Here is a 72,089-nt window from a genome sequence, read left to right as displayed (position 1 = left end):
ATTCCTTTTTCTTTTTGTTTTCTGCTTTCTCGACTACAGGTACTATTGACCTTTGTCTATTTAGAGTGGAACATAGAACCACTTCCAATTGCTGCACAAATTGTGTAAGTACTTTCTTTTAATTGGTCCTGAAGAAAGCCCCATAGACCCGTCTAGGCATAGTGGGGCTGAAACATGTCGACCTAAGTTTTAATGCTGTGCAGAGGATCCAGTAACATGATCCACGAATGCACACCGATTTTTTTAATTTCATGAATCACCTTTCTTTTTCTTAATAAAAACTTGCACCTCAAAGATGATTCAAAGAATTTTAACTCACTATTTTTGAGCACTAGATTTTCTCTGGACACTACTACGAATCCAGTGGTTACCACCGGGTGGAGGTTAGCATACAAGAAAACAAAAACCCTATGATGATGCACTAACGCAACGTAAACAGCGGAGAATCAAGATATACCGCTATACCATCTACGTGCGTGTATGAGGGTTTTTTATTAAGGTCATTGAGTACCATAAGAAACCCTGGCTACGTAGCTACAAGTGGTCCATTCTCCCCCAATTAAGTTTTTGATAAATTAAACATATACATATAAATTTATATGTATATATATATATATATATATATATCACTGAAAAAACCATAGGTTTCACACATGTTATAGTTAGTGGAAATTTTACTGATAAAAAACCAATGAAATTGCCCCGTTATAGTTAGCGCAGGCAACTATAACTCACGCGACCACAATCCTCTGCTGATGCTAATACTATATTTAGACACTTATTTGCCCATTTCTTCTTCCATACATTTTTAGCTATATATATATTACAAATATTTTTTTTTCATAAAGACACATATGTCATCAGCAGAGGATTGCGGTCGCGTGAGTTATAGTTGCCTGCGCTAACTATAACGGGGCAATTTCATTGGTTTTTTATCAGTAAAATTTCCACTAACTATAACATGTGTGAAACCTATGGTTTTTTCAGTGAATTTGCAAGGTTTTTTAAATGCTAATTCCTAACTATAACGTGTGTGAAACCTATGGTTTTTTCAGTGAATTAGTACGGTTTTTTAAATGCTAAGTTTTTTTCCCTTATAATAAGCCCTGTACATTTGGTGGCCTACGGCCACCAAAAGCACAGGGGGTGGGGTAAGTGTGGATAGTGTTTTTTTCCATTGTAATAAGCCCAGCACATTTGGTGGCCTTCGGCCACCAAAAGCACAGTAAGTGTGGATAGTGTTTTTTTTATTTTTATTTTTTTACCGTACGCTTACCGTAAGCGTACGGTAAGCGTACCCCGCGAAATTGCCGAAAAAAAAATAAAACCGTTTTTGCACTTGGGGGATGTTTGGGGACTCCCTCCACATGACTGTGGGAGGGAGTTGTCAAAACAGCCCCTTTACATGTTTTTGGGCTTCCGATTTTAAAAATCTCTCTCAGTGCGAGAGACAAAATGGCGGCCGCCGCTTCCTGGTTTCGGCCGATTCGAATGTTTACTAAGATCTAAGAGCCAATCAGAATCGCGCTCGCGCACGCCACCGTACGCTTACCGTAAGCGTACGGTAAGCGTACCGTAAGCTGGCTCAGATATATATATTGATTTAAAGGCTATTTTCTCAGAATCTACTGAACAGATTTACACCAAACCTACAAAAGGCACTTCCTTGACCTAGGGACTACCTCTCTGCCAAATTTTGAGTAATTCTGTTCAGCCATTCGGGCTGTAGCTCGTTCTAAAGGTCCTATGGAAAAATGCATGGGAAAAACGCGTTTTGGGACCCCCCTTTTATCTCAGCCCCCGCTTGACGAATCCCCCCGAGACTTTCAGGGTAGGAGCGGAGCGTAGCGCCCCACCTATTTTGAGAAATTCGCGAGGATTTGTCGACCGGCGCCAAAGTTATTCAAAATAGAATGTTGAGGTTTTCCTATGGAAATGTGGTCCTAACTATAACTACCTACTGGCTATCGCCAGTAGGTAATATATATATATATATATATATATATATATATACACTTACTCCAAATAGTGCAACAGTAGGAAAAGCGTTGGATAGCGTAGGGGTAACATTTACTATTCCCACTCCAGAGAGTGCAACAGTAGGGAAAGCGTTGGATAGCGTAGGAGTAAAAATTGCTATTCCCACTCCAGTGAGTGCAACAGTAGGGAAAGCGTTGGATAGCGTAGGGTTAAAAAATACTATTCCCACTCCAGTGAGTGCAACAGTAGAGAAAGCGTTGGATAGCGTAGGGGTAAAAATTACTCCCACTCCAGTGAGTGCAACAGTAGGGAAAGCGTTGGATAGCATAGGGGTTAAATTAACATACTTATTGATTAAATGAATTTTGTAAAATAAATAACATATTGAAAATTAATTAACAAAAAAATTAATATTAAATACCAATAAAATTAAATTAATATTTACTTAAATATGAAGCCAAATAAAAACAGTGGAACCTTCTAATGGCCAGCACCTAACCTAATATCACTCCCTCAGTACTGTCCCTTAAGTTTTAGTGGGAATTTGCGTGCACACTGAATAGCACCCACTGTCACAGTGCTTATTCCCTCGGGAATCCAGATATATGAAATCAAAAGACAGGTGCACCACACGAGAAAATTAATATTCACAAACATGAAGTTCATCTCCAACAATGAAAATTCTTCAAAGTTTTTCTTTTATTTCATTTTGATTTTACGTGGGACAAACAGAGTTCAGTTCTACTTTTTTTCTTTTTTTAGTCCTCATATGCCACTTCCCACCCTTTCTCTCTTTGTAGCGCCCTAGGGTGTTATTCGCATCATATACGAAAGATTCTCGCTTACTAGAAGGCGGAGGGGAGGGGGGATGCCATATCGTAACCCAAGCCTTCCAAAGCAAGTATCCTCCAAGAGATTCGAAGCAACTTAATCATAGTACCATTATTTTCCATCTTTACAATAACCAAGATTTAAACGTCTTATAACCCTACCCATCACCCATAGTGCTCAAAAAATAAAGTCCAAAATCTGTACTTCTTTTTATGGGGAGCTGCCATGTCCAATTTACCTATAGCTCTCATAGCTCTACTCCAAGTCAAGTCTGTCGGGGTGTCAGGAGAAACCCAAAGTCTACAAATTTCCCTACGGGCCAACAAAATAGCATAGAACACCAACTTTGTTTTATCATCCAAGCCCTTACCTTGTAAATCCAATCTTCCTGTAATGATGGTTTCAGGGCTTACCTTAATTCTTTGCTTTAGGATCACTGACAAACAATTACTTACAGCATCCCAAAAAATCTTGATCGCCGGACATGTAACAAACATATGAATGTCATCCTCATTTAGGCTGTTGCATTTAGGGCATCTTACATTACCACCGTCTTTAAATTTGGCCAACCTGTTTGGAGTCCAGTATGCCCTGTGGAGAGTGAACAAGTGATTCCTTCTTAAATTCGCAGGCTTTACCACCTTATATAGAATCAACATAGTTACTTGCCATTGTTCTTCTGTCGCAATCCTCGGCAAGCACTCTCTCCATAGGGTCTCCGGCAGTAGAAAAGGGCCATCTTCCAACTCAACAATAGCCCAATACCACATCGCCACCTCTTTTTTAATGCAAACATCCGATGCCAACTTTTCCTCAAAGTCGTTGTGCTGTCCAATAAGATGTTCTTTCCCAGTTGCCCAGCTTTGAATCTGAACATATTTAAATTTAGAAAACTTAGCACCCCAGTATAAGTCACAAACAGACCACGGCAGTAGACTTCCATCAACAAATAAATCACCCCATTTCTGGGGACCTTCTGTTTTTAAAGCCTTTGCCAATGCATCTTCCGTCCAACTTGGGGCGCCCGGAGTTTCCCAGATTGGTGCTCCAGCACTGAAGTAAGGAATTCTTGTGGCCCTTCTGACCCGATACCAAGCTATAGCCAAGTCTCTCAAAATCTTCAATCTTACTTTTTTAAAGTATTTTGGGTCCGAAAATTTATACATAAAGCCAGCCTGTTTGACCCCCTCAATTTTCAACAAAGCAGAAAATAGTTCCCCATTAACTGAGTTCCCTGGACTACCCAAAATCATTCTGCAGTTTTTGAGCAAAAAGGCCCAGGAATAAATCTGAAAATCTGGGGCTGCCAAACCCCCCTTAATATACTTTCTCCTAATTTTTTTCCACGATAATCTAGATCCCTTGGAAGACCAGATGAATGACCCTATCTCACTCTGCAGTTTTGCCAACCCATTTTTCTCAAACATAAAAGGAATAGAATCAAATAAAAAAGTTAACTTCGGCAGCACCATCATCTTGATCAAATTAACTCGACCGAAAATAGTTAGTGGAAGATGATTCCATCCCTTCATTAGCATGGAAATATCTTTCCTAATTTTAACAAAATTGATTGTGGCAAGTTGCTTTATATCCTGAGTAATTTGGACCCCCAAATATCTGATCTGTTTTTTGGGAGTTACAGCCTCCGTTGCCAGGTTCCAGGACATAATTTCGGTTTTATCGGTGTTCAAGCAATACCCTGAAACTTCGCCAAAATTATTCGTAATTGTATCTATCGTAGCCAGTGTTTGATTCAAGTCAGATGTTAAAATGAATATATCGTCCGCATAGAGGCCAATCTTTCTGGTCCAACCCTGAAATCTAAAAGGAGGAATACTATCTGCCTCCCTGATCTTACAAGCCAGTGGTTCGATATAAAGGTCAAACAAAAGAGGGGACAAAGGACATCCCTGCCTCGTACCCCTCATTACCTTTATAGGCTTGGTTAATACTCCATTAACTAATACTCTTGAGCTGGGAGACTGATAGAGAGATACTAAAGCTTGGCCAAAATTTTTCCCCAATCGCAAGTGCATTACTAAAGCCTTCAGAAAAGTCCAATTTACGCGATCAAAAGCCTTGGCGGCATCAAGAGCAACAATCGCCAAAGGAAGCTTCTGATCGACAGCAAGGTCAATACTGGCTATCAGAGAAAATGTTAATTCCTTTAGATACCTGCCCTTAATAAACCCCTTTTGATCCTCGTGGACTATACCGGGGATCACCTTAGCCAGCCTATCTGCCATAATCTTTGCAAACAGTTTATAATCACTATTTAACAGTGAAATAGGCCTATATGACTCCATATATCTTGGCGATTTCCCAGATTTAGGAATAACAATTATATTCGCCTGATTCCAGGAAGCGGGAAGCTCTATACTGCCAAGAAAAACCCCATTGAATACCTTAGATAATAAGAACGACAAACTCCCAGATAGACTTTTGTACACCTCTACCGGGAGGCCATCTGGGCCAGGTGCCTTGCCTATCTTAGCTTGTCTGATGACCTCCTCTATTTCCCCCTGATTTATCTCTTGATCCAAAACATTTTGTAGATCCTCAGTTAAGGGCTTTAAAACTTTTAACCAATCCTCTATCAGCTTCATATCCGGGACCAAATCTTCCCTATATACCCCCACAAAATATTTATAAAAGGCTTCCACAATATCTTTTGTTTCTGTAACTATGCCTCCTGCTTCACCTACTTTCACTTCTTTAATAGTATTCCTTATCCGGTCTTTCCTAGCTTTCCAGGCTAGTAGTTTACTTGTGCCCTCCCCATATTCAAAATGGGCTAGTCTACTGGCCTCCCATTTTTCTTTTACCCGATTGTTGACTACGGAGGCTAATTTCTCTTTCAACTCTACCAATTTTTGAACAATCTCTTCCTTCTGAGCTCTCCCCCTATTTACAATAGCTGCTTCGCCCTGCCTGATTTCCAATTCCAGACGTTCTACTTCATAAAAATAGTCTCTTCTTCTGCTAGCCCCAATAGCACCTAATCTGCCTCGCAGAAAGGCCTTAGTCGTCTCCCACACAATATCTATCCTAGCCGTACCCACATTATGTTCAATGAATATCTCGAGTTCCTGCTGTAAACACTGCATTGCCTCCTGGTCATACAAAACTGTACGATCCAGCCTCCATACTGAATTCAAATCGCGAGTCCCGATCACAAGTTCTAAAATAACCGCAGAATGGTCAGATAGATGTACCCCAACATGCATAATTTGTTTTACCTTATCCAGTAATCTTGCATCTATTAAGAAATAATCAATTCTGGATTTATGACGATATTTTTTATTGTAAAAAGTATACCCAACATTCTCACCTGCCCTCTGTCTCCATACATCACACAATCCAAACTGCTCCATCAAGCCTCTTAGTCTAGATGCCATTTTACTATTTACCTGGGCTCTACTGCTCGCCGATCTATCTAGCCTGGGATCCAGTACTGTATTAAAGTCTCCAGCAAAAACTATAAAACCCATCATCTCTTTAGCTAGTTCATCCAATGGACCAACATCATCTTGATTTGGGCCATAATATCCAATAACATTATACATGAGGCCACCTATCTTCATATTTACTATCAACCACCTATCCTACCCTTGATATCTGCCTTCTTACCCTCAACCTGACAATCTAGCCCTTTTCTAACCAACAAAGCAATACCTTTTGTTACCAGTGTCTGTGGCGTATAGAAAGCGTAGTTTAACCACCGAAGTGAGCCAATACATTTCTTGCTCTCTTCCTCCGTTAAATGGGACTCTTGAAGAATCATGATATTTGCTGGAACATCTTTCAGATATTTCATAATCCTATCCCTCCTTGCTTTAACCCTTAGACCATTTACATTCCATGACATCCAGGTCACCACATCTATCCTACCCTCCACCATCATTTCCCCACTTCACTCTCCCTACCACCCAGGTGAAAAAGTAGCTCATGAGAACTTTTTAAATAATTTTTCCCCCATCACCCTCACCCAAAACACCCAGCCCTAACCCCCCCCACTTCCTGCCCCACAACCCCCCACCCCCCTCCCGGGAAAACCCAACCAATGACATTAGGCCCAACCTAGGCCTACCGAGTGCCGGTTCTAGTGGACGTGCTGATCCTGCCACTAAACTTTTATTACCCTCTATGACCTGTGGTGGCATCAATTATATTATAAACCTCCGGCCTGACAGTACTCCAAAAAACTATCAACATCTTCCACCGCTCTAAAAGTATGCATCTTATTATTCCACATCACTTTTAAAAACGCCGGAAATTTCAACTGTACCGTGGCACCCAGCCTCCTCAGAGGTTCAATTCTCTTACCCAACTCCCACTGTCTGTTTGCAGTTACCACAGAGAGGTCCGACCTGACCTCAATTCTTGCCTCTCCAACAGTTAATAGGCCCTTCTTCAGTGCAGCCGCTAGAATCTTCTCCTTTAACCCGTACGTTAAAAAATTTATCAGAATCCTCCTGGGTTTCAAACGATTGGATTCAGTCTGAAAGGGTCTCGGTGTATCCTCTGAATGTCTAGCGAGATCTCCTCATCAGTTTCTTCCAACTGTAGCTCAGTTTTTAATAAATGGACAATAAAGCCCTTTAAATCGTCCCCTTCCTTCCCCTCTGGAAGCCTCAAAATTTTAAAATTGTTCCTACGCTGCATGTTTTCCAATCTTTCCAAACGCTCCTCATAGGCCTTTTCCCTAGACTTAACCTGCTCTAGCTCCTTGCAGTTCTCATCAACCTTGCCTTGAATCACCTTAACCCCCGACTCGAGAGTTACTGTACACAGGTTTAACTCATCAAATTTAGCTTCCAACAGCCCAACTGCCTCCCTAATTCCATCTTGCTTTGCCTTTGATTCCTCAAACCCCCTGTGCATATCCAAATCGAGCTTCTTTAACAAGGCGATAACGACACTGTCTGAATGACCCTCACCCAAAACACCCAGCCCTAACCCCCCACTTCCTGCCCCACAACCCCCCACCCCCCTCCCGGGAAAACCCAACCAATGACATTAGGCCCAACCTAGGCCTACCGAGTGCCGGTTCTAGTGGACGTGCTGATCCTGCCACTAAACTTTTATTACCCTCTATGACCTGTGGTGGCATCAATTATATTATAAACCTCCGGCCTGACAGTACTCCAAAAAACTATCAACATCTTCCACCGCTCTAAAAGTATGCATCTTATTATTCCACATCACTTTTAAAAACGCCGGAAATTTCAACTGTACCGTGGCACCCAGCCTCCTCAGAGGTTCAATTCTCTTACCCAACTCCCACTGTCTGTTTGCAGTTACCACAGAGAGGTCCGACCTGACCTCAATTCTTGCCTCTCCAACAGTTAATAGGCCCTTCTTCAGTGCAGCCGCTAGAATCTTCTCCTTTAACCCGTACGTTAAAAAATGTATCAGAATCCTCCTGGGTTTCAAACGATTGGATTCAGTCTGAAAGGGTCCCGGTGTATCCTCTGAATGTCTAGCGAGATCTCCTCATCAGTTTCTTCCAACTGTAGCTCAGTTTTTAATAAATGGACAATAAAGCCCTTTAAATCGTCCCCTTCCTTCCCCTCTGGAAGCCTCAAAATTTTTAAATTGTTCCTACGCTGCATGTTTTCCAATCTTTCCAAACGCTCCTCATAGGCCTTTTCCCTAGACTTAACCTGCTCTAGCTCCTTGCAGTTCTCATCAACCTTGCCTTGAATCACCTTAACCCCCGACTCGAGAGTTACTGTACGCAGGTTTAACTCATCAAATTTAGCTTCCAACAGCCCAACTGCCTCCCTAATTCCATCTTGCTTTGCCTTTGATTCCTCAAACCCCCTGTGCATATCCAGATCGAGCTTCTTTAACAAGGCGATAACGACACTGTCTGAATGACCCTCACCCAAAACACCCAGCCCTAACCCCCCCCACTTCCTGCCCCACAACCCCCCACCCCCCTCCCGGGAAAACCCAGCCAATGACATTAGGCCCAACCTAGGCCTACCGAGTGCCGGTTCTAGTGGACGTGCTGATCCTGCCACTAAACTTTTATTACCCTCTATGACCTGTGGTGGCATCAATTATATTATAAACCTCCGGCCTGACAGTACTTCAAAAAACTATCAACATCTTCCACCGCTCTAAAAGTATGCATCTTATTATTCCACATCACTTTTAAAAACGCCGGAAATTTCAACTGTACCGTGGCACCCAGCCTCCTCAGAGGTTCAATTCTCTTACCCAACTCCCACTGTCTGTTTGCAGTTACCACAGAGAGGTCCGACCTGACCTCAATTCTTGCCTCTCCAACAGTTAATAGGCCCTTCTTCAGTGCAGCCGCTAGAATCTTCTCCTTTAACCCGTACGTTAAAATATTTATCAGAATCCTCCTGGGTTTCAAACGATTGGATTCAGTCTGAAAGGGTCTCGGTGTATCCTCTGAATGTCTAGCGAGATCTCCTCATCAGTTTCTTCCAACTGTAGCTCAGTTTTTAATAAATGGACAATAAAGCCCTTTAAATCGTCCCCTTCCTTCCCCTCTGGAAGCCTCAAAATTTTTAAATTGTTCCTACGCTGCATGTTTTCCAATCTTTCCAAACGCTCCTCATAGGCCTTTTCCCTAGACTTAACCTGCTCTAGCTCCTTGCAGTTCTCATCAACCTTGCCTTGAATCACCTTAACCCCCGACTCGAGAGTTACTGTACGCAGGTTTAACTCATCAAATTTAGCTTCCAACAGCCCAACTGCCTCCCTAATTCCATCTTGCTTTGCCTTTGATTCCTCAAACCCCCTGTGCATATCCAAATCGAGCTTCTTTAACAAGGCGACAACGACACTGTCTGAATGAGCCTCACCCAACACACCTTCACTCCCTACAACATTACTCTCTAAACCACCCTTAAATTACAGTGACTCAGCCATGACATGGGGGTCCGCCTGACCAGGACTACCTACTGGGCAACCCAATTCTCCATCTGCCTCCAACCCCTCTCGATTTTCTACTTCCATCTCTAGGAACTTGTACCTGTTCGGACTCAGATAATCAGCCCAATCCCCCAAGCTGCCTTTGGGATCTATTAAGTTTAACCCACCTTCCACTACTTCAGCACGGATCTGTTGAGTCCCCACCTCTCGAAAGTACAAGCGTCTTAGGGACTGGTTTAAAGTATGCGTTTAGGGAAGGGTTGAAAGTAATTTTCTTGCCTAATAACCCCGTCCTGTAAGTTTGCCTGGTCTGTTTTTTTAAATTACTACGTGTTTTACTAGCCTGTTGTGCAGCCACACTTTCCTTCCCCACTGCCTTACCTACACTTCTCAGCGCATATCCTTTGTTTATTTTTTGGGATGTTTTCACTTTAATTTTAGGGCGAGTATCCACCTCTCTATCTTTTGCCTCTAAACAGCCAACAGAAATACCCCCGGAATCCTGCAAAGCCATTTGGCTTATGGGGAAAGACGTAGATTTAGTTTCTTGCTTACTGGCGGTTCCCCTCCCCACTGCCCCACCCGCACTAAACTGAATCCTGGAAGCCGCCCGCCTCCCTCTACCTCGCTCAGCAGCAGCCTGGCTCCAGCGTCCCGATCCTGCTGCTCCTGCCGCTGCAGTGAACTCCTCCGACGGCTTCTCTGGAGGCCCCTCCTCCGCAGCCGCCGCCTTCTGAAGTGAAGTTTTCTCCACCGTGTCGTCCACCGCCATACACCGCCACAGAGCTCCCAAAATCGTCCGAAAATAGCAAGAAGCAAACAGCGCGTTACGAGGAATAATCAGGTGCTCCGTGGTTCTCACAAATCACGCCGCACACGGGTCTAACCACTCATCCAGCACGCCACCCTCCCGGCACTCCCGACCAGTCTCCCTAGCTGCCCGCCATGTTTTCCCCCCCAGAGTTCAGTTCTTGTAACTCAACAAACAGAACAGCCGACGCGTGTCGTCCTGATTCAGGACTTCTTCAGGGCTGTTGATTACAAACAAATCGACTTGCATGTATGAGTACAACATGCACCACAAAAACAGAACAACAGTGTGTATGGGCCAATAGGCCAATATCTAGCCCTCATACATGTTACAAACAAAGATACCTATTTACATTGACACAAAACACGACAGACCAAAAGAGAGCAAAGCAATTAAGTAATTGACTTCATTATACATTATGTGACTATTGTTTTCACTTATAATTTATTAATCAAACTGAAATTTTATATAGAAAAGAAAGAATATATTAAATAGCAAGTATATACTAATCCATTGGGGCTACAAGGAAGAGAAAGCTAAAAACAGACAAATAACTTGAAAAGGCAATATACATAGTCGCACTACAGAAACTAATTACAGTCATATAGGCGATCCTATCTTATTGGATGAATAACCCTTAAGGGGAAAGCATCTTATATATTCATCAAATTACCAAATCCTCCACTAATATCTACATTTCTAAAAACATTGTGGGGAAAAGAGGAGAAGGACTAAAATCAAAGGAAGAACAGGGGGCAAAGGATATTGATATATTGAGAGACGGGGAGAAGTGAAGGCATAGAAAAAACCATAAGAAAGAGGCAAGAACCATTCGATACCCACCGCTAGTTAATGATGGGATACAAAATTTTACTGTGCTGGGAAGTCGTGATTAATTTTATATAGGGAGTATTATCCCGTCCAGCGAGATCTATAATGTAAGTAACAACAGTAAACATCACCAGGGTCATTTATAGTATAGTTAGAACTGATAAAAATAGAAGGAGCAGAAGGGCTGCCATATATGTATCCACTGTTTAAAACTTACTTTGTATCTAGGTTCTAGGACTCATATTAGTCCACTCGTATCCAACAATTCACTGCTACATGCAAGCCACAACCAAGAGTACCAAGCACGCAAAAATGAGAGTGGTACTTTGTTGTAAGATAAAATCCGTCCTGATTCTCTAAAATAAAGAGAAGCGTCTTATAATGACAGCGTCTTTGAATAAATCATTCTGGTCTAGTAAAAAATAACCTATGTATTCGGTGCAGATATAATATTGTTATTTGAACAAAATTAATAATATACCTCTCTAAAATGCCCCACTTCAAAGTAGAGGACCTGATCCTCCATCATAGTCTAAAGCAGGGGTCTCCAACCTTTTGTGTAGTGAGAGCTACTTCTGTCCAGTGAGACCTCCCACGCCCAGTTTCATTGACATTAAGCCTAATTTCTTCAGAGCCCATACTGTCGTTTGAACATAATACTTAAGAATTCCCTCTCAGAGGATTGTTTTTGTGCAAGAAGGTGCCCCTTCCTGCGCAAAAACAATTCCATCTGCAACGCAGGCACCCTTGCACCACAGCACGCGGTGCCTGTGTTGGCACTAGGCAGCAGTTTGTGTGCCAGTGCAAGGAATGCGTCATATAATGTTAAATACAGCACATTCCTGCCCTTTACCTTAGCGCAGCAAGGTGGCTTGCTGCCCTATGTGAAAGATTGCTAAATATGATCCCCAGAATAAGGTACAATAGCGCTAAACAGCATCATGAGAACTGTCACAGGACTCATGACGATATGCATGCAGGATCTCGCCATTCACTCTTTAGTGTTGTGTTTCCAGGCCACAATGTACATACAAGCATCAGTCTCCTCCCACACATGCACAGCCAGCATAAACTGTCCACTCTCCCCAGGACTGGACTGGACTGGACATAGCTTGTCTTAAAAAGAATCACCATATAGACTACTACTACTACATCCACTCCTGCTGGGCAACTGCATAAAAACACGTTTGAATAAAACAAAGGATTTTGTGGATATTTCTGTGCTGCACTTTGGTTTGTTCACTGTAAGTCAAACACCCAGCAGAATATAAGACGGATATTTGTGGGTTACAACTGTTGATCTCAACAAGGCATGGAGCTAATAATGACACCTGGTTGTGTGAACTAGTCTTCAGGGCAGTGATACTATTGTTATGGAATTCTTTCCTAATGGGCTGTGTGGACAAAAGGAACAAAATCTTCCCAAACTGGGGAGCCCCACCTGAGAATTCGACCCCCCCTACTCACCCCTCCCACCAAAGAGTGCACTGACTGCCCGAGGCTGTCCTGATGGCTTAGCTTAGCAAGCCTTAGTGGCCTGGTCAAGTACTCACACATAGCAACACCCCCTCTGCGCTGTAATTGGCAGGCCTTGTTTGTTACATGGATGCTGTCTGAAGATGGCAGAGACACATTTCCATTTTAAATATTAACTTTACTATCTCATCTGCACAGAAAATAGGAATTGTAATTAAGACTATGTGGGGTTCTTACGTTACCGCGTTCGGGTTCTTTGCACGGAACCTGGAATGAAGGTTCCGTGCAGGGAATGTGGAGCGGTCAGGGTTGGCAGTTGCTGCCGGGGAGTCCGAGTGTCTGGACTGCAATAAAGAAGCTCTCCTTCACTTACCTTCACCGTCCTCATCGTCTTCTTTTCATTGGCGACGGGCTGGTCCAGCTCTCTGTTCCCCTTCATCAGTCCGGCGATGTGGTTTTCCTGCCTGCACTCCTGCGTGACGACGAATCGTTGAAGTTGAGTCTGGCCAAGCTTGCGGGATCGCCGGACTTGGAATCCCTGCTGCTCTTCTTCAATCTCATCTTCGCCGGTGAGATTATTTTGGTTTTTTCCTTGCCTCTTCTGTTGTTCGGCGCGTAGATCGGCGCGCGGCGTATGTGCGAGCGTCACGTTCTGACGTGCTTCGTCTCCTTGTGTACTGTTGCCTTGGCAACCTGGAGTTACGAGGCATGCGCTTTGATTAGAAGCAGCGCGTGTCGTGCTTCGTTTCGTTCTGTACTGTTGCCTTGGCAACCTGATGTTATGAGGCATGCGCTTTGTTTAGAAGCAGCGCGTGTAGCCCAGCTACTCGAAGTGTCATGATGGCACACGGAGCAATTTAAAAGCTTCAATTTTTAAGCTTTGTGCAACCTTCTTTATGCAGGAAATGAAATTTACAGCTATGTGCACATGTAGTTTTGCCTAAGCAGAAGAGTGCATTTCTTTTGAAGTTTCATTGAAAGTACTGATTTTTTTTTTGTGTTAATCTTAGTGGCAGCAACTCACCCACGCAAGATTGATGATGGATAACATTGCTGCTCCACCTCCATTTTTACAGCTACCTGGTCCTCCTCCTATGCTATGGCCACAATGGAAGGCCACTTTTGAGGCCTATTTAGAAGCAATTGATGGTGACACTTTCACGTCCAAGAAAAAGAAGGCTTTACTAATGTACAATGTTGGTGCTGAGGCAAGGTCAATTCTTCAAACTTTACCTCTGGAGTCAGTGTGGACGTGCACCAGCGGTGGTGAAGATGGGGATGCACTAGTTGTCGATGATTATGCTTCCTTGGTAAAAACTCTCGATAAAAGGTTCAATCCCAAGCGCAATGTAGTCCTGGAACGACACAAGTTTTTACAACGTGCACAGATGCCTGATGAATCCATTGATGACTTTGTTGCGGCTCTCAGAATTTTAGCTCTTAAATGTAACTATAGAGAATTTCGGGATGAAATAATTCGTGATCAGCTAATTGAGCGTACCTGTGACAAGAAAGTGCAACAGAAGCTTCTGTCCTCTGATGATCCTGACCTTGAGACTGCCCTTATCTTAGCAAAGAGTGTTGAACATTCTCAACTCTGCATGAAAGAATTAAATACTCCTGTGTCGACATCCGAAACGACTTCTGCATCTGAGGTCAAGCTGGTCACCACAAAAGCTCCCTCCAAATCGACCAAGAGTATCAATGCTTCCCGGACACCACCCTCGTCTAATTTTCCGAAAACAAGACTTGAACAACATCCAGCGTGTTATCGTTGTGGTAGCACCTCTCATCTGGGAAACTTCAAATTTTGTTATGCCATAAATCAGACTTGTTTCAAGTGCGGCAAGAAAGGACACTTAGCGCGGATGTGCAAGGCAACTGTACCACAGAGGGTACCTCCTCGTACTGTGAGGGCCATAGAAGAGGACTGTGTGTATGAGGATGACGAGCGCTATGAATTATTAATGTTATCTTCATCTTCGACACATGAAGAAGGGGTTGTAGAAATAGCTTCCATCAGTGAGGGTCAAAGAAGGAAAAGTCCTGTGTGCATCATAAATGTGAATGGGAATGGCATGAAGTTTCTTGCTGATTCCGGTTCCCCTTTTACTCTGGTTAATGTCAAGGATTTTAAAACTCTGGGCAATGTTCCAGTAGTTCACTCTAACATAAGAATTTTTGCGTATGGTGGTAAAAGAGTGAAAGTAGTTGGCAAATTCAAGGGAAAGTTAGAATTCAAGGATGAGTGCATTTTCTGTACTATATTTATAGTGGAGGAAGGTGCGAATTTGTTAGGGTGGCATGAACAAGGCGAACTTGGGATCATTCTTGATCCTAATCACGTTGACATGGTGTTATCTAAACGGGAGGCTAGACAGTACTATGCTAGTCTTTCAGAGGTCCCTCCAATACATTCTATCACGTCTGATGTGTGCGTTATGAATGATTGGATTAAAAGTTATCCTGAGGTATTTAGTGGTAAGTTGGGCAAACTCAAGGGATTTCAACACCGCATAGTTCTCAAGGATGGTGCAGTGGCTGTGGCGCACAAGGTACGGAAGGTACCACTCAGTATGCGTGGGGAATTGAGGCTTGAGTTAGAACGGTTATGCGCACTGGGTGTGATCGAGGCTATTGAAGGGTCTGAGTGGTTGTCACCCATTGTTTTAGCGCGCAAGGCCGATAAGTCCCTCAGGATGTGTGTGGACTTGCGCGATCTGAATGCGTGCATCTGGGTCGATCGACAACCTCTACCCAACATCAATGAGATGTTGTCGACCTTGGAGGGTGCCAAGTATTTTACTTCTCTTGACATATCCTCTGCGTACCATCAAGTCGAACTGTGCAAGGACTCCAGACATCTTACGTCATTTGTGACTCCTGATGGAGCTTTCCGTTATCTACGCATGCCGTTTGGATTGGCATCGGCTTCCGCAGTGTTCCAACGTCTCATGGGAAACTTATTCAGGAACACTGTGGGGGTGGTGTTTTTCCAGGACGACATTCTTATTCACGGGAAGACCATACAGGAGCACGATGTCCGTGTTAAGCACGTGTTGGACATAGTCAAATCTAGTGGTCTGACGTTAAGGAGGGACAAATGCAGATTTCTGCAAGAGGGAGTAGATTACCTTGGTCACCATATCTCCGCTAAGGGGGTAGAACCAAAAATGAAGTTACTGGATGCCATTAAGGATGCACCTGAACCCATAAACAAAGACCAGTTACGTTCCTTTCTAGGGCTTGTTGAATATTACGCTAAATTTGTACCCAACTTTTCAGACAGAACTGTATGTTTGCGTAGTCTTCTTAAGAAAAATGTGAAGTACACTTGGTCTGAGCAATGTGCGTCTGATTTTAGGTCTCTCAAGGAGGCTATTGTACAGGCACAGCCACTCAAACTTTTTGACATCAACGACAAATGCATTGTCACCACCGACGCCAGCAATGTTGGTCTTGGTGCTGTTTTAATGCAGAGGAGATCGGACAATAAGGAAGAAATCATTGCTTTTGCATCCAGAACACTTCGGGGTGCTGAAGGAACTTATTCTACCATCGAAAAGGAGGCGTTGGCACTATGGTGGGGTGTACAGTATTTTCGTAATTTTCTGTGGGGTAACAATTTTGTTCTCAGAACTGATCATAAGCCTTTGGTAGATCTGTTTACCACCAAAGGTGGTGGCAGAGCTACGCCTCGTATTGCCAAATGGCAGTACAGACTGAATGAATTCAATTATTGCCTAGAGTACGTTGCTGGTGTGAAGAACTGTGTGGCTGACTGTTTGTCTAGGCTGCCTCTTTCTGCCAGTGTTAGTGAACCTGCTAATGACTTTGTAGAAATGGTGTGTGCAGTCAGCACTATTGCTGATACGGGAGCTGCTCTATCCGAAGGGGATTGGAAACTGGCCATTTCTGAAGATGCGGAGCTTTCCAGGGTAATCGATTTGGTAATCCAGGGTTGGCCCAACAGTGCTGTTATTCCCGAGGAATTGATTCCCTATTCAAGAATTAGTGACGAGTTGTCTCTGGTTGATGGGATTTTGCGCAGGGGTGGGTTACTGGTTGTTCCCTTGTCTTTACGGAAGAAAGTTTTAGACTTAGCCCATGAAGGTCATTTGGGCATTCGAGCAATGAAGCGGAGGGTGAGGGAAGATTTTTGGTGGCCGGGTGTTGACAGGTCCATCGAACATTGTGTCAGGGATTGTGGTGCGTGCGTGCTGAGCGACAAGTCTCAGGTAACTTGTCCGTCCTCTGTCAGTCCCGTTGTAGTCAAGGAAACACCATGGTTTAAATTGGCTTTTGATGTGGCTGGTCCATTCAGCGGTTTAGGGGCTTCTCCCAAATACGTGCTAGTTTTGATTGACTATATGTCCAAGTGGCCGGAGGTCAAATTTGTGGATGGTATCAACTCTGGTGTGGTCATTAAATTTCTGATGGAGGTTTTTCTTCGGGAGGGGTTTCCAGAAGAATTGGTGACTGATAATGGTACACAGTTGGTGTCTACTGAGATGCAAAGTTTTTTAAGCAAGCACGGCATCAAACACACACTTACCTCCCTTTACCACCCACGCAGTAATGGGTTGGTTGAGCGTTTTAATCGTGTCGTCAAGGAACAGCTGCAGTTGGCCTCTGTTAATGGTCTTGATTGGAAGGTTGTGATTTCGGACGTGTTGTGGGCAATGAGGACAACTCCACACTCTAGTACGGGTATGTCTCCATTTTCTTTGTTAAGGGGTAGGGTTGCGGGTTCGAAGCTCAACAAGGATTGGATGTTAAGGAAGGTTGTGGATCCACTGAGGTTGGGTGCGGTGGCGGATGTTAGAGCTGCCACTCAGGCCAAGTATGGTTCTAATTGTCCTAAGCAGTCTTCTGTGTGTGAAGGGGATTGGGAGAGGATTAAAAAACCTGTTTTCGTTCGTAAGGGTTCTTCTCGTTTTTCTGCTCCTATGAGGGTCAGTAAGGTGAGAGATCATGTTGTTGTCCTGGATAATGGCAAGGTCTGGAATAAGTCTGTTGTTTCTGTGGTACCTAGGTCCAAGGTGGAGTTTGTAAGAGCCAAATTTGGTGTTGGTACTCAGGGTACAATTCCACCTGCCTGCGTCGATATGCATGGTGGTCGCATTTCGGAGAATAATCTTGCTTCTCAACAGGGCTCTTCGAGAACCAGGTTTCTTCCTGCTAGGTCTAGGTCATCCCCTGTTAAGTTGCGGGATTATATTAGATTTTGACCTCCTGTAGTTGGGGGTTAATGTGTCAGTGTGTGGGTAGTTTTTGTTTTTACGGAATGAAGGGTTTGTGTTTTTTTTGTGAAGGAAGGGGGGTGTGTGGGGTTCTTACGTTACCGCGTTCGGGTTCTTTGCACGGAACCTGGAATGAAGGTTCCGTGCAGGGAATGTGGAGCGGTCAGGGTTGGCAGTTGCTGCCGGGGAGTCCGAGTGTCTGGACTGCAATAAAGAAGCTCTCCTTCACTTACCTTCACCGTCCTCATCGTCTTCTTTTCAGACTAGCTGCACATTTGCTTGCGGCACATTCTGTCAATGAACCTGCCACATTTAAATGTAAATACTTAAATGTGAATGCCTGTTTCTTAGCTTTTCACTTATTTTCCTTTCTGTTTTTGTTACCAGCATGTTTCAGTACTCGATTTTACCGTTTATGTTTGCACCCAACTCATCGATACTTTACTGTTCTCAAAAGATTTCACGCCGAGTTGGCCATACCATCCTTCAAACCAGTAACTAAAAGACAAGCCCTTCCTGACAATTCTCGTCTTCTGATGTTCCCAATCGGTAGGTAGCCCATTTGTTGCAAAGAGAGCCGAGCTGACTCAGCCACCACCTCCCTGTCAGTGTGTGGTCCATGTCACTCCCGAGCCGCGCTCCTTTATGAGCTCTCAATTCAAACACTTGACTTGATGGACCTCTCTGCTCTGCACTAATCTGAATTCACCCCGCATCTGAGAGGAAAGGGCAGGCAAACTGTGTTAGTCGATCCGTCCCTAAATAGAGTTTGTACTTCAGAGTTGCCAAAGCTGACTGTGAGGTGTCACCCCTACCCCCTACCCACACACGCTCCCTCACCGATAACTTGTAATTCACTTAAATTTTTTGGGGTGTTAATTGTAACCCAGCACTAAATTTTACTCCAAGTCGGTATATATTATTAGCCGTTTTATCGAACCTAGCAACACCATTAATTTCTCCTGGCCTAACATGTTAGTTTGAAAGCAATCACTTCTACAATATGCATTCTAAATCAGGCCTTTACAGGTTCAAGCCGAGTAAAGTTTATTAGCTTGACGCATTTCAACCAATGCCGTCTTTGTCAAAAGATATAACCATGATTGGAGCAAGGGTGACTTAATAAGCCCCACATCATCATAAGAGAAAATATACTACATACGTTTACTAAATGCATGGTGTACTTCAGGCTAAATACCGTACTTTCTTTATGAGCACAATACTAGTATATAAACATGGTGAAATAAAAAGAAAATTAAACCTACCGAAAGGTTACAATTAGATGTGGGTGAACAACGGACTTAACACCCAGCATGAGAGATACCGAAGGAAGTACTTCGTTACGGCACCCAGCCACAAAGTCACACCCAATCGGATAATAGCGCATGCTTCATTTCATTAGGCCGTTGACTAAATCACACAAAGTGGCAGATAGCCATCTCATCACAAAAACCACCATTAGGTGCAGTCTGCTATAATATACCAAGTGGAAATCGGTAATGTGCACGTCATTAGCCAGTGCTTCTGACTACTTGGCACCAGCATGCTCGCAGAATAAACACGTATCACTTCAATATACATTATGGGAAGTACCATCGCCCAGTGGCAATGAAGTGAAGTGCGAGAATAATATGTACTTACAGTTGACAAGTGGCACAGAAAAACAAACATATAGTGACATAAATTCACCTTTAGCTGTTAAAGGTGCACCACAGGTTTTTTTTTCTTTCATCCTGTTGCAAGTTTACAGCCAGGCTCACGAGATAACGATAACCGGAATAGTGGGCTAAATAACTACTGTCCCCAGGGAGATAGAGGGGAGGGGAAGCCGGAGGAAGTGGCAGTATGAGAAGTGGAAAGCGTGGAGAATGGGGCCATCACAGATTAACCGCTTTTTGTGAAAAAATGGCAGCAGCTGCAAATTCGAACGTGTTGTGCTTTTTTGCGTGCAGTCGACTGTAATTATAATTAAAGACTTCAGAATTGTTCTGGGTGTGCTCCCACGCCGGCTTACCTGCTGCTCTGGTGAAGGTAAGGTTGCAGGCAGTAGTGCTGAAAAGGGCAGATGGCGCGGGTCCCGGCAGTTCATTACGGCTTGCGCGACCGGCAAACAGCTGCTCTGCCCTGCCTCGCCTAATGCAGCTCCGCACTAGCACCCTCGGCACTCGTGACTCTCACAATGAGCGCGGTGCCCATGAGGAAAAGGCAGGGGGCGCATAGACGCCTGGTCACGAGGTACAAGAAGGCGCTGATCTGTTTAGAAAGGAGAGGCACGTCATCCTCTTCGGCCCGGCCTGCCCCGCCCCAGCTAAGCTTAAAGCCAATCTGAGCAGCTGGTTTGGGTGAGGGCGGGCAACAGAGATTGTAAGCAGTCTAAAAAGCCCAAATAACACAAAAGGGCTACTAAATTCAGCCGCAAGCATCACAAGCTACTCAAGGGGTCTCCGCGAGCTACCGGTAGCTCGCGATCGACCGGTTGGAGACCCCTGGTCTAAAGTATAACCACGCAATATTACCCTTCAATGGACAGATGGTACATATTGTGTCAGATAATGAGCCCGTACTGATCTCATAGTAAAACACTGAGTCAATATCCTCCCTATCTTAAAGCAATTAAGCTGACAATATAAAACAGAAAAAATAACAGACGGAGGAAAGATTCCATGTAGTTCCAGACCCACATTAATAAGGCCCTTACCTAGGGATTATCTAATAACAGCATAAACATGAAGCATCTCTGTGTAAATACCAATTAAGGCCGGACACGAAGCAATCTAAAAAGAGAAAAGCGCAAAAGCTCAATATGAGAGTTCTAATATAAAAGTCTCCATTATCAATATACCACACTTCTAATCATATGAGATGCAATTGATGACAACCCCCAAAGAAGGCCAGCATTCCTATGTTTCCTAAACGTATGTACGTAAGTAACCGTCATACAGGCTAATAGCATGTAATAGATGCAGCTCAGAGAATATAATTTCAGCATCATATATAAGAGGCTGCAACTGAACCAATAAAAACTTTAATTTATAAGAGATATAAGAAAGTAACCGATCAACTAGCTTCCATGGTTGACCGGAAATGCATCACTGAAAAATAGGTATATTATAGAACCCAAAAGTTTAATCTAATTTCCCCTCAATATTAAGATATTACGTATCGCCTACGCGGCGGTTGATGCGCATACCAGACAATAGATAATGATAAAAGGGGGGGACCCCCTCCACATAACAAGCCCCCTTAGAAGCGAGAGAATACCAGCCGCATCAAAAAGGCAGTGGTTAGTCGTTAGCGAACAAATTGTCCAACTAAAAACCAGAGTAGCGGCATTCCTTGATCGAGAAACTTACCGCAATATGATAGTTGCGGTCTGCAACGGTCACCGGGAGAAGATGTAGTGGTCCAAACGGCAAGGCAGAGAACCTGAAATGATGTCTGAGTGAGATTTAAATGGTGCGCAGAGTCGAGGAAATCTGAATCACCTGTGTATGGAATATTCACAGAACCCTGCATAGATAGTCGCTTGCGTCGCTTTCACGGCGGCCATATTGTAATGTGCAAGGTTCCCGACGCGTAAGAATAACACACTTAGTGATTGTTAATGAATTATAGAAAACAAAACATCTAAAGAACAAAGGAGTTCACTACATAAGGGATCCAGTGTCACTATGAACACGAAATAGTGAAATGGTCAGAAATACAAAAAAATACAAAAGTCAAAATAAAGTATATAAATAACAAAAGGTTCAAATACGATGAACCACGATGGAGAGCCGCATGTTCAAATCATCTTTAAGTCGGCTCATATATAGTCAACCGGCCTCAATGAATACGCCACCAAGTTCAATAACATTAAATAAACAAAAAATGAAATGGAGAAAAGGGGGTTTCAACTAGATCTGGTTCAAAGTACGGATGACAACATAACCCTATTGTAATGGAGGGGAACATTTCGATACGGAACAGAGAGGAAAGTACAAGAAGACATAAGTCAACATTAGATATGTAAGTATTAGATACAATGATCCACGATGGAAAACCGCATGTATTTACCATCCCTGCGACGGCTCATTTGCAATCAGCCGACCTCAAAATACGCCATCAAATTCAATAACAATCAATGAATAAGAAGTGAGTGAGCAGAGAGGATTTCAACTAAATCTAGTTCAAAGTGAGGGTGACAACGCCGCCCTATTGTGATGGAGGAAGAAATTTCAAAATGCAACAGGGAGGAAAAGGTAGGGGGGACTACACCACCTAATCACACCCCTGTAACAAGAACTTCAGTATAGTAGAAAACCTTAGGTATGCCGAAATATTGGCAGTCGTCCAGTGCCCAAAAAAAAAAAAGGGGGCAGAGGCGGCCATCCCGATCCAAGAATCTGTGAGAGAACAACATTAGCTAACCTCATCAGTGAAGTAAGAGATAATATTTCCCAGAAAAAAGCTACTCACGAGGGAAAGAGAGAAGGCCACGGGGTCCATGAATAGAATAAAGTAAGTTAATCATATTCAGGTACCTTGTTCGCCCAAATTACCTACGGCTTGCTCTCAGACTCACACCTACAAGGTTAGGATTTTTGTGAAGATAAGGTGTATATAATCTAACCAATAACATACAGATTGTGCTACGTTAGTGAGCCCCTCAGATGGAACACTGAGTTGATATGAAGGGAATCAATAGAAAGAAAAAGGGAAAATGAGATACAGAAAAAAGTAGGATTAAAAAGAGAAAGGCCTACAGTAGTTCAACGCCGATAATGTCAACACCAATATAATATTAACATCATTCATGTAGTATGTAATCATTGAGCAATTAAGGCCATTTACATGTTTCTCAATTCACAGTCAAACCAGTATATCTTACTGTTAGTTCAAATAAGGGACAATTTCTCGAAACAGGAGCAGTGAGGGAGAAATAACAGAAGAAGATTGTTATAAAAAGTAATGCATTTCATCATCACTATTATAACCTAGTTCTACACTTCGTAGTCTACAGATCCACCCTGCCTCTTTTCTTCTAAGGGCCAATTCCCGATTACCACCCCTTGGGCTAGCAGGTATATGGTCTATTCCCATAAACCAGAGTTCCTCTTCAGTAGTGCGATTTTCCTGCATATGAAATGTAAGAGGGTATCTGAGATCTCCATTGCGGTGGGCTCGTGCATGCTCCTGCATTCTTATTTTCAAGGCTTTTTTTGTGCTGCCCACGTAGATCTTGTCACATGGGCAGCCTAGTATATATGTCACATATTTGGAGTTACAATTGATTGGATGATCAATGGAATATCTGCGTTTGGTGTTGAAACAGAAATGTTTTGTTTTATTTTTACCTAATTTGCAAACACTACACTGATTACATGTGTAGAAGCCCGTCATTTGAGATGCAAGCCAAGTTTGTGCCTTAGAGGTAGTAACATAGCTTGGACAAAGGATATTGCGTAGATTTTGTTCTCTCCTGTAGGTGACCTTTGGTTTTGTTGGTATGATATCCTTAAGACTTGGTATGTCCGCCTATAGGTGCCAATGTTTTGTATTATAAACCCTACTACTGTGGTCGCCACACTGTGTACTAAAAGCCATTGGAGCTTTTTTGGACTTATTACCAGGTTTTGTTGTCAAGGTCACTTGTCTAGGAATTTTCATTACTTTCATATGTGCTTTCTTCAATATGGTCTCCGGGTACCCTCTATCCAGGAAGCGTTTCTGTGTTTCTCCTAGATTCAGGGCAAAAGTCTCCTCTGTACTACAGTTTCGTCGCATACGAATCATCTTCCCATAGGGGATGTTGGAAATTACATGTTGGGGATGTGAGCTCTGATAGTGTAATGTGCTGTTACAAGCAGTGCTCCTTCTGTGTGTACGGCTGTGGATGTGATTATCCTGAATGAAAAAAGTGACATCCAAGAAATCAATCTCTTCTTTACTATGATTAATAGTAAATCTGACATTAAAGGGATTATCATTGAGATGAGCATGATAGTCCATAAGTTTTGGGGCAGGTCCATCCCACAACATGATGACATCGTCGATGTACCTGCCCCAAAAAATCACATGCTCCATCCACCTTGCCGCATAACGGCCCCAGGCATGCTCCCGCTCAAACCAGCCCATAAAGCCCATTAAGAGCCCGGCGTAAGCGGGAGCAAATCTGGAGCCCATCGCTGTGCCCTGTATTTGATGGAACCATTCTGAATCATGAAGAAATACGTTTTTAGATAAAATGATGTCGGTCATTTCAAGTAGGACCTCATTGTGTAGGTAATGGTCTGCTGTCCTTTGTCCCAAATAGAATTGTAAGGCTTTTACCCCGAATTCCTTCTTGATGCATATATATAAGCTAGTGACCTCCAAGGTCACAAAGGTAAGGGTCTCAGACCACTTGAAGCCTTCAAATTTCCCCAAGATGTCTTTTTTATCTTTAATATATGCCGGTAGATTTTGCACCAACGCTGTATATAAAGATCCACGTATTCAGAGAGCTTTTATATAGGTGAACTCACTCAAGAAATGATCGGGCGGCCTGGTGGAAAAGGGCCGCCCTTATGTATTTTAGGCAGAATGTAAATACAAGGGAAAGTTGGTTCCAGGACTGTTAGGTATCTACACTCTTCTTCACTCAAGAGTCCGGTCTCACGCCATTCTACAAGTCTCATATTTATGTGTGTACTAAGGGTCTTGATGGGATTCCCCAAACGTTTAGTGTAGCAGGATGTATCAGCTAATTGACGGTCTATTACCCTCATGTAGCTCTTCTTTTCCATTATGACCACATTCCCCCCCTTCTCAGCCTCTCGTATGACAATAGTAGGGTTAGACTTTAAACTTTTCAAGGCTGCATTTTCTGTGGATGTTAGATCATATTTTCTCAGGTTAGGGGGAATGGGATGTTCCAATAGATGGTGAAAGCCTTGTGTAACTCTCTCTTTGAAAGTGTCTATATTGGGTTGTGTGCCAACAGGAATACATTTTGACTATGGTCTCAAGCCACTATCAACGGACACATCCTCCATTATTTCTAGTTCATTTCTGATGTGCTCCATATCTATAGATGTTTCAAATTCGACAGACATCATTTTTGAATAACATTTATTTCATGAACAGTATGTGTTGGAGGAACATTTTCAATCAAAGGTTTAACACATGTAGTAGGGTTCAGTAAAAAGTGATCCTTGAGTTTTAGTAGTCTGGTAATTTTTGACAGATCAACAAATATATCAACATCACCCCCCACTTGATTAGGGCAAAAACCAAGTCCCTTGCTTAGTACAGAGATATCATCATTGGAGAGTATCCTATTTGACAGATTAACAATCATTGGCTCCTTATCAGTACTCCCTCTCTCATCCTCAACATTTACTAGTTCTCTGTTTTATTTGATTTGGTCATTCTGCCCACCGGTTCTGGTTTCGTTTGTTTGTTGTTGTTTCTGTTTAGATTCCTGCCATCTCCTCCCCCCTCTTCTGGTTTTTGAACTTTTGGTGTTGATCTCGCACCTAGTCTGAATCTTTCCATTTCCAATAAAAGATTGTTGGGCCTATTTTTGAATTCTGTCACTCCCACTGAGTCCTCTGTGGCCACAGAGCTGACCACAGATGATAGGGAATTTATACTACTAGATGAAGTGACTTCCAAGGTGTCTTCCCTTGGTCTTTTACATTCACCCGGTATCTCAACATTGTCGTACTTGTGGGAGAAGGTGTACACTCTCCCATCTTTATAGTCCTTGTCATCTCTTCTAATTTTCTTAACCTTCTTGTCCCTCAGGTATATTTGATGTCCCTCAAGTATCTCATCTAGTATTGCATAGTTTTTCTTGACTGTTTCCTTCAATTCTGAGGTTGCTATTTCCTTCTCTAATTCCTCAATTTCCTGTTGTAGCTTTATGCCCTTTTTCTCTGCATTCTTAATCAGAATGCGCATCATATTAAAAGAGGCATTTTGAAGATTTCCCTCCCAATCCTCCAACTGTTCCTTATCAAGATCCTCAAATGTCGCAAATATTAAAATTCACAAACCCTGTGGCATCTTCTCATTTTCTATGTATTTTCCAGGGTGGTTCCGACCCACCATCTGGACATTTCATGTTTTTTGAGTTTTTCTAATCTTTGAAACTTTGCTTTCAGACCCTCTATTTTAGGAACATTAACATTTGTGCCTCCTGGTTTTACACCAGTGGCAAAAAGGTCTTGAACTAACTCCTGCCGTCTGTCTTTAAAACCTGGCATGGTTCAACTCTATCCGTTTTGTAGAGGAGCAAGCTATTACAATCAATTTGTGGAGTCGGTTAGTGCTAATGAAGGGTAAACAAATATGAAGCCAAATGAAAACAGTGGAACCTTCTAATGGCCAGCACCTAACCTAATATCACTCCCTCAGTACTGTCCCTTAAGTTTTAGTGGGAATTCGCGTGCACACTGAATAGCACCCACTGTCACAGTGCTTATTCCCTCGGGAATCCAGATATATGAAATCAAAACACAGGTGCACCACACGAGAAAATTAATATTCACAAACATGAAGTTCATCTCCAACAATGAAAATTCTTCAAAGTTTTTTCTTTTATTCCATTTTCATTTTACGTGGGACAAACAGAGTTCAGTTCTTGTAACTCAACAAACAGAACAGCTGACGCGTTTCGTCCTGATACAGGACTTCTTCAGGGCTGTTGATTACAAACAAATAGACATACATGTATGAGTACAACATGCGCCACAAAAACAGAACAACAGTATAAATGGGCCAATAGGCCAATATCTAGCCTTCATACATGTTACAAACAAAGATACCTATTTACATTGACACAAAACACGACAGACCAAAAGAGAGCAAAGCAATTAAGTAATTGACTTCATTATACATTATGTTACTTTTGTTTTCACTCATAATTTACTAATCAAACTGAAATTTTATATAGAAAAGAAAGAATATATTAAATAGCAAGTATATACTAATCCATTGGGGCTACAAGGAAGAGAAATCTAAAAACACACAAATAACTTGAAAAGGCAATATACATAGATGCACTGGAGAAACTAATTACAGTCATATAGGCGATCCTATCTTATTGGATGAATAACACTTAAGGGAAAAGCATCTTATGTATTCATCCAATTACCAAATCCTCCACTAATGTCTACATTTCTAAGAACATTGTGGGGAAAAGAGGAGAAGGACTAAAATCAAAGGAAGAACAGGGGGCAAGGGATAGTGATATATTGAGAGACGGGGAGAAGTAAAGGCATAGAAAAAACCATAAGAAAGAGGCAAGAACAAGTCAATACCCCTCGCTAGTTAATGATGGGATACAAAGTTTTACTGTGCTGGGAAGTCGTGATTAATTTTATATAGGGAGTATTATCCCGTCCAGCAAGATCTATAATGTAAGTAACAACAGTAAACATCACCAGGGTCATTTATAGTATAGTTAGAACTGATAAAAATAGAAGGAGCAGAAGGGCTTCCATATATGTATCCACTGTTTAAAACTTACTTTGTATCTAGGTTCTAAGACTCATATTAGTCCACTCGTATCCAATAATTCACTGCCACGTGCAAGCCACAACCAGGAGTACCCAGCACGCCAAAATGAGAGTGGTACTTTGTTGAATCTGTCCTGATTCTCTAAAATAAAGAGAAGCGTCTTATAATGACGGCGTCTTTGAATAAATCATTCGGATCTAGTAAAAAATAACCTATGTATTCAGTGCAGATATAATATTGTTATTTAAACAAAATTAATAATATATCTCTCTAAAATACCCCACTTCAAAGTAGAGGACCTGATCCTCCATCACAGTCTAAAGTATAACCATGCAATATTACCCTTCATTGGACAGATGGTACGTATTGTGTCAGATAATGAGCCAGTACTGATCTCATAGTAAATCCTCCCTATCTTAAAGCAATTAAGCTGGCAATATAAAACAGAAAAAATAACAGACGGAGGGAAGATTCCATGTATTTCAAGACCCACATTAATAAGGCCCTTACCTAGGGATTATCCAATAACAGCATAAACATGAAGCATCTCTGTGTAAATACCCGAAGCAATCTAAAAAGAGAAAAGCGCAAAAGCTCAATATGAGAGTTCTTATATAAAAGTCTCCATTATCAATATACCACACTTCTAACCATATGAGATGCAATTGATGACAACCCCCAAAGAAGGCCAGCATTCCTATGTTTCCTAAACGTATATACGTAAGTAACCGTCATACGGGCTAATAGCAATTTACTTAAATAACATTAAATTACTTCCCACCCTATTACCCCATAAACACACAACCCACTACACATAAAGAGTAACACAATTAATTTATTATTCAATTAATCAATTAATAAAAATGTATTAACAATTAATAAAAAATTAACAATACATTAATTAACAATAACTATACATAAAAAATAATAATACAGTAATTATAATTAATCAAATTATAAATTAATTAATAAATAAAAATTAATTACCAATTAATAATTATTTAACAATAAATTCTTAATGAATAATAAATAAAAACATATTAATTAATTAATTATAATTAAATTACTTCCCACCCTATTCCCCTATAAACCCACAACCCGCTACACATAAAAATGAACATAATTATTTTAATTATCAATCAATCAATTAATAACAATTAATTACTGATTAATAATTAATTATCAATACATTAATTAACAATAACTATACATAAAAAAATAATAAATTAATGATAATTAAAATAATGATAAATTATTCCATCAATAAAAATAAATTACCAATTAATAATTAATTAACAATAAATTAATAATCACTAACAATAAATAAAAACATATTAATTAATAAATTATAATTAAATGACTTCCCAACCTATTCCCCTATAAACCCACAAGCAACCCGCTCTGATACTTAAAAGCAAAATTTACTTTAAAAAATGTATTCATTTTTAAACATGTATTATATATATTTAAAAATAATTAAAATACATTACAAATAATGTTAAACATGCATATAAAATACATACTAAAATACATAACACTAATATAAATATTGATATTATTAACAACGATATTTTTGCTGACGATATTACTTTGATATTTTAATAAAACGATATTACTTACCTTAAGGTCGATATTCTGGTCACCAATATTCTTGACATTGATATTCTGTCCCTACGATATGAAAAACTTGATGTTAGTGTAGGTCGATATAAAAAAATCGATATTTTGACTGCACACCTGAAAGCAGTGCCCAGAGGTCATTTCTAGGCCATCTTTGCTCATCACAATAAGACTAGAAAAGATAAAAGGGCGGAGTTGGAGGGGAAGGTGTGCGCCTTGGAAGAGGAACACAAACGCACAGGTGCACAAAAAGTCAGACGAGAAAAAACTCTACTCAGGAAACAGCTGAAAGCACTGGATGTTGACAAGACGGAATATGCCCTATTAAGAATCAAACAAAAATACTACGCAGAGGCGAATGAGCAGGGAAGCTCCTGGCATCCAACTTGCAAGCCAAAGGCTAAAAAGCCAAAATAGTGGAATTCCGGGCAGAAGGTGGACATGCCGTAACATCAGATGAAGGTATAGCACGGGCCTTCAAACTATTCTACTCAGCCATCTACTCTTCAGAAGAGGCCGACTCAGACAGTGATGATGGAATATTTGGGGGCCTTCATGACAGCATGCGTTACACCCCGGGACTCTACATTGCTCGAAGCAGGCATACAGGTCCAGGATGTCCTTACTGAAGTTGCAAAACTGCAGCTGTTTAAGGCCCCAGGATCTGACGGCTTTACCCCCGCCTTACAAGACTTTTGGCTCCCAACTGGCCCCTGTTCTGGCACAGCTGGAAAACTCTTTTGGGGAATCAGGTACAAATAAGACCTCAATTAATGAAGCAGTGCTTACAGTAATCCCAAACTGGGAAAAGGCCCAACCCAATTGTCTGCATATCAGCCCATTCCCCTTATTAATGTCAGTGCCAAACTCTTTACTAGCAGCCAGACATAGCCCTGACCTGGACCAAACAGGATTTTTACCTGAGCGGAGCTGTAGTCATAACACCAAATATGTGCTACATTTAATAGATAAGGCCTCAAGGCCATAATCCAGCAATCATACCATCCATTGACACGGAAAAGGCTTTTGATCATGTCCACTGGCCTTTTTCATATAGTGTGCTGTACGAGATGGGCACAGAGACACCATTTAGAAGACAGATAAGGAGTAGCTACCAACAGCCGATCACCCATTTCAGGGTCGTTGGCACCATCACACAACCTTCTGCAATCCACAGGGCAGTCCCCTATCCCCACTTTTTTTTCTTTATGTGGAGTCATTGGCATAATGCATGTGGGTGAACTGCGTCCTGCTGGCATTACTACGGGGGTCCCAAACACAAGCTGGCCCTTTATGCAGAGGACCTCATGGTACCTCTAACAAAACCACATACTTTGTTGATTCCCTCACTTCTGCAGGAACTAGAAGCTTTTGGCAAAGTCTCCAGCATCAAAATCAACCTATAACAATCTCAATTTCTGAATCTTACTGTCCCACCTAGAGATAGAGCTCAACTGGAGAGATCATACACCATGCCCTGGACTAATCACTGGATGCAGTACCTTGGCCTTAAGATCTGCCCCTCACTAGGCAAGACAGTGGAGTGTACCTATGCTGACTTACTGACTACTGCCCATTCAGCACTACAGGCTTGGAGAACTGGAGATCTATCAAGTATTGGGAGAATAGCAGCGGTCAGAATGACTGTCTTGCCCCAGATCCTCTTTATTTTGCAGACCCTGCCTTTCCAACCACCTCCCCAATCTCTACTTAAGCTCCAACAAATCACTGAGGGCTTCAATTGGGATGGTAAACAGCCATGAATAGCAAGGAAAAGAGTTTACACAACCATTGCTGAGGGAGGACGGGGAGTCCCACACCTGGGCAACTGCTTTCTTCTTGCACAACGCATTACATGGAAGAATGAGACAGACCTCTTTAGGAAAAGCATTGGTGCTTTCTAGACTAGGCAGTTATGGCACATACATATGGAAAATGCCATTGCTCCCCAAGAAGCACAGGGCACCAAGGATATATGTCTCCTTAATAATAGGAGCGACAATGGTGGTGTGGGAAAGTACAAATCAAGAAGGTGGTCTCCATGCTCCTGTCTCTACTCATGCCACTCATTGGCAATCCTGACTTCCCACCAGCCTCGTAAGGGAAAGAGTATCAAACATGGCAAGACGCCAGATGCAAGAGATAAGGAGACCTGTTTGACCATAATGGCCTCTAGACCTTTGCCCAATTGCATTACTCCTTTGTCCTCCCATCCCCAAAAAAGGATATATATCACTGCCCATCAATGGGCCATCCAGCCACACGTCCATGCATGCACCAGTGGCCGATTGATGACTTTCTAGAAATGGATATTCATCCACGTTAGCAACAAGTAACTGTTATACGATCTATACAGCTTTCCTAATAAACCCACCAAGCCGACCTAATCCCTAGCACAAACCAGGTGAGAAGCAGAGCTAGAACACAATCATTCGCACTTCAAGAATGGACAGACATTTCTTGCAAAACCTGCTCCTTAACCCGCTCCATAGCCGGACTGGAAACCCTACTCAAGATTGCCCACTGCTTGCATTACAACCCAGCTAGAATGACGGCATGGAGGCCAGACCCTTCAGACAAATGTTGGCACTCATTCAGTCAGTCAATTATCTTTATTTTGCAGTATTTCTACTGCATATAAGGTGCAGAGTAAAGAGAAAGACATTAAAAACGATCTAAAATCAATTAAATTAGCAAAACAATATTACATTCAGATTAAAATACATTAAAAACAATTGCTAGATCCTTGAAAATTCCAAATACATCTTGTAATATTTCACCCCTAGAAACCTGGAAAGATAGGTGTTATAAAGTGCTGAGTGGCGACTAATATAAATACATCCACATCTTAAGTGGACTCAGGGTTCCAAAGCTGGCAAGTTCTTCTTTATTTCATACAGGACCTAAGGAATGAAGATAATGCAAAACATATGAGTGGGTTATTACGTTTTTTAAAGAAATAAAGTACTGGGCGACATTAGCTAAAATTATATTGACGCAAAAGAGGCAGGATGTACCTTGAACTTTTTTCTTTATAAAAACAACAAAAGAAGATTAAATGGAGATCAGACTGCTCAGAACGACCATTACATGGACATGCTGTTAAATCACTAAGCGAATACATCTTCGGCGGGAACCCCATCATCAGGGGGATCAGATTAAGTCAGAACCTCACCAAGATGAATCTATGTTGTAAATTCCCCACCCTATCTAAATACAAGTAGCCCCCTCCATAGTGGACAGGGTCATTTGATATAAGCTTACAGAAGATTTCAAATAGTCTTCTTCTTTGCTCTCATATTCTGCTTTTAATGCAAAAATTGCCTTTGATCTAATTTTAGGGAATTTCAAGCAGTTCCTAGGGCTTGTATACAACTCAGCCTGAGCTTCAGAAGTCAATTCAGACTTTACATACTGCAACCATATGATTTTATGTGCGTTATCCAGTGATAAACAATCTTTTATTATCGTTTGGGTTAGATTGACAGTATCCCTCCTCCAGATTTGAGTGCCATAGTAGGATGGGATATGGCAATTGTACTTTTAAATATTGGGTGTGCGCAGCCATTACAGGTCACACAGTTCGTGCTGAGGATACAGACAATCACGTATTTAAATATTATATGTGCGGAGTAAAGGCAGGTTGCACAGCTATTGATTTACTTAATACATTCCGTACTGGGAGTAGCCAAAAAAGTTAATCATATTTTATCTTGGATATCCTGAAGAAGCCGGGCTTCGGGGCGAAACTTGTTGGCTGTACGGAACTTTCCCTCTTTTTAATGAGAACCGAATAAAGGATCAAATAATTCAAGATACAACAACTCTCTGTTCATCTCTTTGTGTTTAGCAACTTTGCTTGGAATTTATTGCATGTTGTGATAGTTGCCTCTCAGATTTTTGAAAAAAAACTTTTTTATTGTCTTGATGGGTTTTGACCCCAACTTTTTGATAAAATTAAAGATGGCTGTCAAACTTCTCTTCATTACAAGAGCCCTGTTGGCCACCATATTTTGCCAAGAGTGCTTTTAGTCAAACAAAACCCCTAAATAGAGGAAAGTGTTCACCACTTTCAGCCTTCTATTCCCTATATAGAAGGCCCCTGTCACCAGTACAAAAGATTTTGATGCGTTCACTCTCAGATTCAGACTTTTCATAAAATCCACATAGGCCACTATAAGACTTTGTAATGCCACCCCTGTTCATGCTAATAAAACAGCATCATCTGCATATGCCAGTATTAGAAGTGGAAGTGCATTAAAAGAGGGGACGTCTGAAGTAGAACTTACGATTGCGGCCTTTACCTCATTAGTATAGATTTGAAATAAAAAAGAGGCTAGGACACCGCCTTGTCTAACATCCCTCGAGATCTGAATAGTTCTCATGCAATCCAGCTGAGGTCCTGCCTTACATTAAGCATTAAAGATGTTAGTCAACAGTGGGGCCCAAAGATCCTGATGCTCTAGGAAGAAATCTATTGGGACCCCATCTGTGCCTGGGGCCTTGGCAGTACTACACTTGGCCAGCCCACATCTTACTTCAGCCAAATGAAATACCGGGTGCTCTGTAGATGCTAACCCCATTATGCCTGACTCAGCCGACTGCTCCTCCACTGCCCCAAAAATCTGCCCAAAATGAGCCACCAAGGCATCTTCACTAACATGGGTGTCCAGCTTTGGCTAACAATCGTCTTTAAGGAAGGTAGCGTTTATCACTTTCCAAAAGTCCCTGCTATTCTTGGTAATTGCAGATTGACCCAAGTTTTCCCATGCATCCTTCCACAGTCCCTTTACCATGGCTTCTCGAGCTGACCTATACAGTTTGTGCTGCACCTTAACCTGGCCGAAATCTCTGGGTGACACTCTGGGGGCGCTATGGAGGTCTCTTAGAGACTTTGAAAAAGTAACGCCGAACCAACGGATCAGGGAGGGATCTTTAGCAGATTTGGATCGGGTCAGATTAGATTTCATTTTACTTATTATCTCGCTTAACAGTGATGATAGACAATCGAGATGTAAATCGGAGTTCAAACACCACAATATCGCCTGTAACGTATTTGATAGAATCCATGAAACCACTTTCTCCTTATTAATTTGGTCCCATTTTAGCAGAAAACCATTTTTTCTAGCAAGAATTGGTTTTGAGATATTTTCTGTTACTGGTGTGTTACCACTTACCGCCCTCCCACATCAAAGATAGAATTAAGACTGCGTGATCACTGTATGCGATACATTTAGAGTCAGCTTGGGTCATTTTCCGACACAGGGATTTAGAGGCTAGGATAAAATGTATAGTGGACTCAAACTCATTACGTGCAAATGTCTTCCTAAAATGTCTTACATTTGGGTCTATCTTAATAATTAATTCCAAATTATTAATGGATAACATCCTGTTTAAACAGTTTCCATAATCATGATGTATAAAATGGGGGTTTGCATCACCCTCAACATCCACTAGACCGCAAACAGTATCCATCGGATACTTGCAAGAGTGGACATTAAAACCTCCTACTATTGGTAATTGGTAATTATTGGTAATTGGATATTGGTAATTTTTTTGGAAGGTTCTCGCAAATTCTATCAATCTCATTTTCCAGTAAATCCACCACAGAGGCTATATTCCCACCAAAATTATAAATTTTGAAATGTATCTCCTTGGCCTTCACATAACAAAATCTGGAAATAGGGACAGAGGCTCTCAAGCCTTTTAATCTTAATAGACAACACATTTGATATTAAGGTCACAAAGCCTCCATTCACTCTACCTGATGGGGAATGCATGTTGACGCTCCTTCAGAGAGACTTGCACCCTTACTCACATGCTTTGGTGCTGCTCCAAGCTACATAAATTTGATATTGACAGATTCTTCAACCCGGAACTTCCCCGCTTCCCGGGCTACATTTTACTGGGTTTACCCAATTTATTGGCATACCCCTTACTTTCCCGAAAGGTGAAAGCAATGACACTCGCCCTTTGTGCAGCAAAGCAAGTGATACTAGCTAGTTAGGGCAGAGATAAAACACTGACCCACACTCACTGGCTTCACAAACTGGGATCTCGCAGGGATGGAAAAGTTCATATTAGCCGCAGACCCCACCCTTCCATAGTTTGAAAAACTGTGGGCACCCTTAGTTCAATTCTTGGTACAGGAATTCAGAGAACTTTCTTGCCCTAATACTTAAAGATCCTTCTACTCACAGAATCTGAATCCTTGCCCACCCACCCACCCAGAGACTGGTGCTGAATGCTGATCCAGTTCGAGGTCAATACCTTCTCAGGGATTAATACTCAAGTCATACATCTACAATGGCCCATACACATTTACCCAGAATCCTTGATGCACTGATGTCAATTTGTTTCATTCAACGCTTTTCTCTTCTCTGAATCAATGTAAAGAGTTTTAAATACCTATCAATTTAATTAATCAACTTTCCTACTATTTGGTCGATGAACCAATTAGTTGAATAGTTGATGATAATGATTATCTGTCAGAACTGCTTTACGGCAGGGGGACGATTCCCTCGGAGGCAGATGACCTTGTCCCAATTCCAACCTGCCCAAGCCAGCGACAGGTGAAGACAACTGTCACTGACTTCAGCTCGGGGGAAAGGGGAAGTGGAAGACAAAACAAGAGAGACTGCCTCTGGACTCTGGTCGCTCTCCTCACTTCTATATTCAGAAAGGAAGCCACCTGCAAGAGAGAACACAACATATACTTGCCCAATGTTCTCAATTACTTCTTTTGCCCTCTCTCTATTTTACGCCCATTTACCTGAGTCACAGCTGAGGCTAGCTCCTCTCTATATGCCTTGTCTGAATTGTGTAATAATCTGATTGACTGGAAGGACCACTCTCAAGAGCTTGAATGTCACCTTGTTTTTAGGAAGTTTCTTATTAAGTAGGTCTCAGTCAATTTGGAAGTCCAACCATAACTTAGTTCTTTTCAGTTCAGTTCTCAGTGACCTCTAGAGCTCTAGATAGAATGGTTCCTTGTTACTGCTACTCCTTATCTCCAACAGTTTCTTTTGTCTGAATGCGTGAACCTTGAAAATCACTTGAACACTCTTACTTGTGAGACGGGGGCTCTTCTCTTCACAGAAGCTGCTCCCCTTACCAATCTTCGACTCTCGCCTTTCTTGCTCTACGGAGGCTTGAAGCTGCTCTGGTCTTCACCTTTGTTCTCTGGTAAATAATTTCAGAAAAGGCTTGAGAAAACTAATATACAAGAAAAAACTACAAGATAGCATTCACTACTTCCCTACTGATAACTTTGAGTCGCCTTATATCTTCTCTGAGGTACTTCACTGGATTGACGCGAAGCGCTGAGGGAAAACGCTCCTGTCAACGGTTTTCAAATCGTTGAAGTGCGCCGCGCGATCTCCGCGCATGCGCATCAGCCCATCCAAGCGTCTCGAGGGCGTACAACTAGACCGCGCACCACCACAGGAAGTGGGCACAGTCAAGTCTCGATCCCCTGCTAAGGGGTGCTTCAAATTACCAATAACTGCACACAGGAAAGACCTCCAACCAGGACTAATTCTCCTCCAACGCAGATACTTGGCTGCAGGGATCTTTATGGAGACATGTCTTTCCTTGCCATCGTGATGCCTAGCATAGACGGGAGCGTTCCTGACAGTACTTCCCACCAAAAGGCAATCCCCCAATCTTGGCTTTGCTGGATTGGCTTTATGAAATTCACGGATCAATCTTGGAGCATGAATGTTGGTGTGAGGCTCCCATGATCTTTCCTCTGGACCAAAGTTCTTCCAATCAATCAGATAACACAATTTACCCTTCCTAAACATGGAGTCTAAAATTTTGTGTACCTCAAACTCCTCTTCTCCATCAATCAAAACTGGTTTAGAAGGTGCCTGACTTCTCAAATTAGGTGGACTCTTTTTAAGCAGGGATACATGAAACGTTGGATGGACCTTGAGATAGGAAGGCAAATGGATTCTGACTGTCACTGGATTTAACATCTTGTCAACTTGGAAAGGACCAATAAAGCGAGGCTGAAACTTTCGATTTTCTTTTAACCTGAGGTTCCTAGTGGATAGCCACACTCTATCTCCTGGGCTAAAAACTGGACTGATTCTCCTTTTCTTATCTGCCTTATAAGAAGTCTTAGCCTTAGTTAGATTTTATTTCACTTGAGCTAGAGAATTTTGAACTTCTTTTACAAATACCTCAACTGCAGGGACTGGGCTTTCTTCCTTATCTAATATTAAACTAGGATGTCTACCATAATTTAGATAGAAAGGTGAATTTCCTGTGGAAGAATGCTTGGCATTGTTATAGGCGAACTCTGCTGCCCACACCAATTCTGACCATTCTGACCTTTGATCTAATAGATAAAGCCGGAGGTACTGTTCTAGATCTTGATTTACCCTTTCTGTCTGCCCATCTGTTTCCGGGTGAAAGCTAGTGGAATAGCGGGCATCCATTCCTAACCTCTTAGTGAAGGCCTTCCAAAAATGGGAAACAAATTGCGAGCCTCGATCTGAAATTAGAACCTTTGGAATTCCATGTAACCTCACAACATGTTGGGAAAACAACTGAGCTAAACTTGGTGCATTGGGAATTTTCTTAAGTGGGACAAAATGAGCCATCTTTGAAAAGGAATCTACCACTACTAGGATGGTATTAAATCCTTGACTTGGAGGGAGATCTACAATTAGATCCATAGAAACCGTATGCCAAGGATGTGGTGGAGTGGACAATGGCATTAACAGCCCTTGCGGGGCCTTACGGTCTGATTTCCCTTTTAAACATCGTTCACAAGTGGACACAAACTGTCATATCTGCGGTCTCATCCCTGGCCACCAAAAATTCCTTTCCACTAATTCAACTGTCTTGCAAATTCCTTTATGACCCGCTAATAGATTGTCATGGCAGGACTTCAGGGCTTTTTCCTGGAGAGCCTTTGTTGGAAGAAAAAGACGATTTTCATAGTAAGGTAATTCATTCTTTAGTTCTCTACCTTCCTCCTCCACGGCCCATTGATTCATTTCTGCTCTTGTCATCGATCTCTTAATCTCAGTTGAAAAATCTGAAAGATTTGTGGCTGATATAATTTTCTCCTCCGTAATAATAAATTGAGACTCCTGGATCTTTTCTTGGGAATTGGAGTCGATTCTGGAGAGTGCATCTGCTTTAGCATTACTGGCCCCAGGCCGAAAAGTGATCACAAAATTGAAGTCCTCAAAAAACAAGGACCATCGCAATTGCCTGGAAGTCAGAGTGCAAGCAGACTTTAAAAATTGCAAGTTTCGGTGGTCAGTGAACACTGTGACCTTGTGCTTCGCTGCCATCAGGTAATGTCGCCACTCGACAAAAGCGCATTTCACTGCCAACAACTCCTTGTCAGCAATTGAATAATTACACTCTGGTGGAGTCAACTTTCTGGAAAAATAGGCTACTGGGTGGAGTTGCCCGGTGTCTGCATGGCGTTGAGAGAGAATTCCTCCAATAGCGACATCCGAAGCATCAGCTTCTACATAGAAAGGATCTTCAATCTTGGGATGCAGTAAAACTGGAGACTGAGTAAAAGATTTCTTTAAAAATTGAAAAGCCTCTTCAGCTTCTGTTCCCCAGATAAACTTCACTCCTTTCTTCAAGAGACGAGTAATGGGGGTCACTACACGGGAAAAATTTGGGATGAATCTTCGATAGAAATTGGAGAATCCCCAAAAACTTTGGATCTCTTTGACATTCGTTGGAGATGGCCACTCTTGCACTGCCTTCACCTTGGTGGTATCCATACTGATGCCTTGAGGGGTGAGCACAAAACCCAAAAACTCAACCCTTTCAACATGGAACGCACACTTCTCCAATTTTACGTAAAGGTGATTTTCAAGCAACCTTGTGAGAATGGCTCGCACATGTTGCACATGCTCATCCTTGTTTTGTGAAAAAATCAAAATGTCATCGATGTACACCACAGCCACTCGGTCCAAAAATTCTCCTAAGATATCATTTACAAAATGCTGGAAGGCAGCGGGAGCATTGCACAACCCATATGGCATTACTTGGTATTCGAACAATCCATAACGGGTGCGAAACGCTGTCTTCCACTCATCGCCAGCAGCCACTCTAATCAGATGATATGCCCCTCTTAAATCCAATTTAGTGTACACCTTGGCATCTTTTACTTGATCCAGTAACACTGAGATCAAAGGAAGAGGGTAACGATTTTTTACAGTCACTTGATTCAAGGCTCTGTAATCCACACATGCTCGAAGATCTCCATCTTTCTTGGGGATAAAAAATAGGGGAGAGGAAACTGGGGACTGGGAGGGGCGTATGAATCCATTTGCTAGATATTGGTCTAGGTAAGATTTCAAAAATTGATTCTCAGTTTCAGTAAGGGCATATATACGGCTGCAAGGGAGCACTGCCCCAGGCTCTAGTTCAATCTTGCAGTCATATGGGCGATGAGGGGGGAGTTTTTCGGCTTCTTTTTTGTCAAATACTGATGATAAATCCTTGTACTCAAATGGAATTTCTTTGGTTTCCACAGAACAGATTTGAACAGGATGATGGACCAAACCTTGAACTGGCGATTCTTCTTTAGATCGGATCTGATCATTGAAACAATTTTCCTTACAGAAGGGAGAGTCCATGACTACTGTTCTCTTACTCCAATTTATGCTTGGATTGTGCTCTGTTAGCCACGGCAGTCCCAAAATTAATTGGAACTGAGGAGCATCAATTAGATTGAACGTCATTTGCTCAGAATGACCATTCAGTCCATTCAATTGAACTAATTCAGTTTCGTGAGTGATTGGCCCTGAAGATAGATTTGTGCCATCCACAGCCCTCACTGCCTCCAGAATTTCCTTTCTGACAAACTTGATTCCCTGCTGGCGGGCATAATTGATGTCACAAAAATTTCCGGTAGCCCCTGAATCTATCATCACTGAGACCTTCTTTATTTCCAATCCCCGAAAGCTTATGGTAAAGGAGACTACCAAATGGGGAGCGGCAGACTGTAAAGTGTTCACAACTTGCTGAGGTTCTTGAGCTGTCTTAGTCATTGCTTCCACCCGCGCAGCTCCTTCTACGGGTGAAGCCTGTCTTTTCCCTGCTGAGAAACCTTTGGTCTTTTTGGGCACTCTTTTACAAAATGCCCTGCTGATCCACAATATAAACAGAGTTGCGCACTTCGTCGACGTTCTTTTTCCTCTTTAGTCAGGGGCCCTCTAACGGATCCAATTTGCATTGGTTCTTCGGTGGAAGCCCCTTCTGGAGCCTTGTGAGTCTCAGTCTTAACTCGGTCAAAGCGAGGAGGAAAAGGTCGAAAGTCTTTTTTCTTTTCATTGCGCCGCTCACTCAATCTGTGATCGAGCTGTAGCACCAAATCAATCAGTTCTGAAATTTCTGTAGGTCTTCGAGGAATTTGGGCGAGCGCATCTTTTAGTTCATCCTTTAATCCTCTATAAAATATGGCTGCTCTCTTTTCTTCGGGCCAATTAGTCTCTACGATCAATTTGTTAAACTAGCGCCAGATATCCTACGAGGTCTCGAGATCCTTGCTTGAGTTCCAACAACTCATTATCCGTAGCTTGGGATGCAGAGCGTCGATCAAAAATCCTAGAAAATTCTTTTTTGAAACCTTCAAAATCATACAAAACAGGGTCATTCCGGGTGACCAGAGACATAGACCAGGCAGCTGCATCACCATTCAGATACGACAGGATAAAGGCCACTTTAGATTGATCTTCAGCAAAGATCACTGGGCGACATAAAAAGTGCAATGAGCACTGAGTCAAAAATATTTGCGCCTTAAGAGGATCTCCACCAAATCTTTCCGGGGGCGCCAAAGGAATGATTGGCGAGATTGCGTGAATGACTTGAGTGGAAATATCTGCAGAGGAGGGGTAACTTGACGGAGGTGGGGGACCCTTATGAACTGACCCTGAAGCCACCAACTCATCTAATTTCTGCCTAGTTTGCATGGATTCTTGACTAGACCTCCTAACTTCCTCCCTCAGGGACTTGTTATCGTCTAGGGCACTATTTAATTGTTCCTGCATATTGGTCAAAATGCTAGTCAAGGATTTTAAATCTATACCCTCAGCCATACTGCCCGGGAGGGAATCTGCAATCCTCAATTAAGAGGTAGGCACTTCAATCTGTCAGAACTGCTTTACGGCAGGGGGACGATTCCCTCGGAGGCAGATGACCTTGTCCCAATTCCAACCTGCCCAAGCCAGCGACAGGTGAAGACAACTGTCACTGACTTCAGCTCGGGGGAAAGGGGAAGTGGAAGACAAAACAAGAGAGACTGCCTCTGGACTCTGGTCGCTCTCCTCACTTCTATATTCAGAAAGGAAGCCACCTGCAAGAGAGAACACAACATATACTTGCCCAATGTTCTCAATTACTTCTTTTGCCCTCTCTCCATTTTACACCCATTTACCTGAGTCACAGCTGAGGCTAGCTCCTCTCTATATGCCTTGTCTGAATTGTGTAATAATCTGATTGACTGGAAGGACCACTCTCAAGAGCTTGAATGTCACCTTGTTTTTAGGAAGTTTCTTATTAAGTAGTTCTCAGTCAATTTGGAAGTCCAACCATAACTTAGTTCTTTTCAGTTCAGTTCTCAGTGACCTCTAGAGCTCTAGATAGAATGGTTCCTTGTTACTGCTACTCCTTATCTCCAACAGTTTCTTTTGTCTGAATGCGTGAACCTTGAAAATCACTTGAACACTCTTACTTGTGAGACGGGGGCTCTTCTCTTCACAGAAGCTGCTCCCCTTACCAATCTTCGACTCTCGCCTTTCTTGCTCTACGGAGGCTTGAAGCTGCTCTGGTCTTCACCTTTGTTCTCTGGTAAATAATTTCAGAAAAGGCTTGAGAAAACTAATATATAAGAAAAAACTACAAGATAGCATTCACTACTTCCCTACTGATAACTTTGAGTCGCCTTATATCTTCTCTGAGGTACTTCACTGGATTGACGCGAAGCGCTGAGGGAAAACGCTCCTGTCAACGGTTTTCAAATCGTTGAAGTGCGCCGCGTGATCTCCGCGCATGCGCATCAGCCCATCCAAGCGTCTCGAGGGCGAACAACTAGACCGCGCACCACCAAAGGAAGTGGACACAGTCAAGTCTCGATCCCCTGCTAAGGGCTGCTTCAAATTACCAATAACTGCACACAGGAAAGACCTCCAACCAGGACTAATTCTCCTCCAACGCGGATACTTGGCTGCAGGGATCTTTATGGAGACATGTCTTTCCTTGCCATCGTGATGCCTAGCATAGACGGGAGCGTTCCTGACATTATCATACCTTAATTAACCCTGCAGTTGACTAAATAACCACGGACACTCGGTAAAATTAGATTGCTTCATCTCAATAAATTGCTCCGTCCATCACCACCCCTTTTGTACCGCTTTGTTCGCCATAAGCCTGGCTGAAGACGGCTGAAATGCCAGAAACCGGTCCTAGGAAGCTTGTTTCCGGTTCAGGGAAGGCATGGCTTGGCAGATCGGGCTGGACTGTTCCCATGAGGCACAGGGTCAGATTGATTTGCATATGGCCATGTCTGAACTGGGGTGGCAGAGTGGGCTAAAGAACGGTGATGGATCAAACCCAGATCTGTTGACTGGGTGTGAGTGTTTGATTGGTTCTGATGCTCCGTCCATCACCACCCCCTTTTGTACCGCTTTGTTCGCCATAAGTTGGCAGGGTATGCTCAGACGTGAGTACCTTGCTCACTTTGCCACTGGATTCAAGCAAGCCTGGCTGAAGACGGCTGAAATGCCAGAAACCGGTCCTAGGAAGCTTGTGTCCGATCCAGGGAAGGCATGGCTTGGCAGTTCGGGCTGGACTGTTCCCATGAGGCACAGGGTCAGACTGATTTGCATATGGCCATGTCTGAACTGGGGTGGCAGAGTGGGCTAAAGAACTATGATGGATCAAACCCAGATCTGTTGACTGGGTGTGAGTGTTTGATTGGTTCTGATGCTCCGTCCATCACCACCCCCTTTTGTACCGCTTTGTTCGCCATAAGTTGGCAGGGTATGCTCAGACGTGAGTCCCTTGCTCACTTTGCCACTGGATTCAAGCAAGCCTGGCTGAAGACGGCTGAAATGCCAGAAACCGGTCCTAGGAAGCTTGTTTCCGGTCCAGGGAAGGCATGGCTTGGCAGTTCGGGCTGGACTGTTCCCATGAGGCACAGGGTCAGACTGATTTGCATATGGCCATGTCTGAACTGGGGTGGCAGAGTGGGCTAAAGAACGGTGATGGATCAAACCCAGATCTGTTGACTGGGTGTGAGTGTTTGATTGGTTCTGATGCTCCGTCCATCACCACCCCCTTTTGTACCGCATATATGCATACAACCTTTGGTTCTTCTTGTGCCATTTTGCCTCCAAACAGAGATGTTCTTTCATTACCTTTGCTTAGGTTATGCATACCCCTTGCAAGGCCTGCAACAGCAGTCTATCATGCCATTGAGCTTGACGTTACCCTTCAACCCTTCCACTAAGTGTTCTTTTGAGAAGTTACCTACTGGCCTCCGTTTACTAGGGAAAAAACATGGCTAAATCTAATCCCTAGAGGATCTTTTGAGAATATCTGTTTTCTGGCTACATGAAGCGAAGGAAGATCCTCTCCTATCTGGCTGCCTAAAAAGGCATTGCTTTGCAACAAGAAACACACACTTCTCAAAAGGAATTTGAAACAATGAAAACAAACTGGGTAGGAAGAGTTTTCAACTCATCTGGCATAGCAAATGATGGATCTTTAGAATAAGCAACAGGAAACAAGAAAAGTGAGTGGCTAGTATTTTCCACAAATAACTAGCAATCTGTTTTCTGAAATCATATTCTGGCTAGTAGGGGATATATGTGTAAAAAGTTGCTTGCAAGACACATCTCTGACAGTAAGCTTGCTAGACTCTTCAAATGGTTCTAAATTGGAACTCTTTACCAAGCTAAATAGGATGTGTGTCAAATGTGTTCACTGTTGTTGTTGTAACAATTGGAAATTGGAATCTCACAGTAGGCTCCATTCTCGATTGGTCATGGAGGCCTGATGGAGGAGGGAACACAGACAGTGGATTTCTACATGATCTGATGTTGGAGCCTACTTTGATGGATGCCTGTCATCCACGTCATCCTTGGCTCAAGGATTATATATTACAGTTGTGCAACCACAGAACTAGTATGATTGATAATTTTCTTCCCAGGATTAGTCTGTGTGAAATTCTAGAAAGAACTTATCGGATCATGCACCACTATGCCTGGCGCTTGACTTAGTAATTATCACTCCCCACCAAAAGAGATGGATGATTATCTTGCAATCAAGACGATGAAAAGTAGATAAACAGTTACAGCTATAGATGAATGAATATCAAGAGCTCATCAAAAAGGTGCCACCATTAAAATAGACCATATGGGTGGCTGAGGAACCTAAGAGGAGTGATGATGAGGGAGCCTGTGAGATCTAATCCTGGAGAATAACATGACATTAGAACACCTTCCACGGATATAGTTGTATTCTCTGTGATACTACTCTTTCTGATACTACCCTGAACAAATAGACATGAAAAACATATGAAAAAATACCATCTTCCCTTCAAACACAGATTGCACACTAAAGCACATTAAATGGATACATAATGGATTCATAATGAACAAAGCAAAGCATGAAGGTTACTAGCCCTCCAACTGAAACATAGGGAATTGAGGTCAGCCATACCTTCTGCTAAGACTGCACAGGGATGTGGGGGTAACCGCATAACCCTTCCAATGGATCTAACTGGAGAATTCACACATTTCTGAACTATATACACCTCTATTGCAGGCTATTCTGCTGACCAAGAAATTCACTTTTTTGTCCCCGAATTGCAAGATAGAATTGAAGGTGAAATATCAGCAGATGAAATTGCAGAAGCCAAGTCTATGAATATTGGTAAAGCCCTAGGGACTTCTGGCTATTTAAAAAAATATCAGTGCTGGCAAAATGGTTCCCTTGTCATGCACGGTATTTAGAAAAGCGTAACAGCGCAATCTGCTAATGCCAGAATTCAAGTATATCTCTTTTTCTTCAACCTGTGCTCTGTGCACCAATCACATGTATTTCTTTAATAAATTCAGACATCAAAATTCTTGCCACAGTGTTGGCCAATAGATTGAAAAGAGTTATGCTATTACTGATGCATAATAAACAAATCATTTTTTGTCCTCACATACCTCTTAGAAATAACCTATGAACGCTTCAACATCTAATGTGGAAAGTTAAGAATATTCAGCTCTCCAAAATTGCTCTCTCACTAGATGTTGCTAAAGCTTTCTACTGGGTGGAGTGGAGATATCAGTTTAGGTCTATGGAATGAGTGGGAATAGGACTGAATTGTATTGATGAAGTGAAATGGCTAGACCATGAGCCAGCTTCATCAGTGAATTGTGGCAGATTCATTTGAAAAACCTTCAATCAATTGAGGTATTCAACATGTGTGCCCCTTCTTTGGCAAACATCTTTTTGCACCCTGTGTCGTACAGCAAAACTGGCCTGGCGAAAGAGGAATCACCCATTTTCAATCCACAGGGGTTACCTTACCCCCCAGAGGCTAACAGGGATGTCGAAGGGACCCAGTGTGAAATGCCAGAAATGCGGCCAGGAGAGTACTTCAGACATCCACATGTTCCAGGAGTGCCCGGCTATTCTTGAATTTTTGGGGAAGGTTGGCGATACAATCTCGGTCATCCTTGATCACCAAGTTAAAGTAAGCCCTTCTACGATAATTTTTGGAATCTCAAATGAAGTTATAGGTCCGGCTAGGGTCTTTCTCTTCTATGCCATACTACTAGACAGAAGGGAAATTTGTCAAAGATGGGTGGAATGCTCAGCTCCATTACACTCAGACTGGTTGGCCACCCTTATCTCGATATCTAAATTAGACCTGAGAGGAACGCAGACAAAGTGGAAGAAAGTACTTTGGACACCCCTGAGACAAATTACATTAATTGGATCTGCGCATTTTTAAAAATGTGCCCTATGATTAAATCTCTATGGAACTCTCTGGACTGTGATGAGCAAACCCACCCCGCCCTCTCGCCATCGTAAGCAGTCGCTGGAAAATACCGGATCATATTTTGAGAGTGACCTTACCTGTTTGGGACTCTATCCTTCAAGCACGGAGGTGTACCAGTAAGAGGGAGAGATCACACACCTTTTAACTCTCTAAAGGTGTTTGTGGTACAGGCTGTTGGGTCAGTGATTGTGGTCTGAGGTGAATGAGGACAAATAAAAAATTTTAAAAAACATGTGTGCCCCTTTTCCACCCTCATTTTCTTGATAACATTGGATGCTTGGCAGGAGGTGATCAAAGTGTCTACACTGTAGCTGGGAGTTAAAACTGATCCTGTATTTCAATGACATTGTATTAACTTTATCTGAAACTAAAGAATTGGGAGCAACTCTTCTAACATTGACCTTTAACATGATGACCTAGTCAGGATATAAAATTAATAAAAGTTAAGTGGCGCCTATGACCTTCAAACACACTCCAGAAGTTGTGGCATTCAAAAGGATGTCCAGCAAACTAAAGTAGCTATGAATTTAAGTAGCAGGAGCCTTGCTGACAAGTGGGTGACAATGTTGGCTCCCTACTGGATGACACTACATGAGACGTCTTAAAGTCGAAAGGATTCTGGTTATTACTGCAGGAATACCATGATAATGACACACAGACTTCATTTTCAATTTTTTGGGGGGGATACTCACTGTACATATGCTGCACTCTGGAAAAATATATCTGAAGTGGCTAAAAGGTATGTGGGGGATGGCACCAAGTCAAGACTGAAGTCAGTGTCTTAATTGTTTGCCTCAATGATCTTTTAGGGGGGGGTTGTGACTCCCTTATGTCAAAATTACAAATCACAACATCTTTCCTGCTAGTGTACAACTTCAGCAACACATTTTAGACACCAGACTGAGTAGGCTTATCACCGTGCACATTTTCTTCATCCAAGAGTTGTCAGAGTGGTAGCCGACACCAAAACCCTTGCCTACTATGGTAATCGCTGCACAATGAAATGCTATACTTAAGGGAATGGACTTGTGTATGCAAACCCTTCTTTTGATCACATATGACATGGTGGCAGTAGGACTGTCCAGCCAGATCTAAAAATACTAAAACTAATGTTACAAATTAGAGTCATTAGATCAACAATCACTTTGAGGGTGGCACTTTATTCCAAGCTATAATTCGCAATTATGTTTTATACATCCCCGGGTACTTGGGTAAATATATTAATGTTCCTTTCTTCATATCACTGCAATGTCCATTCTTAAGTGCTTAGCACTTTAAGTGAACTTATCTAAATTGGAAATGACTGTGATGAGGCAGAGGTGAATGTATCATACAGCTGACAGCAAAGGGCAGTAAATCACAGATAGGGTTATTTTCCAACATAATTGACTTGTCACATTTGTACCATTACAAAGAGTCAGGAAACAAAAACATCATAATAGTTGGTCTATCCATGAACCAAAATATTTGAAACAAACCTACAGGCTAGAATGAAAATAGCTTATTCATTATCTAAAACAAGATAAAGATGTATCTAAAGCAAATATATATCCTACTCCTGGATATCAGAAACAAGTCTTCTGGCAGGAAATAATTCTAATGGCATAAGACTTCTCTGAAACACTTCAAGGTAATATAGCACCTCTTGAATCAAAAGGTAGGGCTTTCTCCTTGCCCAGTGACTCACAGCATATTTGACTGCATTGTCTCACATTTCTGAAACAAAATTGGCCATATTAGGGCTTTGCTTCTGGCATGCGACAAACTTTGGGACCTATTAGTAAATCCCACACACTACACTTTTTAATTTTTCGTCAATATCCACCAACGTGTTAGATCATGAAATTGTTTAAAAAAAGAGGAGATTGCTTGATTTGCCAACTCTTTGGTTTCTGAATCAAATCTACGATATGTTTTCTCCTTACCAGCTCATCTTTATATGAAGGTTTATTTCTAATTGACTAAAACAAGTTGTCGTAAGACCTCTACTAAAATGCCCAATTTGGAACATGTGACCTTAACAATTAGTTCCCAATTCATAGTAAGATCCTACGAAGTTTGTGACCTAATAGTTACAATCTCATGTTGAGAGGCATAACATCTTGGTCCAGCTCAGAGAGATGTTGCTTAGCTGGGCCACAGTGCTTTAGAAGGGTTATTCCTTTTACAAGAAAAAGGACAGATGGTGCAGCTTAGCCAGTTTACATCACTCACCGCCTCACTCTTTGAAGTCCAGCAAGGATTCCCGTTATTGTGCTGCCTATTTAATGTTGATCTGAAATTCTGAGGAATATTATAAAGTTCCCATGCAGGCAATACACAGTTCCTTGGTAGGCTGGGGAAATCAAATTAACAGAAAGAATCCTTCCCCCTTCTGTAGCTGAGATCAAGTCTTGAATCAGTATGAATTCCTTTTGGCTCTACAGTGGGACATTTTGTTTGCTATTGATGTGTACACAAGTCTTGTTTAAAAACACAAATATACCCCAACAAATTCCAAAGATTTTTGTTCAGACCGTTCTACGGATAAAAAGATAATAAAACATCTAGCGTGCTCAACAGGATATACCCTTTCTCTAAAAACCTAGGGGCATATTTATAATAGGGTTGCATAGCTTATGCATCACTCAATGGGGAGCAAAAGCAATGCAACCCGTAGGAATAATTTATCAAGCCACGCAAGCCCGCCTTGCGTGGCCCTGAGTGGTTTGATAAATCCGGCGTAATCGCAGTGCAAATCGCTGCGTTGCGTCCCTCTGCCCTGGAAAGTCATTCCATGAGTGGAGCGTGGATGTCCCACACATCCACTTCATAATTCTGAAGCATTCACAGATTTACCAATACTGGTAGACCTGGGAATGCATCAGAATGCTACACCTTTCCAGGTGAGGGGTAAAGAGGAGAATTATCTTTGTTTCTCCTAATTTTTTCCACTTTCTATGTGTGCTGCATTCTGCAGCATACATAGAAAGAGGAAAAGGCTCAGGAGATTGTTTTTGTGCAAGAAGGGGACACTTCCTGCACTAATAAAATCTTGCCTACAATGTAGGAACCCTTGCAAGGGTACCTGTATTGGTGCCAGGCAGGATATCGTGCACTAGTTTATACTAAATCAGAACTGCACCACTGTTACACACATAAGTATCAAATATCCATAAAGTCTCATTAGGTCCAAAAATTGTAGGAGAGGCAACTTGATCCAATTGATGATTTTTATTATTCAAACAGTCCTTCAGCCAATGCGTTTCGTCCTGTTTTGATAGGACTTCTTCAGGGCTGAAATTTTACAAAAAAGAAGAGAGAGAAGAAAAAAGAGTAAAAAAAGGAAGAGAAAAAGAAAAAGAGGAAGAAACAAAGAAGAAGAGAAAAAGAAAAGGGAAAAAAAGAAAAAGAAAAAGAAGGAAAAGAAAAAGAAAAAGAAAGAGACAAAAAGCAAAAAACATCACATAAATAACTAATCTTATATTGACATTGTTTCACATTCAACTTCAATTATAAACAAAACATTTCATACATAAAACATTTGATAAAAATACAAGCTCGCATACATATGTAAATGTAAAAATGATTATATATATATATGTATCTAAAATATATATGTGCATGAAGAACCCATACCAAAGACTCATTAAGAACCAATTTTAAATTATAAATTATCACCTTCATACAATCAATGCATAGCCAATTCCTTTTGCCATTTCATTTGGTCACCAACTCCAAAGTGACTCCGGCATGTAATAACAATGACCACAAGGACATCGTGCACTAGTGCTGGGATAAGACAAGAATGTGCCTTATCATGTTAAATATAGTGTATTCCTGCCCTCTCCCTGTCATGTAGTGTAGCAATATGGCTTGCTGATCTGCATGACTTAATGATAAATATGTCCCCTAGAATCAGAACACTGTTTCGAGCATCCAAGGTCTCTAAAACAAGGGATTCACTTTTGACCCCCATCATATTCCTTGATATGGGGATTGACTCTTTTACCTGTTTACTCTTCTTGTAAATTACAAAAGAGAAACAATCATGACTTCAAAAGTACAGAACATATGTGTGCATCTAGGGTGAGGTCTAAAGAAAAGCATCCACCTTCCTGAGCTTTAAAAGTCTTTCACTACTTATCGGTTGACATGAGGATGAAATATAATTTTTTTTTAAAGATTTTGCGATGCATCTGGGTTGCTAAAAGATGTTTCAAAACAATTATGCTTATATCAGCTCTCTTTACAGAAAGATGTCCCTCTTTTCAGTCAATCCTTTATTCCTTATGTTACCAATCAAACCGCTCACTCTTTAATTCCCGTTTTATTTCGCTTTCCCACTTTCAGAAGAAAACACCTGAGCATCTGGGCCTTTTTAGGTCTCGCCTAGGCAGCGCTTGCGCTGTCTCATTGAGACATGCAGTATACGCTATAGTGTATATAAGCTCCGCCCACTCTCCACCCATCATTTTCATTGGCTGGGGTCTTAAGTAGTGGCTTCTGATTGGTTGTAGGCTTGTTAGTCCCTCCTTATGATGGACATGTCTTCATTTGTGTCCTTCCACGGCTATTGGCCCCTTTACTGCACAGACTACTTTATTCCGATGCCTTTTCACAACCCCATTGCCAATGCTTGTTTAATTTGTCTCTCCCTACAATGCTTGTTTTATTTATCTCTCCCCACTCTCATCTGAGATCTCTGTTTAATTATTTAGGATTAATACAGCCCAAGTCTCGCTTTAATTATTTAAGATTAAAACAGCCTACACCGAGGACCATCTTTTAATTATTTATAATTAATACAGCCCAAGGCAGGATCGAACTCTGCTCTCCAGCTTCAACGTCGGCAGCCTTATATGTTGCGCCACCTCTCCTCGTTTCAAGACAAGCCTCTTAAGGGGTTTATCTTTGTTTCCATTGCGTGCATTTCACAGTGCCCCGGGGGCACAAGCAGGGACCTACTACAGTGCTTCTCTATCGGAATGCACTTTGCGGTCCCCCCGGGGCGCAAGCAGGCATCCACTTCAGCATGCCTAAGCAAGCGTGTGATGAGTGGATGCGTGTGTGTGCGTGCGCACGTGAGGCTGTAGGAGTGGAGGGATGGCGAATTTCACAACCTCAGCTCTGGCTGAGTCACTGAGTGCTGCAGCGCTACATTGTTACAATTGTGGCCTCACTCAGCCGCCTGCCAGCATTAATTAATTATTACCGGGCTGCCCGTGGTGCCCCACGCCAGGCTGTCTGAGTCAGTCACTGACTGACACAGCCCACACCGAATAAACATAGGAGGTGCTGGGGCCTGCTCATTAAATCCGGATGTGACCTCACGCGGTCCTGCACTGCAGGAAGTGAGGTCGTCAGAGAGTAATATTAAAAAATACATCCTATCGGAGTAACAGAGACAGCGGGCGGGAGCTTTGTTTTTACTTGATGCACTGCTCGGGACACTGAGCAGGTCAACAATGAAAATCAAAGCTCCTGCCCGCTGTCTCTGTTACTCCGATAGGATGTAATTAGCGCGAGTCAGCCTTTGTGACAGTGCTGCTGGTGATCTAGTTCCGAGGTTGGCATGCTCGACTTGCACCGGGTAGAGGATGTTTTTTTTAAAAGTTCTGTCTGGCCTCCAGGAAGACATTGTGTGGCCCAGACAGGGCTCCGAATCAGATCAGCTCATCACGGTGAGTGCGGACTTTAGAGATAAAGGTCAGTCCGACAAACCGTGTCACAGACGAGCCCACTCACCGTAACTTAAATTTAACTGCTGAGGACATCTGTCCCCGGTGGATGTATGACGTTACAACGCACACTTTTACAACGCATGCACTTACAACGCATTTTTTACAACGCATAATCCATTACAACGCATGACATTACAACGCATGACACTACAACGCATTTTTAAAAAATACCTTTACAACGCATTACCATTACAACGCATACTACCTTTACAACGCATACCATTACAACGCATAATATTAATTTACATTTAAGGTAAGTATTAGATAGTATAGGGGTAAAAATTACTATTCTAACTCCAGGGGGTGCAACAGTAGGGTAAGTGTTGGATAGTATAGGGGTAAAAATTACTATTCTAACTCCAGGGGGTGCAACAGTAGGGTAAGTGTTGGATAGTGTAGGGGTAAAAATTACTATTCTAACTCCAGGGGGTGCAACAGTAGGGTAAGTGTTGGATAGTGTAGGGGTAAAAATTACTATTCTAACTCCAGGGGGTGCAACAGTAGGGTAAGTGTTGGATAGTATAGGGGTAAAAATTACTATTCTAACTCCAGGGGGTGCAACAGTAGGGTAAGTGTTGGATAGTATAGGGGTAAAAATTACTATTCTAACTCCAGGGGGTGCAACAGTAGGGTAAGTGTTGGATAGTATAGGGGTAAAAATTACTATTCTAACTCCAGGGGGTGCAACAGTAGGGTAAGTGTTGGATAGTATAGGGGTAAAAATTACTATTCTAACTCCAGGGGGTGCAACAGTAGGGTAAGTGTTGGATAGTATAGGGGTAAAAATTACTATTCTAACTCCAGGGGGTGCATCAGTAGGGTAAGTGTTGGATAGTATAGTGTAATATTATGCGTTGTAATGGTATGCGTTGTAATGGTAGTATGCGTTGTAATGGAATGCGTTGTAAAGGTAGTTTTTAAAAATGCGTTGTAGTGTCATGCGTTGTAATGTCATGCGTTGTAATGGATTATGCGTTGTAAAAAATGCGTTGTAATGGTAGTGCGTTGTAAAAGTTGCGTTGTAAAGGTTGTTCCCCGTCCCCGGTCGAAGCACTGAGGTGGCTGGGCTGCTCGCCTGACTCGAGCACAGCACTGTCTGAGCAGCCCTGAGCAGAGCAGCAGTCAGCAGTGTTCGTTCCCCATGGCTTAATGGACTCTGGGGCAAGACAGAGATGAGAGGTGGCACCAAGGCTGAAAGACACATCCAGACAGTGTTAGCTCAGTACATCTGGGAACTGGCCGTGAAAGGGGGTCTCTATCGTGTCTTATGAATAGGTTTTACATCTACGTTATGTTCTCTGACACTGTGTTACTTCTGTCTAGGTGACCCTGGTTCCATTCTATAATTCTCTCGTTCTCGCTGGTGCTTTCTAAGGCCAATTATATTTCCACATTGGGTTCCTGACACTGTTTTGCCTTTACATTGTTGTTCTCCGTAGATGTTTTACTTTCATGTTGTGTTCCTTGACACCTTGCACTCTAATTCTATATTGTATTGCCTGACACCATTTTACTTTCACGTGGCACTACTGTATGCCATTTTGCTTGTCCGCCCAGGTGCCAATCTACCTCCACAGTTCCATGGCACTGCTTTGATTCCATATTTTGTTTTCTGATGCCATTTTGGTTTCCGAATGGGATCCAACACGCCATTTCCATTCACAAACCTTGGCAGCTATGGACACCAGAGCCGGGAGCCCTGACGTCAGCCAGGAATGAGGGAGATAGGAGGGGGGCAGTAAGTAGGGAGGGGAATGCACAAGTCAGTTTAAGGTGCTTTTTAATTAGGCGCCCGCAATACATTTTGTTAATATAGCATCTGCAGATACAATCTTGCGGATTTGTTGATCTGCAAACAACACCTTAGTTTAAAAAAATACCATTGCGGAAAAGCTACGCTATCAGGTAAGTAGACGATGTATCGAGTGCACAAATATAGAGATCCCAAGTGACAGCATCCAAGACAAAGTGTAAGAAAAATAAAGAGTTTTAAATGCTGGAATTTGGGGTGTCGGCAAAGGTAGGAGTGCTGTACGCAGCATAGCAGGGCCACGGGGGGCTTGTTTTGATGCACAGTTGACGGGCAGTAGCTAATTGTGGATCCCCACCTTGTTATCTCTGCAGTTTCAACTTCGGAAGCGTATTTAAATGATTAGCAAAGTGATTTGAGGGAAATACATTCTATGTGGCTGCGTGAATGCAGCACATCTTGCGTAACTGGTGAGCGTGTGATGTATTTTGCACCATGTTGGGGATTTGCCATGCGTCACAGGGTTTCATGAGAGGGGTGAGTTTATATGTGTTTGAAAGGCTCTTGTTTGAGTTCCATGCCGATGAAAGATGTCAGAAGCCGTATGTGATGTTTTGTTTTTCTGTTGAAAAAGTTGTAAATGGAAGTGAAGACGTTGGGGTTATGCAGGCGAGGTGCTTATAATGGAATGCATGACATTTATGCAAGTGTCTAGAGTGTTTCTCTTAATAGGGTGCCATATGGAAACGGCATTGTGATTGGTGGGAGACGATCGCAGTTATCTACGTGCTGATACAATTTGCTGCCACACCACATATACGTGTGTAGAGAGTACGGGTATGTTTATTCAGTGTTTGGGATTCCATAGGCTTCGTAATTGACCCTATGGCCAATAATGTTTACATGCTGCCTTGATTGTTGAGGAGAGGAACACGCAGGAGTTTTGCCCGCTGTCTTCACCTGTCCAGCCAGCCTGATAGCTATAGTTTCCGAGAAGGGGTCAGCGGGGGTGTCGGTCATTACTAGTTGACTAGAGTCATGTCAGGTAGGCGCTGGTTATTGCAACATCATGTTTTGTCCACAGGAGGGCAGAGTTCTGCAAGTTGTAGTCATCCCTCCACATATGCCGGTTTATGATTTTGTACTAGTAAAACTCTAAAAACTTTCAGGGTCATCCTCCTTTCCTAGGTTTCCTTTCATTTTAAACCCCTCTCACATTCCGCAACGGTTGCTCTTTTCTCTCCTGTGTTTCTTTTTACTTATCTTCTTTCGGTCTTCTCAGCCCCATCTCTTCCCCCTTACATATATTTAATAATTTCATATTACATCTCTCTACCTTGCCTGAAAACTTCTCCACTCCCCGTCATTTTCCATCGTCCTCTCCTTTCATCCACACTCTCTTCACTTCTGTATTTATCCATCACACTGCGCAGAAGAGAATCTGCGCTCCAAGATTCCCATAGAGGCCAAGGAATTGGTGAACTATGCAAAATATATAGAAACAGAATCTCATCTCCTTCTAATTCGCTATATAAAATATTTTCCAATTCCTTTCTTAATTTTCCTCTTTTATCCCACCAACCCTTTTTTCATTATGTTCACTTCTGCTGCCCCGTTTTCTTTTTCTCTATCTCTCCTTGTTTTACATTTCACAGTGTAACTGAGAACAAAGTCTCTTTTCATCCGCTTATTGCTGAGGGGGTCACTGCTTGCCAGCTATGTTTGCTCCACGAAAATGCTCCTGGACGCGTCCTTCTCAAACATTTGTAACATGTTTTCGGTCCTCGTGGTTCAGCTGATGTGCTTAAGTACTACTGAGGATGTAGCTGTCATTAATACAGCAGGAATTGAGGTGCCTGGGCTCTGAAGATGAGAGTTAAGGTGGCCACCTCACTTTGTGCCATAGTTTCCAGTCCTAGACTTTCATATGACAACCTAATGCCTTCTGGGTATTGTAGTCTTATATTGCTAAAATTGCACTATTTAGACTAAAAAATGTGTTAGTGGTGATTTGTAAATCAAAAGTCCAAAAATGGAAACACTGTAGCATACTGCACCTCAGATATGCCTTGTACTCCTCAAACAGTCGGGCGGTGTGTCCATTTTCCTTCATTGCATCAGGACCCAAGGCACTCTATTGGCCTATCTAATGTCCCCTCGCTCATCCGAGTCCCTCACTTTTCAAGCAGTCTCCAAAAAGGGAAGCAGAGGTTTTCTCCCTCACATTTTTGTGGACTGTTGTTGTTTTTTCCTTCCTTATCCCAGCTAGCTTTGCCTGCCTACAAGCAGTTTTATTTATCAGCTTTCAATCTCCTTCTTTGGTTATCAACTTTCTTTCCACTACACTTCCATCTTACTTTCTGCAATTTTAAACATGTGGTTATCGTCGATTTATTTAATCATTTCAGAGTTAAAATTTTTTTTTTACTGTTGTCCCTTGGCCTCTTCTACTTTGCATTCTATTTAGGTCAAAAGCTTATCATAATGTCATAATCGAAAGGCAATCTTTGTTTGTATGAGATCCACACCGGTGTTCATTTACCTTCTAGTACTCAATGTATTTTCCACTGCATATTTGAATGGATCCTTTTATACTTAAATTTGTACCTACTTTTCCCTAGATGTCATTTGATTGCTGCCTCCGCTCAAGTTTCACTTCTATCGAAATATGTGAACTGCATCACTACAAATTCCCACACATAAAAAAAAACATGTCTGTGGTTGTTAAATAGCTTTGAGATTTGGCTGTGTTTATTTGACAGTCACTCATAGAGTGAAAATTGTGCTTTGTTTAATTTTGGAATCAGTGACTTAAAAAAAAAGGTGGCCCTCTGTGGCAGTTTGGAATTTGCATGAGTGCCACATAATTAAAATGGTTTGGCATAGATGGTGATAATGCTTTGCTAAAGTCTCCCTGAAATTAAGTTTCTGAACTTCATATTGTTAAGCCCTCGATCTTGAGGTATTAATAAGTGTAGCAAACTGTTTATTACATTTGTGTAGTTTCCCATACCCCTGTCAAAGCCCCAAAGTGCTTTTGGATGAGGTTACTCCATTTTTTGTACTTTGTTTGTGTAGCATAAGTTTAAAGAGGGGCATATGTGGTAAGAGTTTTGGTGTCAGACGTGAATTTTGAAGGGTTGTTCCAAACTTGTAGTACTGAACCACTTGCTGCATTGATAAATGTAAATCTGTATTTGTAAAGCGCAAACTACTCACCCTTATGGGTCTCAAGGCGCTGGGGGCCGTTGTAGAAATTAAGTGAGCTGTTGCCCAGAGTCATCTGGTGCTGAGCTGAGCTGCCGCTGATCGAACCGTGAACCCTGTGCTCTGAAGTCCGCTGCCCTGGCTGCTGCACCACACCTCTCCACACTTTGTTACAACCTTTATTACATTTCACTCAGTACTATACAATTCAACTCCACACAATTCCATTGTACGTCACACAATTCCACTCCACAACACATAATTCCACTACGCACCACATATATCCAATCCACCCCACAAAAATCCAAATAATGCCTTGCCACATAATTCCACTCAATACGTGCCACTCTACGACACACAATACCATTACATAAAAGTCCACTACACTTAATACCACATATTCACTATCCACATAATTCCATCACACACAAACACACTGATCCAGCATTACTCATATTGCTTAGCCTCTTTATGCGTATATAACCTTCTCTCCACTTCATTCTCTTTCTCTCACACTCTTTCCACTACTCTATCTAGAGTTCATTCACCACTTCATACACAAAGTATTTATCACTTTCATTTTTACTTTCTATTTTATACAACCCTCACAACTATCAATTCACCATCCCACTTATTTCCAATACGCAAATACACTAAACTCCACACAATTACACCCCACACAATTCCACAACTAATAATTCCAATGTAAACCACACAATTCCACTACAAACAACATACATCCACTTCACTACAAACAAAAAACGTAAGTAAATAACATTTGCAATGCAATAGATCTCACAATTGCGAGATTTTGATCTATTGGCATTGTAAATGACAATGCCTTTTATTTGTTTAAACAACCCGCACTAATGAAAGCCATTGTCATTTACTATACCAATAGGTCAAAGTTTCTAAAATGCGATCTTTTAAAAATCGTTTTTTTTCAAAAACCGCAAATTACCGCACTTTAACAATAGCGTCCATGCCCACTGTCAGCAGCTTCCAAACACTTTTAACGTCCTAAAGGCTTTTGAGAATTCGGAAGAATGCATTTCTGTAGTCGTGTTTTTTAAAATAAATATAGTGCTTCTAGAGTTCACAACTTGGGCAGTAAACCATATATTCACCTTATTTTATGTCTCTATTCCCTTAATCTACACATTATCAATAGCCCTCACCGCTTCAAACATGGTATTTTAGTATCCTATTTATATACTACCCTTATAAGGCACTGAAGCAGTTGTGTAAGGCTAAATGAGAAGAGTAGATATAACACCCAGGATAATGTGCTGCATGGCTAAATACTTTTAAGGTCCTAAAGGCGAGACCGTTGCATTGCAAATGCTTGTTAGGTCTAGCCTTTAGACAGCCTTTAGCTGAACTATACCAATATTTGCAGTGAAATTTGGGCCAGCCCAGTTCCAACCAATGGTCAGCTTTCGTATCCATCTCATTTGATTGATTCTTATTTGATGTATTTCTATTCTCTTCTTGTGTTTGTCCCTCTGCAGGAACATAGATTATTTACCATCCTTGACATATCCTTCCATCTGTCACGTTCAGGGAACTACAGTTTTTTCTTTGTGCACTCCCAGAGTGTGCACGGTTCCCTTGCTCTCTCTGGCCCAAATTCACAAAGTTAAACTGAGAGGAGAGTCGAGCTTTACGACTTTCGGTATTCGAAAAGGGCACTTACTACTCATAAATGCCGTTTGTGAATACCGAACGTTATAAAGTTTGACTTTCCTCTCAGGTTACCTTTGTTAATCAGGGCCTCTCTCTTTTTCTCTCTCTCTCTCATGTGCTACTTTCAACCTCAACTCGCTGCCCTTCTTCACCTTTGTATGGCTTTGTCCTCCCTTGTGCATTTTACCTCATCTGGGCCCTATCTTGCATTAAAGATTTTCTGGAAAGACATTAAGTTTTCAGATAACAAAAATTCTATACAGCTGGGTAACAAAATGTCTTATGTTCCTGCTTATTTGTACTGCTGACAAAGTAGGACCCATCGCTTTCTTTAAGCTCTGCTATTATAGAACATCACAGTGACCCATCACAAGAATACCCCTATCCCAAGTCCCTAATATCCTCATCCTTTTCTAACCCATGACAAATATAGCATAGGAAAAGTATATAAAACGTATATTACTCAGGATCCGAAGATGAAAAACCTTCCCTTGATTCAAAGTTACCTAAATACAATGGTATTCGGCATGTGGGTTCCGCACCCTTTATCAGGGCTCTGAACCACGCCTCAATGTTGCTCTTCTGGCATCGGGACTGGTGTAGTTCCTATCGGACTTTGGTGCTCTCTGCTGGACCTGTATCTTTATGTTAATCCATGGAGCTACAGAATGCAAGGCTAATGCATTTCAGTCAGGAATGACAAACAAGGATCTCAGTTTTAAAATTTACTCAAAAATTTGAAGTACAGAAATGCACAAGCTGGGCCTTCCAAGTGAAATGGTCCATCAAAATACAAATCATTAAAGACAGCAGAGAACTTAGTAAAGTTTTAATGAAAATCCAGCATAAATTCACCTTCTAAGAATGGGAAAGGGTCTCCTCTTATGGTGAAAAACGATGTGTTTTTATAGTGTTTTAGACAAAAGCGTCATACAGTCGTGACATCTGTGCATGGTACAAATGCTCTTACCCAATAGAAAACAAGCAAAGGAGCAAAGTTGCAAAAGAACAAATCAAAGAATATTTTCACTATTCCATCACATGGAGTTCTTGTATACACCACATCTGCTCACATCACGTGGAATGTTACATAGTATGTTACTCAGTCTGGGGCAGCTGCTCTGTTCTTGAGAAAGTACTCTCTCTTTACTTAGCTACGTAAAATAACTTGTTTCTAGTGACACCTATATATCCTTAATTATGACTTAGAAAAACACCAGCTCGACTCACGTGTTAAGACTGCAGCATCACAGTGAAAATGGACAACAAGGCCTAAGTTGTCCTCAGTTTAGCTAATTATACAGGAATAGTGGTCCTTTACAACATGAGTCAAGGACAGTAATGAAAACAGAGATAGAATGAAATCTATGTTATCGAAGTTCCAATCGGAAATTATCATTTTATTTACATCTAAAATAAAGACCCATAGAGAGTGGGACATTATTCAAGGAGAAAGTGGGTTTCAGTACTCGGGCACAATGTTGTGTGGCCGAGAAACAATCAACCATTAGGTCACACATATAAATAGCACCGTTGCACGCATTTACGATAAATTTATAAATAAAACAGTGTCAAGGTACTGAGGTCGACGCCATTTTGATCCCTAACATGTAGCAATGGGATAATCATCATGACATAACAAGTGATCCTGAGATAGATGCCTGCTGGAGGAAGAAAGAGGGGAGGAGTGGAAAAAAAGAAAAGAAATGAATGTAGTGTCGCGGTCTAGTTGACGCGCACTATGTCAGGGTAGGAATGCGCGTAGCGGCCATATTGGACGCTACTGCACATGCGCGAGTCAGCGCGGCGCGAGGGAAGCGATCGGAGCTTGTTGCCCGGCGCTCTGTCGGTGGTTATCAGCTTAATTGCTAATAAAGGCATTTAAATACATCTGACCAGTCTCCTGCACATCCTTGGGGTTAACCTGCAACCACACAGTGCAAGCAGCAACTTTACAGTGGCGACGAGGCTCGGACAGAGCGGACCCTGTGATACCCAGGAAGGAGGTGCCCCCAACCTGCACATAGGAGGAAGACCTATACAGGGGGACGACATCCCACACGGTAAGCAGACCGGGGAGGTCACGGACAGACACCAACGCACCGGGAGAGCGCGGCAGTGGCAGACGGACACCAGAGGGAGGCACGTGAGCAGGAAGTGTGCCAGCCACGAGGTAGAGTCACGTCAAAGGCGACCCGCAGTGAGGCAGCAGAGACCCTGGCGGAATCGGGTGGAGACGGTGCAGGCAGCTCCGACGAGATCCCGGTGACCCGAAGAAGGGGGGAGAGGACAGAAGCGCCAGGTAGCCCGAGGAAACAGGTGGAAGCCAAGATGAGTGCGCAGGCATCAGCATTAACGACGCCAGTCCCGTTCCTTCCAAGGCCAGGAGAACCCCAAATGAAATGGGAAGACTGGAGGGAGTACTTCAAAAATTACCTAGAAGCGCTGGAAGACGAGAACGAGGAGGCGTTCTCCAGTGCCAGGAGGAAGAGGATACTCTTACACAATCTGGGACCAGAAGGCATACGGGTATTCCAAAACCTAACACCGGTCACCAGACAGGTAGCGGACACCGACGTGTTCAAACACGCCATTGAAGATTTGGACAACCACTATCGTCCCGCAGTGTGCACCTCCATTGACCGCTACAATTTCCAGCAGAGGAAGCAAGAAGCGGGGGAAACGATAGACGACTACGTGGCGGCGCTGAGGAAACTTGCGATAACATGCAAATATGTAGCATTACAGGACGAATTCATTAAGGACCAAATTGTAATGCATACGACAAGCAAGACAGTGCAAGATAAACTGTGGGCGAGTGGAGATGCGACGCTGAAAGACGTGATTGCCATAGTGAAAAGGGCAGAACTGACCAAGCGCTGTGCAGAGGCAGCAAAGAGAGACCAAGCCCCGAGACTCACGGTAAATAAGGTGGACGACGCGGACCAGTTTGGACGAGGAAAAACAGTGCCTGGAGAATACAAAGGAACATACAAAGGGAAAGGAAAACCGGGACAACCGTGGAAGCAAGAAAAGGGAGAAACGGCGAGGTGCTACAGATGTGGAAGCCCGAGCCACGCGGTGCACGACAAACGGTGCCCCGCCTTCAGAGCCAAGTGTGCGTTCTGCGGCCTGGTCGGCCACTATGAGAAGGTGTGTCGAAGGAAAGGGAAACAACGCGCGGTGAAATTCGTGGCGCAGGACATAGGAGAAGAAGAAGACGGCCAGGAGGAAGACGACGAAGTCCTGTGTGTGGAAGATCAGGTACTGGGCATCGAGGGGAGTAGAGCGCGCAAACCCCAGTGCGACATGCTCATTGGAGGAGTAGGAATCACTATAGTGGCGGATTCGGGGTCTCCTTACACGATCGTCCAGAGATCAGTGTGGAACGAGAGGTTCAAACCCACACTTGGCACACGTCTAGAACCCCCTGACATACGACCGGTCACCTACATGGGGGCACCCATTCCGATGGTAGGATTCAGGAGACTACTGTTCCAGTTCAAAGAACGTAGCGCCCACTGTAAACTGTACGTCGCGGAGAAGGGACCATCAGTCCTTGGGTGGATGGACCAAGGAGAGTTGGGCGTACAGCTGAATCCAGGAGGGGACACCCAAGTGCTGGTGACGTTGGACGGAGAAGAGTCAACGGCAGCGAAATGGCGGAGCGGACACCCGAAAGTATTTGGCGGCAAAATCGGTAAACTTGGGAGGTTTACTCACAAGATCGTCCTCAAGGAGAATGTCAGCCCCGTTGCGCACAGAGTAAGGAACATACCGATCGCAGTGAGAGAGGCAGTGCAACAGGAACTACACCGACTGGAGGACGGGGGAATCATCGAACCGATCGACAGCGCGGAGTGGTTGGCGCCACTGGTAGTGGCGATGAAACCGTCAGGCAAGGTGCGCTTATGTGTGGATCTCCGAGAATTAAACAAGTGCATCGTGGTAGAAAAATTCCCATTACCACGCATAGAGGAAATGTTGGCCCGCACGAAAGGCGTGAAATGGTTCTCCACTATCGACTTACAATCGGCATACCACCAGGTGGTGCTGCATCCCACGAGCAAGAAACTGACGTCATTCATAACGCCGTTTGGATGCTATCAGTTCTGCCGCATGCCCTTCGGACTAGCATCTGCAGCGGCAGTGTTCCAAAAGCTGATGGCCCGCCTATTCAAGGGTATAGAGGGAGTGCAATACTTCCAGGATGATATCCTAGTAATGGGGAAGGAGCTAGAAGACCACGACGAGAAGCCGGAAGCGGTATTGATGATCTTGGATGAAAACGGCCTGACGGCCGAGTGGGAAAAGTGTCATTTCGGAATGACATCAGTTACATACCTGGGGCACGAGATAGGAGAACACGGGATTACACCGAAGAAAGGGAACGTGAAGGCCATCTGCGATGCACCCCCTCCCACATCCAAGGAGGAAGTCAGGTCATTTCTAGGGATGGCGAAATACTACAGCAAGTTTGTCCACCATTTCGCCACGAAAACACACAACATGAACCAACTCACGACTGCGTTTGCATGGACGGAAGAGGCGCAAGAAGAGTTCGACACGGTGAAACGTGAAATCAGCCAGGTGATCCCGCTGCGTGGGTACGATCCCCTGGGGAGATCCATATTGATGACGGACGCAAGCGAAAAAGGGTTAGGAGCGGTGCTCATGCAGGAAAGACCAGAAGGCGGGACGGAGACGATCAGCTTCGCGTCCAGGACATTGACATCATCTGAACAAAAGTTCAGTGTGATCGAAAAAGAGATGCTAGCCGTGGTATGGGCCATGGGAAAATACCGCCAGTTCCTGTGGTGCACACGATTTCAAGTGAAAACGGACCACAAACCTCTGGTGAAGGTTTTGACGTCCTGCGGCCATGCTAGCGCCACACCCCGGATTGCGAAAATGACGCTGAAACTCCTGGAGTATCGGTACGACGTAGAGTACATACCGGGCTCGAGAAACAAGATAGCAGATTACCTCAGCAGGGCGTCAGCAATGGAAAGCGCCTCCAGCGGCACTGAGGAAGAAGACGAGATGGTAGCCCTGACGGACGACCCAGAGAAGGCCATCAGTAGACAGGAGTGGAAAGACGCGTATGCAGCAGACGGAGATCTGGACGACATCAAGAAGTACATCGTACAAGGGTGGCCGGAGAGGAGACGACAGAGGCCCAAGGTCCGGCAGTTCTATGAGGTTAGAGAGGAGCTGTCGGTGGGGAACGACGGGGTGTTCATAAACAGAGGAAACAGAGTGGTACCACCGGAGAACATAATACCGGATCTACTATCCATAATACACAAAGGACACCTGGTAATCGTAAAGATGAAAGCCAGGACCAAACAAACGTATTGGTGGCCGGGGATGGATATGCAAGTAGAGAGGCACGTAAGAGACTGTGTGCAGTGCCAAGGAGCGGACAAGATACTAAAACCAATGAGGCCGGCTCTAGGGAAGTTCACGAATCCCAGTAACCCATGGGAAGAGGTGGCAGTGGATATCTTAGGACCTATACTGGATGATCAGGGGATACCCAAATACCTATGCGTGTTAGTGGACAAGTACTCAAAGTGGCCAGAGGTACACATCCAAGAGGTCATGGACACAGACGCAATACTGCGCTTCCTCAAGGCAGTATTCCTTAGGGAAGGCATCCCCAGAACCATAATCAGTGACAATGGTCCCCAATTCACCTCGGACAAATGGTCCAAATTCGCAGAAAGGAACGGCATTCTACTCAGACACACGTCGATATATCATCCGACCAGTAACGGACAAGTAGAAAGGTTCAATAGGGTGCTCATGGGCTCCATACAGGCTGCCATCACAAGGGGCAAAGACTGGGAAAAAGAAGTACAAAGTACAATCCGGGCATATCGCATCACCCCCACCGGTACGGGGTACAGCCCCTTCCAAATCCTACGAAGAAGGCAACCCTTCACCAGAGACAATGTTGCTTGGCATGAGAAGGCAATCACCAGCAAGTGGTCTCCAGCGGTGGTACAACACAACCTGGAGAAGGCACAACGCATTTACACGGAACACTACAACCGCAACAGGAAGGTGAAGGAAACAGTATTGGAAAAAGGGGAGTGGGTCAGAGTGAAGCTGGCAGTTCTAAAGCGAAAGGGAGAGAGCAAGTACTCCCCACCCCTAAGAGTGGAAGAAGTGTACGACCGAGCAGCGTTGCTCAGTGATGGAAACGTGTGGTCCCACGATCGCATGGCCAAGTGCAACAAAATCTTACAATGGCCCCGGGAGGACACGGAAGGGGCAACACCAATAGAAGGGGTGACAAGGGAAGCAGGAGCTCCTAAGGGAGAGTGTGGAGAGAACATGGGTGAAGAACAAAACAGTGAGAGAGACATACCGGAAGGATGGGCCACGGAGGAAAGGACCCGGGAAGACGGTGAGAATGGAGAGAGAGAGGGCCATGGCACTCTGGAAGGAAGGAAAGGAAGCCCTGTCGCAGAAGGAGGCCAAGAAGGACATACCACCCCGGTAAGACACACCCGGGTTGGGCGAGCAGTGGTGAGACCATCCAAGTTTAGAGACTACGAAATGGACTGACCATCCGGTTGGGGTACATTGTGTTGTATGGTATAAAAGGGGGAGATATGTAGTGTCGTGGTCTAGTTGACGCGCACTACGTCAGGGTAGGAATGCGCGTAGCGGCCATATTGGACGCTACTGTGCATGCGCGAGTCAGCGCGGCGCGAGGGAAGCGATCGGAGCTTGTTGCCCGGCGCTCTCTCGGTGGTTATCAGCTTAATTGCTAATAAAGGCATTTAAATACATCTGACCAGTCTCCTGCACATCCTTGGGGTTAACCTGCAACCACACAGTGCAAGCAGCAACTTTACAATGAATGCTATTTTCATTCCAAATGTGGCAATTGTGTTATTTTCCAATTTACGATCGAAAGCAAGAATGTTGTATTTCAAAACATTAAGATCACTTTGAATCAGTTCTCTAAGTGTAACATTGCAAATGTTGTTAATGCAATTTTATGCATCTGTTACAAATTTTACATTGGTCAAATGACACAGAAAATATGGATTTCCATCTACCAACACAGAAATCATCTCCATTGCAAGGTACCCAATACTCCATTGGTCGACCACTTTACATAAAAGGAACACGTGAAGAACGAGATCCGTTGGCAAGTGATTGCCAGGGTCAAACCACCGCCAAGAGGCATTGACATAAGTTGCATACTGAATAAGGAGGAGCTTAAATGGATACTTTGTACTAATAGCCTAAATGCTGGGGTAACATATGTGCAGGGCTTGATGTGCACAGGGGTGTAGCCCCTTGAAGTTGAAGTGAGAATGAGATAGAGTGCTCAGAGTGTCTATTAGGCAGGTACCAAGCATAACTCAGCGTGCATACTGCACTGGGCTCTTTTAAAGTCGGGAAAACGCCTCGACATGAGTATATGAGACAGAATTACAACACTTTCATATACAGGCAATTTTTGTCACCCAGAGAGGACCCAAGAAATTAATAAACTAGGTAAAAATGTTTGTGTAGGGCTAGGGAGAGTATCTTAATAATTTTACTGTATAAACACAGAGTACAAATGAAAGGTAGAGAACTGAGAACAAGAAATTAAAACAGTCAGGTACATATATGCATACAAGGGATACCTGAAGACAACAAATTAATACACTAGAGAACACATATGCAGTAATGGTATTCATGCATGGAATTACAGTTATGGCCTTGTGAGAGCGATAGGACGTTGTGTGGGCAAGAAACAGAAAGCAAAACAACAAGGAAAAAAAAAGACAAAATGTAAAAACTGTGGAGTAAATTATCACTTTTCATCAATTAATAGAGTGCTGAACAAGTAGTCATTCTCATCTGTTAGTAAAGTGCAAGTAAGGGTTTAGACCAAGGAGGTGCAATTCTCTAGTTTATTCAAACCAGTGTTCAGGCTGTTTATATATATACATCAGCAGGTGCGCTACGGGCTAGAGAAGCTGTAGCAGATTCTTTATTTTTAAATCTACCAGAAACGAATACAGTGCAAAGTGGGCACAGTACAACTACAAGTATTAATAATGATGTTAAAAGCATGTTAAAAGATCTGGAAAAAATGTTTCGGATAGAATTAACCAAATGGTGGGAGAAGAAGAGTCTAGAAAAGTATAAAGAAGTTGGTAGGGTACCTTGAGGCCTTAGAGTACTTATTGCGCCATCGTTGAAAAACCAAACCTGTTAATGTTAAAAGAATAGGCCAACAACAACCTAGAAGCTTCCATGAACATGGTATCGATTTTAATAAAATACGCTGAAATCGATAGACAGGAAATTGTTAAAGAAATTGACAAATTAAATGAAATACTGGATGCTCACGACCAAAAACAACTCATCAAAAAAGGCAGTGAGGCTATTGACATAAGACTAAAAAAACACGAGGAAACTATTAAGGCTCGTAAAATCTGGAAGTTTGCTTGTGATAAAAACAATTACGAGACGGGGTGAGTATTCACATTTTCAAAGAAATTTGATAATGCTAAGAGACAAGCCTTAGCCCCGAGAACACCAGCTAACAATACTACAGTCCAAGTCAACAATGATCCATCCAGTTCAGAAATCAGTTCATTAAGCAGTAATTATGAATATGATGATAGCAGTTCTAATAATCAATTGACAAAATTACCCGCTGACTACAATCCATCAGAGGAATTGGGGTTTCTTATAGAGGATCGCCGCCAAACACTTCGCTTGTACAATCCAACGAGGAAAAACGGCGACGCAACAAGAACCGTAGAAAACAAAGGCGAAAAATCCAAAGGCAGAGGCAGAGGGAACAGAGGCAAGAAGTGGCCCCAACAATAAGTGAATCTGAGATACCTGACAAAACAGTAATAAATCTTTCTAATGTCGAACTCACAATTGCGGAACTCCAGCTTCTATCCTTGGGCCTTTCATTCTGTCCAGGTAACAACTTTAAATACGCACAATCACGGGTGGATGTATTCAAATTCATTCGAAAATTGAAACTCATGAAACATTTCAAATTGAATAAAGCCAATGAAGTGATGATTACAAACAAACCCACCGAGACAACAGATAAACATCTACAAGTTTCAGACATTCACTTACTAAGATCTATGCATGCATTAACACAAGAGGATGACATCACAACTCGTTCTACCCAACAAGATCTGTCGGAACTAGGGATGCAATGTAACTTTGGCGACCTAACTCCCTTCCGACCACCATCAGTATTTATACCAATGATGCCAAAAGATGCAATTGATATCTTCAGTGACTGTGTTGTGGATGATTTAAAACAACTAAACAGAACTGTGTTGCAAAAAGACAAACAAAGGAAATACAAAGAAAAACAATACTCTGCAGTCATGCGCAAGTTACAACATAATGGCAACATCATCATTAATAAATCTGACAAAGGGGGCAATATAGTGCTTTGGACTTGTGAACTCTACATGCAGGAAGCGGAAAGGCACTTAGGCGACGTGAAATGCTACAGAAAGGCTGCATTCAGTGATCTCAAACGCATTAAGGAATCCATTTTTAAAGAACTCTCCCAATGGAAAAGAATGGGACGCCTCAGTAAAAATGAATTTTGCTTTTTAAAGAATGACTATCCCACTACTCCAGTATTGTATTTTATCCCTAAGGTACACAAAAACACAACTCCAGTACCTGGGAAGCCTATAATATCGGCGCAAAAGGGATTATTAGAACCAATGTCCAAATACGTGGACTACTTCCTACATGAATATGTAGAGATGTTACCATCTTATATACGTGACACTGGCCATTTTTTATCAAAAAATACAGGAAATAGAGTGGAAACAAGAATATGTCTTGTTAGTTATGGACATATGTTCACTCTATACAAGTATACAACATGTGGATGGAGTAGCAGCTAGTAGACATTTTTTATCTAAGCGCAACATTGAATATTATCAGAACAATGAAATGCTTTTGAGTATGATCAACTTATGCCTGAATAGCAACTATTTTATTTTCAACAAAGAAGTGCATCAACAGCTATGTGGAGTGGCGATGGGGGCGTGCTTTTCTCCCAGCTATGAGTGTCTCCACGTTGGCGGGTGGGAGGAACATGTAACGCCCTGAACGTCTCAGGATCGTTTAACAGACACGATAATGAGAACGCAACCACTTGTGAAGGTTTAGTTATTTTAATGAAGGCAAAAATAATACAAGGAATAAACAAAGGTTATAGTCACTGGAATCCTCCAGGCTAAGTACGTTACCAGCCCACAGCACGGATGGTCCTAACCGTCCTCTGCATATACGCCGATCCCGGCGTATGCCAACAGAGGGCAGAAATGAAATGGCCGACAATGCCAATCGGTAGGCTGTGAGGGGCACGAAGAGTGTTGGGGAGAATCGAGGAGTCAGGGAAACACCCAGCCGGGGTCTCTACCTGAAGGGAGCAGCCGCTCAACCTCTTCCTCAGACTGCACCGGGACGCGGAGTCACCTCCTGGTGATGCGTCACCGATACCCCAATCACAAGCAAAGAAGACTGAACCGAGAGCAGCCGCTCGATCGATCCCGTGGACTTCCGAGTCTGTAACGCGGCAAACACCTCCTGGTGTGCGTTACAGCTGGCAGTCCCTGTATCTCTGGTCGGGCTGGGAGTTACAACTCCAACCAGCAAAAGCGCCACTGCGCTTTGACTCAGCCGAGTCAAAAAGCGAAGCTCAATGGTTATCCGGTAGAGCTTCCGGGTCCTTCACAGGTGACGATGGGGCAAGACACGGCCCAGGGAGTAACGACTCGACCTACCTCCGTTCTTGCCTTACTGGAGCACCACTCCGGAACACTGCTCTTCACTAAGCAGGTACGTCGGTGTAAACACAATATCCGACAGCGTTGTACCTCCCGGTTCCTCCCTTTATAGGGCGTGTTTTCCTTGAGTTATGTAACAGCTCTCCTGTTTACATAAGGGCGTGTTTTCCTTGAGTTATGTAACAGCTCTCCTGTTTACATAAGGGCGTGTTTTCCTTGAGTTATGTAACAGCTCTCCTGTTTACATAACCTCTCAACCGCTAAGCATCCTGGGAGATGTAGTCCGTTTTCGCTGGTTACCGTTTTCCTCCCCTCGCATGACAGGAATTCTTGACAGTACATCCTCCCTCTCAGCGGCTCCCCACGGGTCCAGCGCTGGCTGGAAAACGCCGATGGAACAAGGAGACCAAGCGCGGAGCATGAACCCCTTCAGCCGGTTCCCATGACTGCTCCTCCGGGCCATAGCCTTTCCACGCAACCAGGTACCACAGCTTCCCCCTGCGCCATTTGGACGCCCGTATGCCCGACACTTCATACTCCACCTCCGACTCCACGCATACCGGCCTAGGTGTCCCAGACGGCTTGGAGGGTGCTGGTTTGAGCAATGATACATGAAAGACAGGGTGTATCCGCAATGACTGGGGCAAGCACACCTTCACGTTCACGGGACCCATACACTTGGTAATTCGATAGGGGCCCATGTACTTGGGATGGAACACACTGTTCTTTCGAAACCTCATGTTTCTTGTGGATATCCAGACGTAGTCTCCAGTGCGGTACAGTGGCCCGGGCCTTCTCTTCCTGTCTGCCGCAGCCTTGTATCTTCTCTTGGCCTCTATTAGGACAGCCCTTGAGCGCATCAACGTGTCTTTTATGTGTGCCACCCTGTCCGCTGTGGCGGGAATCCTGTCCTCTCTGAACGGATGTAGAAATGGCAAGAACCTGGGATGTTGGCCATAGTTGCTATAGAACGGAGATGACTGTGTGGAGCTGTGAGTGGCGTTGTTATAGGCTATCTCTGCAACCCATAGCAAGTCGACCCATTCTTCCCTGCCCTGGTCCACAAAACATCGCAGATACTGTTTGAGCGTTTGGTTCAGGCGCTCAGTTTGGCCGTCCGTTTGAGGGTGGTAGCTGGTGGACAGGGCGGTCTTAACATGCAGCGCAGTGCACCAAGTCTTCCAGAATTGCGCAGTAAACTGCGACCCCCGGTCCGACACGATCACCCCAGGTAATCCATGCAGTCGTACCACATTCTTTAGGAGTAGTGACGCCAATTCCCCGGCCGTAGGGACTCTCTTGCAGGGGATGAAGTGCCCCATTTTCGTCAAGTAATCCACCACCACCAGTATTGCCGTCATCCCCTGGTCTACCGGTAGGCCCACCACGAAGTCCAGTGATATGCTATCCCATGGTCTATCCGGGGTCGGAAGTGGATGTAAGAGCCCTTGGGTTCGGCCATGGTCGGCCTTCATGGTAGCACACGTAGGACACTCCTGTCCCCACCTCCTGACATCCACTCTCATGGTTGGCCACCAGAAATGCCGTCTCATGCTAGCCACCGTTTTTTCAAAGCCCAAATGACCTGCGCATGGAGAGTCATGGCACCAGATGAATGCTTGTTTCCTTAGCCTAGGCGTGGGTATCAATAGGCACCTGCCCTTCAGGGGTATCCCGTCCTTCAGCTGCCATTCTCTGTGACTGAGGAGCCACCTCCGCCATGCGAATGACCTGATCCCTCTCTTTATTCCCCTCAGGAAAGTATCCGGTTGGATAACCCCCAATACCATCCTCGGGGAAATGATGGAATGCTCGGTCGCAGGCAATGGTTCCTTAACTGCAGATTGACGGGACAGGGCGTCCGCCTTCCGGTTTTCCGTCCCCGGCCGATATGTGATGCGGAAGTTGAACCCCGCAAAGAAGATCATCCACCGCAGCTGTCTGGGAGAAAGGTGTCTTGTGGCCGTCATGAACTGTAGGTTCCGATGGTCCGTGTACACCGATACCACATGTCTTGCCCCCATCAACCAATGCCTCCATTCGGTGAAGGCGTCCTTGATTGCGAGAAGCTCCTTCTCCGCAATATGGTAGTTGCGTTCGGCGTCGTTGAGTTTCCGGGACATGTACGCAACGGGATGAAGCACCCCTGTGTCGTGGTTGCGTTGGGACAAGATAGCCCCCAGCGCCACATCCGATGCGTCCGCTTCCACCACGTAGGGGAGATCCGGATCGGGGTGAGCCAACACCGGCGCCTTACCAAAGGCGCTTTTCAGGGCCTCAAAGGCTGTGTTCGCTTCAGGGGACCAGACAAACTCCTTGGACTTCCTCAGTAGCTGTGTGATTGGGGCCACCAATCCTGAAAATCCATCTATAAACCGCCTGTAAAAGTTGGCGAAGCCAATGAAACTTTGGACGTCCTTCACGCTTTGGGGCACCGGCCATTCTTTCACCGCCTTGATCTTTCGTTCTGCCATCTCCTGTCCCTCTGGACTCAGCATCACTCCGAGGAATTCCACGGATGTGACGTGGAAGTCACACTTGCTGAGTTTACAAAACAGCATGTTTTCCCTCAGCTTTTGGAGCACAGCTTTGACGTGGTGTACGTGCTCCTCCACACTGGACGAATAGATGAGGATGTCGTCGATATATACGACCACGTAGATATCCAACTCCTCTCTGAATAC

Source organism: Triturus cristatus, chromosome 8, assembly GCF_964204655.1.
Source record: "Triturus cristatus chromosome 8, aTriCri1.1, whole genome shotgun sequence".
Classification (NCBI taxonomy): Eukaryota; Metazoa; Chordata; class Amphibia; order Caudata; family Salamandridae; genus Triturus; species Triturus cristatus.
The sequence above is the reverse complement of the archived record's forward strand: the minus strand, read 5'-3'. Positions refer to the sequence as shown.